Source organism: Gossypium hirsutum, chromosome D02 (genome assembly GCF_007990345.1).
Source record: "Gossypium hirsutum isolate 1008001.06 chromosome D02, Gossypium_hirsutum_v2.1, whole genome shotgun sequence".
NCBI lineage: Eukaryota > Viridiplantae > Streptophyta > Magnoliopsida > Malvales > Malvaceae > Gossypium > Gossypium hirsutum.
In genome coordinates, this window is record NC_053438.1 from 1,899,144 (window position 1) to 1,960,091 (window position 60,948).

Consider the following 60,948-nt stretch of genomic DNA (forward strand, 5'->3'; position numbering starts at 1 on the left):
CTTTCAAGGCCGATTTCAACAATGGGCAGATCCCAACGGCGGCGCAACCGAAAAAACGAATCAGGTGAGTTCTCCTCTTCTTCCTTTTCTTTAATTTATATATATAAATAGACGAAAAAAAAAAGAAAATAAAAATAAATAAATAAAGGTTAAAACATCTATGAACGGAAAAGAAAACTCCAAATCACCTTGAATCTCTTTTGTTCTTATATTTCTGTGCTAAAGTTTGTTTTTGTGTTACAAAAATCGCTAGAGGGACCCAAAATTACATATTTTGATGGCTTTTATAGCCGAAAGAAAGAAGAGAAAAATAGGTTTTTCTTCGTTTCTGCTTGCGTGTTTGCCATCTTCTTTGCAGGTGATGTGGCGATGGCAGTGGAGTTGGTGACTACCAGAGGAGTGGCGGTAGGTCTGGGGCAAGTGGCCGATGGGACATGCGGCGGCAGTACTAGGTGCAGCGCTAGGGTTTCAGACTTTCTGAAACCCTAGTTTTGGTTGTTAGCTTACTGGGCTAAGACATTGGGCCTCGGGTTTGGGCCTGTTCTGTAAGGGGTTGGGTAGGTTAGGTTAATGGTAATTGGGTCTGTTTGTAATTGGGTTCCGGGTTAGGCTAGTTGGGTGAGTTAATTGGTTTTGGTTCTTGGGCCCGGGTCTGGGCAAAATTGGGTTGTACAATGGAAATACGTGTATAGAAGGCGATAATCATGTCACTTAGTTTTGATCATACGAGGCAATGGAATGCAATTTTTATGGATTATAATGTTGCATGTACCAAATGCATAGGCAACATGATTTCCTTTGGTGCCACAAGCATCACAAATTAAATGAATGAAACTTGTCTCAAAAACAAAGTGAGTGGATGATCATGATTTGTACTCTTAATAACTTGTAATGGTGATTGTGATGCACATTCAACGTGAACAATAAACTTACAAGGAGAACAACCATAAACAAATCCACTTTGCCTTTTAATCATGATATGAAATTTATGAAATAAAATTATTTAAAGAGTCTTTTTGCTTTGCGAATTAGACCATAAATATCAATACATAATGTGTTTTGTTATTGTTTGTTTGCTCAGAAATATGTAAGCAAATTTGTTGAAATTCACTTGTGTAAGTCACGAATATGAATATGTCTCGAATTAAGTAATTGAAAGATGGCAAAATTTTTCTACCGCATGTGCATTCCAAAACATGATGGTATTTTTCCAAAATCAAATTTTATTGTTCAACACCTTGGACCAGTCATCCCTTAGAAAATATAGTTAAAGATCATCAATTCCTAATGAAATAGAAGTAGCAGTGGCTTGTTAGAAATCCAAAATTTTTACTTGATCCAAGAGGTGTGATGTATATGTCACTCTGAAGTAATCTATTAATCTACTAATAAGTCATTTAATGGAAGTTCCATCTATTACTTTATTGTGAAATATCAAACTGGCTCGTTCTATCATAAGTACCCCTATATTCCACTAAGTGAACTTTGCCAATGGGTTTGAGTCAATGATTGGAAAATTTTCTTTTTTTTTATTTTCATTTTGGTAGAAAGTTGGGTTAGGAATTGCGATCCTATAACCAAAATGACCCAAATTCATATTGGTGTCATAATTTTTTTTAGTTTAGATACCATATGACTGGATATCATAGGAGTAGGCCTGAAAAATTCTTTGTATAACTACTTAATTTAGTATAGTTGCTCAATGTTGATTGTTTTTCCTTTTTGACGTGGTTCATGAAAACTATCAAAAAAAAATACTTTTGATCCAAAATAAAGAATTTTTTTTCCTTTATATATTGTTGTATATGTTTCCTTCCCTTCTATTTTCTTTGGTTTATTTTTTAAAATTTTGTTCATTTTTTTCACTATAATTTTAATTTTGACACTTTTATGGTTTCAAAGTTTAATTTAATAACAATATTTGATGTTATTTGAATCGGACCAGTCAATCTAAAAAGTGATTTTGAATCGTTAGACTGGAAACCAGTACGAATCAGTTGAACCAACGGTTGGACCAATTGAACCAACTAAAAACCGATTAAATCGGTATTTTTGAATTTATTTTTAGAATTTTTTAAATTTTTAATAATTTTTTAATTGAACCGGTTAAATTAACCAGACCAATGAACCAATTGTCTGATCGATTCAACCACCAATCCGATTTTAAAAAACATTAATATTTTCTTCCTTCTAATAGAGTTTTTAACTTTTAAGTACAAAATATATTAAACAGAGAAAAAATTATTGACAAAAAAAATAAATTTGTCTACTACTCTAAATAAATGTTGACAATTAAAAATAATAATTAAACTTCAAAAAATTCATGAAAAATAAAATAGAGTTGTTTTATAGTAAAGAAAAATAATTAAATAATCTTTGATCCACTATTAATTATAATGTGATAATAAAAAAAGTAACATTAGTTTATGTAATAATTTATTTATATACCATTTATTAATAAAATATTTAAACTTACAAAACCATTGAATATAATTGAATTAATTACAAATAATAAAAATTCAATTTTTTTCTAAAAAGTGTCATATAGATAATCATAAAATTTTAATTTATTTAAAATATATATATTCAAATAACAAAGTTTATTATATGGAAACTTTTTTAATGTGAAGAAAATCAAAGAGAAAGAAAATAAAATATGCCAAGAATATTAAAATTTGAGGCTAATCTTTATTTAATTAGTAAAAACATGACTGTAAAAATATATTATTTTATAAATTAAAAAATAAACACTTAAAATCACATTTAATGCACTTGGCAATGGAAACAGGTTTGGGGTTGCAAAATGTGTGCCTTCAATAATAATTCATCAATGTCCTCGGTTACTTTCATGGCAAGAAAGCTCTGCTCATGTGATTGTAAATAGCATAGTTTTGCCCTAATTGTCTAAACAATCATTGCTTTTGTCTTCACTAGATTTCCAAAACATGCAACATTCAGAAAAGTAGGTATTTACCCTAAATCTTGTGTTTCCAGCCATTGCTCCAAGTCAGAAATACTTGTATATGAAAAATAGTTTTAAAACATGAAGATATTTATGCAAACACATACTTGTATTTGCCCAAATCCGAGTAACATAGATTCAAAGTGAAAGAGGAATGAGAAGAGCTACAGTGAAAGCACTGGAATTGCAGAAATAAAACCAACAATAAGCAATCCAAACCACACAAGTTTCAACCCAATCAATTGGTTAAATTACATTATTTCAACTTACATCTGAAAAGCGAATTAAAAGTCTTTACGTCTCAAGAATCCATATCCAGGGCTATATGGGTTCAGACATTTCCAGTGAACGAGATAGTTGCACTCTGGTTCTGCACATTCAAGAGCCAGCTCCTTACGGGGCTCTCCACATTTGGTGCATTCAGGGTAGTGCTTTATCTTCTTTACAAATGTGAGAGGGTGCGGATGATCCCCTTCTTTGTAAATGCTCCCAGTTTTGATAAATGGATATTCACCGAGAATGCATTTCACATGGGCAGATGTGTCGCAAGTTGTGCAATGATAAAACCAGCGCTTCGGATCTCTTTTTTGCTCACAAATGTCACAGTAATGATGTTTTGAATAATCATGAATGTTGTGATAAGTGAGTGTGTTAGGATCGTCCCGATTAAGCAACAAACAAGTAAAAATAGCAGAAGAAATTGAGAAGATGAACACAAATTTAATGTGGAAAAACCCCTCTAAAGAGGATAAAAAACCACGGGCAAAGATAATTTTACTATAATGGCAAAAGAATGAAGAGTACAAAAGATGGAGATAAAAACTAAACCCGAAAACTCGAAAAACAAAGAACCCGAAAACGTAAACACAAAATTCTCTGAATGTGTTATGAGTTCTAATCTAATGGGTGTGTCTTAATTCTAAGATTGTAAAAGAGCCTATTTATAGGCTAAATTAGTAAGTCAAATAAACTATACTAATAAATGCTAAATATAGTATACTAATAAATACTAAATCTTCTAGAAAGAAAATATATTTTTGTTTAACTTGACTTGCAAGCAATCTTTTAGAATTTGGGTCACACAATTCTAACAATCTCTACCTTGACACGAATTCTTTCAATGCCATCTTTGCCAAAACCCACCACGGGCCTATCTTGAACTATGCAGGGAATTAACTGAGTCGAATCTATGCTTAGAAGCTAGAAGACTTCTAACCTTCGACTTGTGCACTGCCAAATCAAAACTAACCCGGGTCTGATTTTCACGAATACAGTGCCTTAACTTTTCAAAATCTGCATCCAAAAGAGAACCTCTCTTTAACGAAATGGTCATACCTTTTTCCCTCCTATGACCAAGTTGCCTCCGCTTCAAATGAGTTGACTTTGACTCCATAACGGACGAGGGATGTCCAATTTCACCGGTCACTGTAGAACCTTCCAGAATATAAAGACTGCCAGTTCTTTTACCTTTTAACAAAATGAGAGCTCCACGAGATACTTTAATGTCACTCGACTCGATGTTGATTCTGCATCCTTTCAAGTCTAAAATACTCAAGGAGATGAGATTCTTTCGTAAATCAGGTACATACCTGACATCTGAGAGTGTCCTAATCGTCCCATCGTGTATCCTAATTTTAACAGTACCAATACCGATTATTTTACTAGATGAATCGTTTCCCATGTGCACAACTCCACCTTCAACTGAACTGTATGTGGAGAACCATTCTCTATTGGGACACATGTGGAAAGAACATCCTGAATCTAGGATCCACTCAGACGTAAGCTTGGAGTTATCGCTCGTTGACACTAACAAGAAATCATCACCGCCTTCATCGACAAAATTAGCACCAGCTACATCTTCCTCGTTACTCTCAGCAACTCTTTTATTTCGCAGTTTATAACAATCTGCTTTGACGTGACCTAACTTTTTGCAATAGTGACACCTTTTGTCTCGCTTCTTTGATGCTACCAAAATGGAAGCTTGCCTATCTGCTTTGCTATTCAAACCAAACTCATTGTCGAGTTTGTCTCTACTCAACAAATGACCCTTCACATCTTCGAACGAGAGTTTGTCTCTGCCATAAATCAGGGTCTCCCTGAAAAACTTGTATGAAGAGGGTAAAGAGCACAATAACAGCATAGCTTGATCTTCATCGTCAATATGAACCTCAACATTCTTTAAATCATTTAAAAGAGTAACAAATTGACTGATGTGATCTCTAAGAAGCTCACATTCGTTCATGCGAAACGTAAATAGACGTTGGTTCAACACTAAACGGTTAGCCAGAGACTTAGTCGCATAAAGAGTTTCTAACCTTTTCCACAAGGCGAATGAGGTCTTCTCCATCAATAACTCCTGCAATACTGTATTCGCGAGGCACAACTGGATTGCAGACAAGGCCTTTTCATCAAGCTCTTCCCATTCTGTTTGATTTAGATTCTCAGGCTTTTTCCCTGTAACAACCTTTTTCAAGCCATTTTGGACTAGAATTGCCATCATCCGAACTTGCCACAGATTGAAATTTGTCTCACCATTGAACTTCTCAATTTCAAACCTCGTTGCTACCAACTCTGAACGGGCTGATCTATGAAAGTTAAACTAGCTCTGATACCACTTGTTAGGATCGTCCCGATTACGCAACAAACAAGTAAAAATAGCAGAAGAAATTGAGAAGATGAACACAAATTTAACGTGGAAAAACCCCTCTAAAGAGGATAAAAAACCACGGGCAAAGATAATTTTACTATAATGGCAAAAGAATGAAGAGCACAAAAGATGGAGATAAAAACTAAACCCGAAAACCCGAAAAATAAAGAACCCGAAAACGTAAACACAAAATTCTTTGAATGTGTTATGAGTTCTAATCTAATGGGTGTGTCTTAATTCTAAGATTGTAAAAGAGCCTATTTATAGGCTAAATTAGTAAGTCAAATAAACTATACTAATAAATGCTAAATATATTATACTAATAAATACTAAATCTTTTAGAAAGAAAATATATTTTTGTTTAACTTGACTTGCAAGCAATCTTTTAGAATTTGGGTCACACAATTCTAACAGAGTGCAAGAAGATGCTCATCGCATTTGTGACTGACTCTAGTTGGTAGTAGCATACATAAAGGATCTACAGAATAATTGCAATCCTTGCAGCTAAATGCCCGTTTTACATCCAAACCACAAGCACTACACCGCCCAACAAAATCATAATAGTAAAGAAGGGGATGTTCATGTCCTGGACATGATAGAGCATCAGGAGGAATAGCTTGACATCGAAGGCACGTATGCCTTCCACATTCATTACATTTGTAGGCAAAACCATTAGAAAGGAAATCACATATTTCACATCTGAAAATGTTGTCTGAAGTCAGGAAAAGGGTTGCTAATTGGCAGAAATGAGTCCAAATAGACTTTTTCATCTTTGGTAATTCAGCGCAAGCTTTATGAAGAAAGAATTCACACTCAGAGCAATAGTAGAATGAATCTGAGATCAGCAACATGCACCCATCACAACATTTATTACCATACTCTCTGATTTTGTCGCTTAAGGTTAAGTAGTGGTTATGCTTGAAATGTTCTATTATTGTGGCTTCCCCTGCATCATTCCTCTCAAGAACATTAGTGATGGAGTTCAAAGATATATCAAGAGGCTTCTCATCTTCATTTTCTGGTGAAACAACATAAAAAAATAATGGATCTCTAGTTGCACAATTCACATGGAAGATGATATTGCAATCTACAGAGTAGTAACTTCCATACTCTTCGTTGACCTCAATATGACATATCATGCAATCCAGTCTTTCAAAATGTTCTTTGTGAAGGAAGTATATATGAGAAACAGGATGGTGATGCCACCTGATTTTGATAATGTGTGGCAATGAAATGCATTTTCTATGGACCATAATGTTGCATGTGCAACATGCATAAGCAGCATGATTTCCTGCGGTGCCACATGCATCACAAATGAATGGAGCTTGTCTCAAGATCAAAGAGAATGGATGTTGGTGACTTTTATCTTCAATAATAGGTGACGGTGATACACATTCAATGTGAATAGAGAAATTACAAGACGAACAACCATACACAAATCCAATATTTATCTGTCGAGTTTCTTGGCATACCTTGCAAGAGAGTTCTTCGCTATTAAATTGTAGAACAAGAGGATGGTTACGATGGCACACATGATTCAGTTTGAAACGAAGTTTAGCGCATTTCTCATGTAAATTAAATCCACAGTCAGGAGAAAAGTTTGTATACTTTGCTAATGGTTCACAACACCCAAAGCACTTAGCAACATCTTCAAGTTCTTCATCATATTGCAAGGCAACATGCTCAAGCTCTCTCAAATTATTCTCAGCAATATTAAATGTAAACAAAGCACATTTAATATGAAAGTACAATCCGCAAGAGCAGTGATAAACAACTTATTTTCCTCTTTAACACAAAAATTGCAAATGTAGTCTCCAGCAGATGAATAAGGTGCATTTTGCATAAGAAGAAGAGGATGGTGAGGATGAAAAGGATGATTAAGCTCCAAAGGTGCCTCGGCACATACCTTGTGAAGATAAAACCCACAATGCTCCACATAGCAAAAACATGGAGCAGACACCTTCTCCCCACACCTCGAGCAGTCAGCTACTCCACTGCCATAGTTGATCAGCTGCTCTTGATTCAACATAAGAAGCAGGGGATGTTGGTGCCCATAATTGTTTGACTCCTCCATTTCTCTTTCCTCTTTGGCTTCTTTTCGTTAACGTAGGAAGAAAAAAAAAGTGAAACTCAATAATCAAAGTAAAGCAGAAATATGGAAGAGAGAGACTCAAAGTATATTTCTTTCCATGACTCTTTGCATTGATACTTTGCTTGAATGAGTGGGTTTTTATATTTATTTTTATTTAACTTTCTAATTTTATTTGTATTTTATTAATAATAAAGTAGTGATAATTAAAATTTAATAATCTACACCCTAAGTTTTTATTCTAAAATTATCGCTTAACAAAGAATTTTATGTAATTTTTTAAGTATTTAACTCTTTGTATAAAAAAAATACTAATTAAATCAATTGGTCCAATTAAGAAAATTCATAAAATAATTATACATTACAAAGTTGATGCCCTTTTAATCATGATATTAAATTTATGAAATAAAATAAATTATTAAGAAGCTTTTTAGTGTGCTTTGATATTTTGCTTGAGCGATAGGGGTGTACTATATTATTTTCATTTAAATTGGTAAAAACTAAAGGAAGATTATACATATATTTATGTTTATTTTTATTCTTTGCTTCGTGGGTTAGATAATAAATATCAATATATAATGTGTTTTGTTATCATTTGTGTGCTAGAAATATGTAAGTAAATTCATTAAAATTCACTTGCATGTCACAAATATGAATATGTGTCGAATTAGATAATTGGATGAATTGAATTAATAATTAGTTGGTTTAATTTTTCTATAGCTTGTACATTCTTAAAATGATGGTGCTTTTTCAAAATCAAACCTTATTGTTTAGCCTCTTGTACTAACCATCCCTTGAAAGGTATTGTTAAAATATCATCAATTCCTAATTAAATGAATGTAGCAGTGGCTTGCAGGGAACCCAAAGTTTTTACTTGATCTGGGAGGTGTGATGTATATGTCATTCCGAAGTGATTTATTGATCTACTAATAAACCATTTAATGGTTGTTCTATCTATCACTTTATTGTGAAATATCATATTGGCCCGTTCTGTCATAAGTACCCTCTTATTCGCTAAGTAGATTTCACCAATAATGATTTTAAGTCAATGATTGGAAATTTTCTTTTCTTTTTTTTTAATTTTGATTTTGATAAAAAGTGAGTCAGGAATTGAGATACTAGTTGCATAGAAGAGACCCAAATTCATGTCGGCATCATAGAATTTTTTAGCTTAGATACCATATGATTGGGTATTATATGAGTAGGCCGGAAAAAAAGGTATAAATAGCTACTTGATATAGTATAGTTGCTTAATGTTGATTGTTTTCCCTTTTTGATGTACTTAGTAAACAGGAAAGTATTAAAAAAAATTTCCAAATTAAAGAATTGTATTTTATATATATATATTGCTGGATGTGTTTCATTTCTATTTTCTTTGGTTTATTTTTTTAAAATTCGTTCAATTTTTTTTCACTTGAATAAATTTAATCGTCACCTTTATGCATTCCAAAGTTTATTTTAGTAACAATATTCAATGTTATTCAAATCCAACTAAAAATGCTAAAAATTAGAAAGAAAAATCTAATATTTATCATTCTCCTATTGAAAAGGGATAAGGATGACATGGAATCACAGTTTCATATAATCATTTCTAGTGCCCAAGAAAAACGGCGTACCTGAAAAAATAAAAAAGACAAAATTAAAAATATGGACGAGTTGAAATTGTATAAATTGAAATTAAAATTGTAAAAAGAAACAAAATTGAGGAAAGGGATTCTTCGATTTGATGGATTCCAATCTCGGAGGCTTTTAAGTGATCCTTCTCATGATAGAATGGGTCAATTATAGTGAAAGAGGACACCTACAACCACTAGCTCCACTTAGATTTTAGCCTTACGAATTAGAGGAACCTGACTCTAGCCAACCGTCACTTTTGTGATACCGTCTTACACTAAATTATCATTTCTTAATGGCAAATGCCACGCCATTTCTTCTCTTGGGCTCGACAACCTCTAACGCAGTAAATTAATGAACTGACTGTGCAATCTTCCCAAAACATACAAAGTGGTCGTTTGAAAATATCACTTTTGGAAGGACATGGACGGAAGCGTCAATCCTGTAATGTAGAGAAAAGATGAATACTCATTGAGAAGGCTAAGTGCGGGTTTTAAGCCTCATGAACCTTTTTTGGAGAATATTGACAACATTTAGCTAGATGAGTTTAGTAGCTCATGATTTTCAAGAAAAAAGAATAAAATGAACAAAAAGCTAAGAGCTTTAGGGAGGGGCAGTGTTTTGCAGAAAACCTATTTATTAAATATTTATGTCACTCTATTCCCTATTTATAGTACATAAAAAACCTAGTTTGTTCTTATTTAAACTCTAAAAGATAAATCATTAAATCTAAATAATATCACCATAATCCTAACAATAATCATAAAAATAAAATTCGAATTTAAATAAAGTCTTTTGTTCATAAATCGCTTTTTTAAATTTTTGCCCCAAGTCTTTTGCACTTTGTATTTTCGGCACCACTTCTTCCCTATTTCGCATGCTGACCCATTTTATTTTTAAATTCACGCTTTTTGCCCCCAAATTTCCTTTTACCTTCAATATAGTCCCTACAAGATAAAAAACCATAAACAACCTAAATTAGTAGGATCATACTCAAAATATATATGTGATTAATACGTAAAAGCATGTCATTTTAGAGTATTATCAAGCCAACAGTTAGACCCGTTGAATAAGCTAAAAATCGATTGAACCGAGATTTTTAAATTTTTAAAAAAAAATTAATTCTTATTTTCTTTAATCAAACCAATTGAACTGACCGGATTAGTGAACTGATGATCTGACCGATTCCAATTGAATTTAGAAAAACATTGACAATATTTTCTACCATCTAATATAATCTTTTAACCTTTTAAGTACAAAATATTTTAAACAGAGAAAAATTATTGACAAAAAAAAAAGAAACATGAAAACCTAGAGAAAAAAATTGATCCGGTCTATAAATAGAATATGAACCCATGATGACTAGATGTCAAACCATTGAATATAATTGAATTAATTACAGATAATAATTCTTTTTCCTAAAAAGTGTCATATAGATAATCATAAATTTCTAATTTATTTTTAAAAGACAATATGTATACTAAATTTATATAACTATATTCAAATAACAAAGTTTATTATATGGAAACTTTTTTAATATGACGAAAATCAAAGGGAAAGAAAATAAAATATGCAAAGAATATTAAAATTTTAGGCTAATCTTTATTTAGTTAGTAAAAGCATAATAAGGAGATTGGAACAATATATTATTTTATTAATTAAAAAATAAACACATAAAATCACGTGACAATAGGATCTGATAAATATAAAATGTTATAAACTTAAATAATGAATGGATGCAACACGAATACACAGAATAATTCCAATGAAGGTCTATTGGCTTTACTCCCCAAAACCTCCTCTGTATATTTGTAGTGGCCATTGAAGATGAGTAGGAGAGGAAATCATGCCTACCTTTCTAACTCACATTCCTTATCATTGTTAACCAAATTTGCCTATTGCTGCGCTAGAAACAAGTTAGCTTTCAAATATGCAGCAATTGCTGAACTTGTTAAACAACTGTTTTGAATCTTAAAACGAACCGAAGCGAAGGGAAGGTTTGGGGTTGCAGAATGTGTGCCTTCAATAATAATTCATCAATGTCCGAGTAACATAGGTTCAAAGTGAAAGAGGGATGAGAAGAGCTGCACTGAAAGCACTGGAATTAAATGACAATTGCAACACCACATTTATAATTTTCTTTATTTTCAATGCCATTTAGCAACATAATCAACCAAAATTGATGTTTCTTTATCATCTTCATAATCCTTTTTACAAGTCCTATAGAAGATAGTTTCTTTTATCTAAAGTAATAAATACATCATGATTTCTTGCCTTGCATATCTTTTCCAATGCTCATGTTCTCGATAGTTTCCCTTCCACCGGAGCTAGTCATACAATCATGCCTGCTAGTATCCCCCATTTTCGAGCTTCCAACGGTATTTCCTCGATTGAGGTTGTCAAAACCAGCTTCCTCATCAAAATGCTTGCTTCTTTCAGTACCTTGATCGGCAACATCAGCTCGGCTTTGATCGTCATCCGTGTCACCTCTAGTGCAAGAGTGATCGAAAATATAAATATGCATCAATTTTGTCATAATTCATAGATGAATTTTTAACCACATACAAAGAAACAGACATGGAGAGATCGATGATTTAGATGTATGTAAGCAAAAACATATCTGAATTCCCCTCCAAAAGCTTTATAGAGCTAAACTAGCATTGGCAAAAAGTTGGAAAAGAAAGAGTTGGGACTGCAAATTGCTTACCCGGAATAAATGATAAGTCCAACAGCTACTGCAACAAAGGCCAAAAAGTACATCCAATCAACCTGTACAGGATTAACTTGTATCAGAAAACCGAACATCAAACTTAGATTTGAACTCGATCTCATTTTTAAAAATAAAAATATGGTTGAAAATTCCAACCTTTTCATGATAAGCAAAAATTCGGATTACAACAGCCCACATGTCCGAGGTAAGCAACGAGAGGTTGAGCATTGTGGAACCACTCATCTACAAAGGAAAGAAACCAAAATTAGATTAAAGATATTCATAGGATATTAATGCAATCCAACTTTCAAAGCTCCAAAATCAAAATTTAAAGATGTTCAGAGGATTTTAATGCAAGTTCGTACCTTAAGTAAGACTGGGACAAACGAGTAGAATAGAAACATAGCCAATGAAAATCCAAAAAATGGAAATGCCTGAAAAGAAAAAAGAATGGTTAACATACATTAATAAAATAAACTCTCAAGCTTATATCAATACCATAGCTCTGAAGAAACTTACAGCACCGGCTGTCCAATGAATAGATTTGAGTTCATTGCGTTCAACTATGCTTCTATTGACACCATTAAGGGTAACAGATTGAAAATAAAAATTAAAGCAACGAAACATGTAACCGCTATCTTTGGGATTGCACAGGATAGTTTATCATTCTGCAGATGAGTATGCATTTTATTGAGAAATAATCAATTTGAAAACAGTAAATAGACAACTTCATAAAACCATAAATGGTCAGGAGTCATTGAATTAAATGTGATCAAAATTGGAAACCAAGGATACATTTGGATTGCACTGATAATGGCACCGAAGAGACCCAAAAACGACATGAGTTCAACTCTATCGGCATTCTTAACTAGAAATTCCTGCAAAAGAAAATCATCAGATGAGGTTGGTGGTGTTCATCAGGTGTTGCATTTACGATAACAATCAAGTGAACAAATATTTAAGGTTTAATTTGCAAATCCAGGTAAATTACCTCGCTGACATTGCTAATGGCATAGAGTGTTGCGCCAGCAATTACAAGTAAATCTCCTTTACGAGGGTTGCTGCCTCCTAAAACCCACGATAGCAGTTGTCATATCATAATACGCACCATGTATCCCATTTTAATGCCTTAAAATAAAATAGAATGCCAAAGCTTTACCTGATCGATCCCCTGCATGAACATCTGAAAACACAACCATGACAAGACCGGCAACACATACAATCACACCAGCTATCTTTCTGTATCGATAATTTGTTTTCAAGAATATATAGGTAAGAAGCATGACAGAAGGGATAGACCAGCAATCTAGCAGCATGACACTTGTTATAGACGTGTACTGATACGCCTTCACCACTGCACATGAAGTGACAGCCAATTAACTAGAGTAAAGATCAACTCATTTTAAGACAACTATTCTTCTGAAATGTGCACGAAAACACCTAAACAGAAAATTTTCCTTGAAGGAAAAGGCAACACAAAAGGCTATAGGGTAATAGGCACCATTCCAAAGAGGCAGATGCCCTATACGCTGCTTTACTGATATAATAAACGAAGGAAAGCTATTTCAAATCTAAAGTTAACTCCAGCTTAATTTAATACATATATATATAATATGGGGAGGGAATTACATCAAATTAGCCGAGTTCATAGGAAGAACATGATGCACTTACCAAGATAATTGGCTTCTACATCTACCAATCCGAGAATTACATAATAATACCATTTTGCCTACAAAAGTTCCAAACAAAGCAACCAAATTTAAGGCATCAAATTTGAAGGAGAGGGAAAAGAGATCCATGATTTGGAGCATCAATAAAAACAAGACCTTCCTCAAGCCCATTCGAACCTTTTTTTTTTCTTTTTCTGCTCCAAGAAACAGAGAAGGGCAGCAAAATAATGAAATTATAAGCCTATAACAGTTATATTCATCTATATAGGACATAAGTAACTGAAACCAGATTATTCATCTAGCAGCCACTTGCCGAGGTATACAGCTCAATCCATCGGATATCTCGAAACCCTTTAACTTCTACCTTATTAGCTGCCCTCTTTGCATTTCTGAGTAGCATTTTGTTTACATGTACTGATTTACAGGAGTTTCATATTGCATGCTATTTATGTCTACAAAGCATTGCTTTGGTGCACAACTGCCTCGGACATTCATCACATATAATCCCTAGTACTAAAACAATTAACCCTACAATGAGGCGAGCAATCAAATGAATATCAAAACCACACAAAATGGATATGAGAAGAAGAGATAGCAAAGAAATACCTTAAGCGCTTGCCTTCTATAAAGCATAACACTTCCATAGACAACAGACAACAGTACATAATTTAGAAAAGACTGGGACGTCGGCGCATTGATTCCTGACATACACAATAAAACAGGGGAATAAATGAACTATGGTGAGAGATCACTTAATTAATAGAAAATTATCTTCATATAAATAACCAAATAATGCTACATAATTCAAAAGCCATGTGCATATTCACTTCATTTTGTGATTTATAGTTTGAGCTTTGATAATCTACTACAACATAGAACAAGCAGTGGCCCAAGTGCAAATAGACAAAAGACCACTCCTTCCTTGCCAAGGAAGAACCGGTCATTTTTGTCCTAGTATTTATGTATGACACTTGTTTCCTATGCCTATTGAGATATATGACTTGCTCCAAACACATAGGAAACTTAAAAAGCATAGAATAAATCCATCTTAGACATACTTTTATCCGACACTCGCACCCAAGTCCCATTATATAGGCTGTCAAAGCACATAATCTAAACAAGGACAAAAATCAGAACCAATACTGCAGCAGAACAAGAAATATAGTTGATCATACCACATATTCAGTCATAGTTGACCTAATATCTTGAACCAGAAGCAACAATTTAAAAAATAATCTACAAGGCTTATATATATCAGAGAAAAATTTGCTCCATTCTTTGCAATCTACCAGCACAAGAAACACATCTACAAGTTCTAAACTCAGAAATCAATCAAATTAAGTAAAGAATTAAAGCTAGAAATAAAATGAAACTAATTGAATTATACTTATTTTTCAATATTTACCAAATTTTCATTAAAGTGTAGATTTCCATATCACCACCATTGACAAAACATAAAGAAAAAGCCAAAATTAAAAAGCCAAAATTAAAAAATAAACCTCTTTTAGCTAGTTCAGAGGAAGAGAAGCCAGTAGAAGTAATAAGAAGAGACAAAAATTGACCCAATCCAAGTCCAACCAACGTCTTCTTCGTCCAAAACTGCTTAAAATTCACCATTTTTTTTCCTCTCTAACAATCCTCAATACCAAACAAAAAAAGAAAAAAAACAAAGTGATCGCCAAAATATTGGAAAAAGAAAAGGTTGCTGCTAAAAACCCAGTGAAGAAACACTAAAATACTAAAAAACCCAGTTGCAGAAACTCCATTAAAAGCTTCCAAAAAGCACCCAAAGAGTCCAAATTAACAGATACCCACCAATGGTTTTTGTCAATTTAGGTAGTGAAATGACTCAGAGTGATAGGCTTTGAAAGTGAAACGCAGAAACTATTTTTCCCATATTTAATGTGAAAAATATAGAAAAAAAAATTAGCAGTAAATAAATGGCTCTATTGTGTTCCCAAATTCTTCAAGAAAACTATCTCCTCCCGCCGTTAAAATTATTACTATTTAAAAGCAAAAAGATTAAAAAAAATAAGTTGAAAATTTTGACCCATTGAATTTGGCCATTTTCTTTTGTTTTTCTATTAATAAAATAAATTTAGTATGTGGGTCCAAAATTAATTACTATATAGTATTTTTTATACCCATTTTAATAATCATGAAATAAAAAACATTTAATAATATTAGTTTTTAATAGCACTTGCGTTATGATGTGTTTAATATATTTAATTTCAGTATTTTTAAAATTAATAATATTTTATAAATAAAAAAGTTGAAACTAATATAAAAATTTAAAATTTTATTATTAAATTAAATTAAAAATATATTTAATCAAATTTATAAAAAATTAATAATAATGATTAAAAATAATTATTAAAATATTATATATTAAACTTTTGTTACTTTTTAAAAATCTCTTATTTGTTTACAACTTTATATATAATAATGATAATAATAAACTACTTACTTTTCATAAAATAAACAACTTATAAAAAATTAATTAAAATGATCTTACATATTTATTTTATTGTCATTCAAATATTTCTTTTCGAGTCAATTGAGTCTTACCTCTACTGGCATTGGCATTGTTGCCAGTGCAGGAGGACGTGGGTTTGAAAGCGTTAAAGTGCATTATCCTCTTATTTAAGGGTTAAAAAGGAGCTATGAATAGTTTTAGACATTGTATCAAAAGAGTAGATATTATAGGAAAAATATTTCTTTTTGAGATATTGTTGCTACTAATAGATGTTATATATAGAGTTAAACTTAAATTTTAATTGATATATAATTTTAACACTAATTAAGTGATAATTTAAAGGCCTAAAGAGGTAATTATACTAAACCAAGGGGACCAAGGCCCTTACCAATCCCCTTGGTGCCACCCTTAAGGTCGACTCTTCGAGGTGAAGTTTTCGAAATGTCATCCACTTGAAGTTGATGGACCCCTCGATAAGTCAGTATTGTCTCTAATCAAAGTTTTGTCTCTTAACTTTGTGGAAAACTCACATGCTTGAAGCAATAGGTTCAATTGAGTGAAAAGCATTGGTCAAAGGCCTAAAGAGACGGATCATGCATGATGCATAACCATTAGATTTGTCAATTGGTGAAGCCAAGGCCCATTTTCGTGCCAATTCAACCTGTCCAAAAAACTCATTTTTCTATTCAAAAAATAATAAAATATTTAAATTCTATTTTAGTTGATTTTTCATATATTTTATAATTAAATTTAAATTTTAAAAAACTTTATTATTTAAATTAAATTTGAGCCAAGTTAAACTAACTCGAAGATACAAAATTCTTGTCCAAATTGAGCCAAGACTATCAAGTTGGATAGACTATCCGACCCTTAGACAACCCAAGTATAAAACTTATTTAAAAATGTGAATATTTGCTTTCCATAGAATTTGCCCTAAATTATTATTATTATTATTATTATTGGAACTAATTATTCTTTTTCCCTCCATTTGAAGTGGGCATATTAAAATAGGGAATAAAAAGTAAAACTTACTAAAAGTTCCACAAATAAAGCGACAGAATGTCTCTTTTTTCGGCTGAGTTGGTTGTTGATTGTATTGTTCAGCTTCACATCACATTCTTTTTCTTTTTTTATATATTTTTTTCAAAGAAAGTCAGAATTATTTAAGTAACATCAAATCTCGATTAGAATCTAACTTAATTGTAAAAACCCATAATTCGATAAAGACACTTTAGCACGTTCGAATTCTCGTCTTTTTACGTTGACAATAATATTAATGTCAACCGAATTAAAACTCAATCGGCAATTCAAGACAAATATTGATTAATAAGAATAATGTTATAGCTTAATTACATGAATAATAATTAAATTTAAAAACTTTTCCTGATCTTTAAATAAATGATAAAACCATGTTCAAGTGCACTCGAATTTACATCCTCTAAAACTGGTAACAATGTCAATACCAACTGAGTTAAAAATTCAATCAACTATTTAATATGGTTTTGATTTTCTATTATTCTCATAGTTCAATTTGACATAATTTGATGTTTCTATTTTTATAATAGGGATAAAATAAGGTTTAATTGCAAAATTTGGTAAAATTTCTCATTTGATCCCTGAATTTTTTTGGGTCCACATTAGTCTCGAAATTCGACACTTTTTTTTTCCTAATCTGATCCATGTGCTTCTATTGCATTAAGGTATGATGATATGACACTCTGAATTGTGCCACATAATTAATTATTTAAAAAAAATTTAAAGATTTTATAATTTTATAATTATTCTTTGTATTTTTAAAATTTTATATAAATTTTAAAAAAAAATTTAGGTGATAGCGTGACATAGTCTCATAGTGTCACATGATCACACTTTAATTGAATAAAAGTTCAAGAATCAAAATAGAAAAAAAATTATCAAGTTTCGAGATTAACATAAACAAAAAAATTTCAGATATCATACGGATAAAAGTTATCAAGTTAGGGACTAAATGTTCTCTATCCCTTTATAATATTATCACTAATTCAAATAGTTAATAATATTAATTATTTCAATTAAAATATTAAAATAAATTTTCGCTTAAAAACATCCCAAAGTTATAACCCGTCATGCTAACATGGATTATTTTGTAACGGAAAGATTGTTTTTAAGAATCAACATTTTAACTGTTAACTATTTGAATTAACTAATAACGTTACAAAAATAAGAGATTCAAATTATGACAAATTACGATACAAGAACTAAATTTTGAATTTGAGCATAACAGATGTCCTAATATCGAAAATTAACCAAAATTTATATAATAAACAAGAGTCAATTCTACTTTTCCTGGCTTATGCTGGCCATGGAATGTGGGTTCCCTTTTGAACTTTCTGAGGACCCTTTTTTGTTCTTTTCCTTTCTTTTTTACTTAATTAATAAATAATTTCCATAGATTTCTGATGCTTATTTTGACTCTCTGGAAAGGCAAAAGACGTCCAAATGAAATGACTTTCTCAGTTGTTAGTGGAATTTTCCTATTTTGAAGCTTTCATTAAATTTCCTTTACACCTCATGTTTAGTTGGTGTTAGTGGATTGTATATTTGTATTTTTTATAGAATTTTAAATTTATTTATTATTTATGTTAAATTCGAGTATTACTATTCAAATTAATTAAATAGTCGTTAAATATTCGAATCCCATAAATATTCGAATTTAGTAAGTATAAAAAGTTGGTGTTTAAAATCGTATATGTTATCTACAAAAGTAAAGTAGATTATGATAACAGTTACCTGAATCTATATTTGTTATTTGCAAATATAAAACGAATTTAAATAATGGATATCTAAAGGTTAATATCTGTATCTGTTTTGAATATATTGCAAATAATAATTAGAATATCTAAATTTGCAATATTGAAATCTGTAAAAAAAAAAAGTTGAATATGATCAAAACAAACTCACACAAACAAAATAGGAATGGCAAAATCCGAGTTGCTTCATAGATTTTCATAGATTTTGTATTTATTCACTATGGATGGTGAATTGCTTATTTCTTCATCTTTTTTTCAAAATCTTTTTTTGGTGAATTATAAGAGAAAGGTAAAGCCCTAACAGCAACGTGAATAACACGACTCGAACGCAATAAAATAAAAAATATATAAATATATAATAATATACTTATTTCATAATATAAAATTAAAATTTGATTAGTAAAATAAATAAGATGGAGCGGCAAGAAATGGTCATGAATAGAATGGACATCTATTAATGTAGACGCAACACATGAGGCAAAGCTGGATGATTCAATCTTCATCCATCATCTCCATTTATTGTCATTTTGAGGAAATTATAATTACAATGTATGATAAATTAATACGTATCTAATTACAAGGTTCTCTAACTTCAATCCCATATTAAAAAAAGAAAAATTATTTTATGGACTCGTTTCACCGCATCATTTATGGTTTATTTTTAATTATTTAATAGTATTTAGAGGTGTTCACAAGTCGGGTCCAACCAAAATTTTAGACCTGTTTGTTAGGCTTGGACCTAGCTTGAAAAATGAGCATAAAATTTTACTCAAGTCCGGCCCGCCTGTATTAATTTTTTTTTTAAATATGATACATCAAAAATACTAAAAGTATTAAAATAAATATTTCCCAACAGAATGAAAATAAATTTTAAAAAATATGTATACTTAAATAACACTAAAATAGGTGCAAGTTAACAAGTAAATGCCTCTAAAATATTAACAAAATTAACAATAAAATAAGAGTTACACAATAACAATAAAATAGTAGCAACATAATAGTGAAATGATAGCAAAATAGTGAAAAAAAATAAGAAAATAACAACAAAATAGTAAAAAAAATTACAGTTTTTCTTTTTGCATATTCGGGCCAGGCTCGGGCCAAAAAAGGCTTACTTGAGTCCTGTCTCATTTTCTAAACGAGTCTGATTTTTTTGCCCAAGCCCATTTTTCGAGCATATTATTTTACCCAAACCCTCCTACTCTTCGGGCAAACCTTGGGGCCGAGCTAATGGCATTTCAACAATTTTTTTCATGCCATTAATACATAATTTTAAGTATTTTTTTACCTTGAACATCTAACCCCAAATCCCGAACCTCAAATCCAAAACTAAACCCTGAACTCAGGGTTCAATGTTTAGGGTTCAGATTCAATGTTCAGAGTTTGGGTTCGACATTTGAATTTGAGATTTGAGGTTCGGGATTTGAGATTCAAAGTAACAAATTATCAAAATTATGTGTTAATATATAAAAAAATTGCTAAAATATCATTAAATAATTGAAAAAAAAACTATGAATACTATAGCAAGTTTGCAGCTAATCAAATATATGAGCTCCACGATTTAAGTTTTAATGGGACAAGTTAGAATATCTCGATAATACAAGTAAGATATTTTTGTAAGTTTATTGCATAGAAGACCAACAAAATTCAGCAAATTATCTAACGTTAAGAAATAGGAAAATGAGTTATGGTTTGCAGAATCAGATTTCTCACATTCATGGAAATGAATGAAAGTTGGTGGTGTTTAGATAAGTTAACACTTTGGTACATACGCAACAAAAAGATGCTCATACTTTATATTTGCTGTCATGAACAACAAAAGCATGAAAGTGATACATAGAAATGAGGGATCAACAAAAGTGAACACTTTGGCAATACCTTCCTTCCAATTTATGCCGCTCATGGTATAATTCCTTTTTTAATTTTCTTTTTCAAGTTTTTGCTTATTCTAATGAAATTTAAATGTGATTTAATAAATAAATTTAATTTTATTTATCATTTTCTTATACCGTGTTTAGAATTATCTATAATTTCTCCACAATTCTTAAATAGGAAGATAAATGTGTTTCAGCGTATTCAAATTTATGTCATTTTACACTAACAATTGTATCGAGGCCAACCGAATTAAGATTTAGTCAATAGTTATCATTTATTCTGATGTTTGGTATAATATATCGAATAATTTTTAATTTTAATAAAAATTAAATGAATTAAAAATAAATTGAAGTGATTAAAAAAATGTACCTCAACACCATCAAGGTACTTCATCGATTTTCAATTGGAATGAAATTCGTGAGAAATTTAAATCTCATAATTTCGACGCAATGAGAGTCGTGAAACCTAAAAAAATTTAAAAAATATATATAATGATAAATTTAGTCTTCAATATTTATATTTTTGTATTAAATTAGTCATTATCCTTTTTTATCTAAAATTGATTATTTACTTTTCAAAAAAAGTCAAATAACTTTTTTTAATGAAAATGCTGACTAAAATATTAGTTTTTTAACGATGTTGGCGTGTTAACTTGTATGGCAGACTATATGTACTTCATACTGATATATTACTATTTGTTCTATATGTCACGTCAATAAATAATTTAAAAATTATAAAAATATTTAATATATATAAATTCAAAAAATATAGCATGAAGTACACATGGATTAACATAATTAATAATTTAACAAATAAATATATTTGTTCTTGGATGGGTACCCCTACCAATGAACAAATATAATTTGGCCACATGAAATCATTTGATCTCGGTATCAAATTGAATATTGAAGCCAAATTTATATACCAAATTGAGAAAAAAGTTCAAATATTAAATTAAACTTTTTGAAATCAAATACAAGTACCAAATGATATATTAAAAGATTGTTTAACTCTCTTTTATCTTACTCAAAATCACTGCATTTTCCCCCTCGAAATCCCCAACTTAATCGCATAATCTTCCAATTCATTTCCACCTCTTCCCCTGCCAATCTCGATGGTTTTAATCGATCCAGATGACCCATTCCCATTACAAAACAACCCACGGGTCGAACCCCTTTCAACCCAAGATTTTGCTTTTCTAAGTTCTGATTCTGGGACTTCATCAAAACAAAAAGTTAATGCTCGTAAGTTTTCACTCGATCAGGAGATTATTCTTTTGCGTATAAATTGCTAAAGAAAATGGTAAAATGTGGATGCCAACCAGGCCATGTGGCTTACAACAAATTGATTAGTAGCATTTGTGGCAATGAGGAGTTACCTAGTTCGGATGTGCTAGAATTAGCTGAGAACGCTTATAGCAAAATGCTTACTGATGGAGTTGTACTAAATAAGATTAATGTCAGCAATTTTGCCAGGTGTCTATGTAGTGTCGGGAAATTTGAGAAAGCATGTAAAATTATCCATGAAATGATGCGTAAAGGCTTTATTCCTGATACTAGTACATACTCCAAAGTGATTGCTCATCTGTGTAATGCCTCTAAAGTAGAAAACGCTTTTCTTTTGTTTGAAGAAATGAAAAAGAATGGTGTCGTACCTGATGTGCGTACATACACGATTTTAATTGATAGCTTTTGTAAGGTTGCTCTTATAGAGCAGGCTCGTAACTGGTTTGATGAGATGGTAAAGGGTGGTTGTGCCCCTAATGTGGTGACGTACACTGATCTAATACATGCTTATCTTAAAGCAAGGAAGGTGTCCAAGGCTGATGAACTCTTCGAGATGATGTTGTCTAAAGGTTGCATTCCAAATGTTGTTACATATACAGCTTTGATTGATGGTCATTGTAAAGCTGGGCAGATTGAGAAAGCTTGTCAGATTTTTGCTAGAATGCAAACTAATGCAGAAATCCTGGATGTAGATTTATATTTTAAAGAGGTTGACAATGAGGCCAAAACGCCAAATGTTTATACATATGGAGCTTTAGTGGATGGTTTATGCAAGGCTTACAAAGTCAAAGAGGCCCATGAATTATTGGAAGCCATGTCAGCATCTGGTTGTAAGCCTAACCGTGTTGTGTTCGGTGCTCTTATTGATGGATTTTGCAAGGTTGGGAAGCTAGACGAAGCACAAGAGGTGTTTTCCGAGATGTTGGAGCATGGTTATGATCCAAATACTTTTATATACAGTTCATTAATGAACAGGTTGTTTAAAGATAAACGAATGGATCTTGCTTTAAAAGTCCTATCCAAGATGCTCGAAAATTCTTGCACTCCTGATGTTATTATTTACACCGAAATGATTGATGAGTCTGGTAAAACAGATGAGGCCTATAAGCTTATGTTGATGATGGAAGAAAAGGGCTGCTATCCTAATGTGGTGACTTACACTGCAATGATAGATGGCTTCGGCAAAGCAGGTAAAATAGATAAAGGCCTCAAGCTTTTAGAACAAATGGATTCCAAGGGTTGTGCTCCAGATTTTGTGACATACAAGGTTTTGATAAACCACTGTTGTAATGTTGGCCAGTTGGATAAGGCTCATGAACTTTTGGAAGAGATGACACAGACACACTGGCAGAGGCATATCTCAGGCTACCGTAAGATCGTAGAAGGTTTCAACAAAGACTTCATAATGTCTCTTGGGCTCTTAGATGAGGTTCGCAAAAGTGAATCTCTGCCAGTTATTCCTCTTTATAGAATGCTTAGTAATAGTTTTACAAAGGCTGGGAGACTAGAGGCGGCTTTACAGCTTCATCATTAGCTAGCATTATTTTCACGAGTTTCTACAGCATACTATAGTACGTGTAATGCTCTTATTGAGAGCCTTTCATTGGCTGGCAAGGTTAATGAGGCTTTTGAATTGTATTCTGACATGACAAGGATGGGCGGAGTTCCTGAGATAAGCACTTTTATCCACCTTATTAAGGGGCTCATCACAGTGAACAAGTGGGAAGAGGCACTTCAACTTTCAGATAGCTTCTGTCAAATGGTTTGTCTCTATAACTCCATGTTCTTTTATTTTAAAAATGTCATAGTGGCAACTAGGACATTTCCTTGAAAATTGTACCGTACTCAAGAATTTAGACATGTATAGTTATTGCTGTTCTGCAGTTGTTTTGTGTTTCCTTATGGTTTAAAAATCTTCACTTATGCAGGATATTCAATGGCTTTGAGAAAAAAAAAAGACGCCTGATGCGGCTTAGGCTTTGTTGAACATTTGGTTTTCCAGTTTACTGATTGATCACTGAGCAGTCGTGGAAAGTTATACTCAGAGGTTGACTTTATTGGTCGAGGATTTATTTTGCATGTATAAGAAAGCAGAAGACAAGGCCAACAATGCTTAATAAACCAAGATAACAGTCTCACAGAGAGCTGGGTGATCATTTGAAATCGCTTAGAATTGGAAGCAAGCCATGCCAGCTCAACCGAGTACCAATCATTTGTTTACTCTTCATGTTGCATCATTACTCACTGCATGTGGTACAAGGTGGTACCTCTAAAGCTTAGTTGCAATTCTCAATCATTTGTTTAGTTTATTTTGTCCGGTTATATTGCCTAACTTTTTGCTTTCTTCATGTCATTATGGCTTGGTCGGCATTATTGCTCCGAACCCTACACCGCAAAACAACTCAGCCGGAAGAAACAGGTCTTACTCACCCAACTTGCTGAACCGAAGCGCTTCAAAGTTGAACCATGAGGGATGATGGCAAGAACACTAAACATAATGAAGATGATGGCAATGCAGTATCAAGATGTATCCTGTTTTCTAGGTTTATAAAAGGGTTTATCAAACAAAAAATCCATGCCATGAAAGAATTATTTTGCTTATTGTACTTGGTCTGTTTTTCTTTCTAAACTTTTAAAATATAGAATGAAATCAAACCTATCTAATGTGGTAAATGGTAATATTTGTTCTGACAGTAGATTTGTCAGTCCATGTATTTTTATTGTATTTTTGTTATTTTTCATATGTATTTGTTTTTAAGATGTTAAATTTTTTATTATAAAATTGGTGATGTATTGATATTATATTCATCATACTTATTCATATTACATTCATCATATAGATTTAGGATGCACTTGAAAATTTTTATTAAACCAAAATAAAAGGGGAAAATGGACAGCATTATATTATATTTAAAGGGAAAAAAATCTTTTAATATATATATTTTCTAATTTTCATCCATGTAGAGTTGTATAGAGGAAGGTCGGAGGTTCACACGGTGCTACCGAGAGTTTTTGAGCATCTAAGTAACGGTGGGTTGAGTATCTTAAGGATGAGGATGGCAGGATGGGTTATTTATATACATTTTGGTGGGATCTTATATGAGAGAGTTGTTAGTTAAGTCATAAGTGCTTAGAGTGGGATTGGAAAGATATGTTTTTTTGTCAAGGAGTTTACGTGTAAATTTTAATGTAATAGAAGAACTTTTAATAGTGCTTTAAGATATGATTGAAGGTATGTTATTTTCACGTGCTTTGAGATATGATTGGAAGGTACATTATTCTATTGAAAGGTTTTCAAGTTCTAATATGATAGGAATCTTAATACGTGCTTTAAAATGTGATTGAAAGATATGTTGTCTTGCCAATGAGTTTTCATGCAAATTTCAATATGCTAAAAAGACCTTTAACATGTACTTTGAGATGTGATTGACAAAGTATATTATATTGTCAAAAGATTTTCATGTAAATTCTAATGCAATAAAGAATATCCAATATTTATGCTTACAGGGTCATGCTTCTCTTATTTGATAATTTAAGCAAGCATTCAAATGGGAATTTGAAATTCATATAAATAATTAGGTAATATGATAGGTCTTTAGTAAAGTACTGGTTTAAAGGTACAATCTTGACAAATGTGAGATCTTGCCCAAAAAAACACTTTAATAACTTATTAAAAATATTTAAATTCTCAATTATCATATTAAAATTCAACATTTTATTGATTTACGGAGATTAATCTTTTGAATTTTGAACAATTTAATTAAATGTTTAAGGTTATTTTTTAGAAATTAATTCATATTTTTAATATATAATTCTTTATTATAACAGGAAAACATGAACCAAAAATAAAATAAAAATACCTTTGACTAACATTTTCCTAAACTCCAATGGCTAGCAGCTTCATCTTAAACCCTACACTAGAGCCCTCCACTGCTAATTTCTGGTAGAACTAAAAAAAAACCCCAAATGCAAATGAGAAAAAGATTGCTTAACCCTCTTTTATTTTACTCAAAATCACTGCCTTCTTCCCCTCAAAATCCCCAACTTCCCCACCAATTCTTCTTCTCCCCAATTACTCAATTCATTTCCACTTCTTCCGCTGACAATCTAAATGGTCTAATCGATCCAGATGACCCATTTCCGATGCAAAACAACCCACGGGTCGAGCCCGTTTCATCCCAAGACTTCGCCTTTTTAAGAGCTGATTCAGTTCCTCCTTCACAGAAAAAAGTTGATGCTGGTAAGTTTTCAAACGATGCTGTTTTGATTGCGAATGCCATTTTGAGTGATAACGGGGAGTTTGGGGACAAAACCCAGATAGTTCTTAGGCAATTTAGAGAAAGAATCAATGAAAAAATGGTTGTTGAAGTTTTGAACTTGGTGAAACTGAAACCCGAATTGGGTGTAAAGTTTTTCATTTGGGCTGGGAGGCAAATTGGGTATAGTCATACTTCTGCTGTGTTTAATTCTTTGCTTGATTTATTAGAATCTAGTAACAATGACCATGTTCATGAGAAATTTTTGTTGGAAATTAGGAATGATGATAAAGAAGTACTGAAAAAGTTGCTCAATTTATTGATTGGAAGGTATTGCAAAAATGGGTTGTGGATTATGGCATTAGAGGAATTAGGTAGGCTTAAGGATTTTGGTTACAAGCCATCTAGAGCGACTTATTGTGCATTGGTTCAAGTGTTTTTGCAAGCTGATAGTTTAGATACTGCCTATTTGGTTTATAGAGAGATGTCGGATGCCGGGTTTCACATGGATGGTTATACGCTAAGGTGTTATGCGTATTCCCTTTGTAGGATGGGGCAATGGAGGGAGGCCCTTACGTTGATAGAGAAGGAAGAATGCAAGCCGGATACTGCTTTTTACACAAAAATGATATCCGGTTTGTGTGAAGCTTCGCTTTTTGAAGAAGCTATGGACTTCTTGAATAGAATGCGTGCTAATTCTTGCATTCCTAATGTTGTGACGTACAGGGTTTTGCTTTGTGGTTGTTTGAATAAGAGACAACTTGGTAGGTGTAAGAGAGTCCTTAACATGATGATTATGGAAGGTTGTTATCCAAGTCCTAGCATATTTAGTTCTCTTGTTCATGCTTATTGCAAATCTGGAGATTATTCTTATGCGTTTAAATTGCTAAAGAAAATGACCAAATGTGGGTGCCAACCAGGCTATGTGGTTTATAACATATTGATTGGTGGCATTTGCGGGAATGAGGAGTTACCAAGCTCAGATGTGCTAGAATTGGCTGAGAACGCTTATAATGAAATGCTTGCTGCTGGAGTTATCCTAAATAAGATCAATGTTAGCAATTTTGCCAGGTGTCTATGTGGTGTTGGGAAATTTGAGAAAGCATGTAACATTATTCATGAAATGATGCGTAAAGGCTTTATACCTGATACTAGTACATACTCCAAAGTGATTGCTCATTTGTGTAATGCCTCTAAAGTAGAAAAGGCTTTTCTATTGTTCGGGGAAATGAAAAAGAATTGTGTCGTACCTGATGTATATACATACACTATTTTAATTGATAGTTTTTGTAAAGCTGGTCTTATTGAACAAGCACGTAATTGGTTCGATGAGATGGTAAAGGTTGGATGCGCCCCTAATGTGGTGACGTACACTGCTCTAATACATGCTTATCTTAAAGCAAGGAAGGTGTCCAAGGCTGATGAACTCTTCGAGATGATGTTGTCTAAAGGTTGCATTCCAAATGTTGTTACATATACAGCTTTGATTGATGGTCATTGCAAAGCTGGGCAGATTGAGAAAGCTTGTCAGATTTATGCTAGAATGTGCACTAATGCAGAAATCCCGGATGTAGATTTATATTTTAAAGTGGTTGACAGTGATGCCAAAACACCAAATGTTTTCACATATGGAGCTTTAGTGGATGGTTTATGCAAGGCTCACAAGGTCAAAGAGGCACACGATTTATTGGAAGCCATGTCAGTAGTTGGTTGTAAGCCAAACCAAGTTGTGTATGATGCTCTTATTGATGGATTTTGCAAGGTCGGAAAGCTAGATGAAGCACAAGAGGTGTTTTCCAAGATGTCTGAGCATGGTTATAGTCCAAATATTTATACTTACAGTTCATTAATTGACAGGTTGTTTAAAGATAAACGGCTAGACCTTGCTTTAAAAGTCTTATCCAAAATGCTTGAAAATTCTTGCGCTCCTAATGTTGTTATATACACAGAAATGATTGATGGCCTATGTAAGGCTGGTAAAACAGATGAGGCCTATAAGCTTATGTTGATGATGGAAGAAAAGGGGTGCTATCCTAATGTGGTGACTTACACTGCGATGATAGATGGCTTCGGCAAAGCAGGTAAAATCAACAAAAGCCTTGAACTTTTAGAACAAATGGGTTCCAAGGGTGTTGCTCCGAATTTCATCACGTATAGTGTTATGATAAACCACTGTTGTATCGTTGGCCTATTAGATAAGGCTTATGAACTTTTGGAAGAGATGAAACAGACATACTGGCCTAGGCATATCGCAAGCTACCGTAAGGTCATTGAAGGTTTCAACAAAGAGTTCATAATGTCCCTAGGGCTTTTAGATGAGGTTGGAAAAAGTGAATCTCTGCCGGTCATTCCTGTTTATAGAGTGCTTATCTATAATTTTATAAAGGCTGGGAGACTAGAGATGGCTTTACAGCTTCATCATGAGATAGCGTCATTTTCACAAGTTCCTGCAGCATATTGTAGTACATATAATGCCCTTATTCAGAGCCTTTCACTTGCGCGTAAGGTTAACAAGGCCTTTGAATTGTATGCGGACATGACAAGGATGGGTGGAGTTCCTGAGCTAAGTACATTTATTCACCTTATTAAGGGCCTCATCACAGTGAACAAGTGGGAAGAAGCACTTCAGCTTTCAGATAGCTTCTGTCAGATGGTTTGTCTCTATAACTCCTCTTTCTTTTACTTTAAGAAAGTTGTAGCTACAACTAGGACTTTTCAACCACTCAAGTGCTAAGTTCTTGTTTTCGTGAGATCACCCTGGACTTTGTTACAGCAATTTTTTAAGCAGGAATTGCTCTGGTTTCCTGCTTTTTTTCCTTTATACAATAGCACTTGTTCTACTAGAAACCCGTCATGATACCTGTGTCACTTCCCTCGAAAATTGGACCCTAGTTGAGAATTTAGACAAGTATGATGATCACCTGTTATCTTTTGCTCTTTGTTATGTAGTTGTGTTCTTTCTTTTTTTATTCCCCTTGTATATTTATTTTCTCAAATTATTCAATTGGGCAGGATATTCAATGGCTTCAAGAAAAAGAGACTCCTGATGCAGCTTAGGCATTTTTGAACATTTGGTTTTCCAGTTTACTTGATTGATCACTGAATGATTGGGATAAAGTTAGGCTCAGAGGTCGACTTAATTGGTTGAGGAATGAGGATTTTTTCCTGCAAGCATAAGAAAGCAAAAGACAACCAATAATTGAAATAACAGTCTCACCAAGACCTCCATCTGTTGTTTAAAGTCACTTGGATTCGGAAGATAGCCATGCCAGCTTTAACCGAGTATCATTTTCCGATTTTTCAATCTTAATAATGGTGGTTTGGTCTGACTGTGTAACTATTTGCATCACATGGATTGTACACTCTGCGCATTACTTACTGCATGTGATACACGGCGGTACCTCCAAAGCTCAGGTCAATTCTCAATCATTAGTTGTGTGTATTTTGTCCTGGCAACTTTTAGGTTTCTTCATATCCTTCAGCTGGTAATGTCTTTTCTCATTCAGTATGCCGTGGTTGCAATTATAGGTCCAATCCCTACACCGCAAAACAACTCGGCTGGAAGATACAACTCATATTCATCCAACTTGCTGACCGAATCTCTTCAAAGTTCAGCTGTAAGGGATGATGACAGGAACAAAAAATCCCACCACCCCTGACTTCCTGATATGGCAGCCATTTTCACACTCGAAACTCGAAGAAGATGATGGCTACACAGTATGGTGGTACTACCGATAACAAAGAAATAGGTCTGGTAGGTTTTCTAGCTAGATTTCGCACTGTCATTTTAAAGTAAAAAAGCTTGTTTTTTACTCTTATTGATTGTTTGCATAACTTCATGTATGTCTACCTGTGACTTGTTTTCTAGGTTTATACAGAAGGTTTATTAAACAATAAATCCATGCCATGAACTAATTCATGTGCTTTGTCAGTTTTCTGTAACTTTCGACCTATTTTCAATAAATAAATTGTCGTTTGATTTATTTTATTAATTTTTTTGGTTAACCCTAAACCTTAAAACTGAATAATGAGGGCCACTAATTCGAACTCAAAGTTGACTCATCGAAACGTCCCTTGGGGGGATTGCCTAATCTATGAAGTAATCAGCTGACCTAATAATTTTCTCCATCTTCTCTCTCTACCAAGTCCAAAGCTTTGGTCTAGCCTGTGAGCGGTTGTCTGGCTTCTGTTTTTTCCTTTTCGCCTTTTTTTTTGTTTTTCAACGAAATAATCTCTAGATCTTGCCTCCCTCGTCTCCACTTGACTATGGTTGACGAGGAGAGGCCAGTCTGGATTTTGGTTGCCCCATGTGTTCCCCCATGGTTTTGATGCTCGCCCCCTCGATCTTTGGAGGGGCTTCCTTCTTGGCAAGTCTTGTTTTGTTTTCCTTTTTGGCAATGCCCCTCTGATCCTCCTTTGATATGGTGTTGGTGCCTTCATAGATCCTCACCAGCATGAACTTTGATGGTTCACTAGAGTCATTGCACCAAAACCTGCATATGGTAGTTGTAGTTGATGAGTTGGCTTTGATTCCCTCACTATTTGCATTTGGCTGGCTCCTTGGTGGCTTTGACGTCTTTTTTTGGGACTTTGTTATGGCATGACCTTTGCTGAAGGCTTGCATGTCAATGGTTGGTTGCAACAGCCTTGCTCTCGTTTCCCCTCGATGCTCTCTCCCACTCCTTCCCTAGCTTGGTGACGAAGGTGTAAGCATCTAGGGTTTTGGGGACTTGAACTTGGGAGTTTCTTTGTTATATTTTTTGGGCCCTTTTAGGCCAATGTGTTGTAACTTACCTTTTCTTTAATGAAATGATTTATTAGGTAGTCACATAACTTGGTGGAGAAGGTACTTAAGGCCAGTTTAGCATTACTTCTTAAAAGCACTTTTGAACTTTTGAGTAAAAGTTGATTTTTAGCCAAAAGCATTTTTTTTTGTCCCAAAAAAACTTTTAACAAGCTCAAAAGCATCTTGTTTAGTAATTTTTTTTATCGCAAAAAGTGCTTTTTATGAAGTAATGCTAAATTGGTCTTTAAGCTTTGCTTGATAAAATGGAAAAAAAAATTAAAGGAGTAGAATAATATAATGATAGGAAATATGATTTTTCTTTTTGTAAGTGTGGTTAGTTGGAAAGATTGAAAAATTGAAACAAAAAGTAATTTTCTTTCTTTTCATTGTTTGGCAGAGTTGAAAAATGAGAGGACTAAAAATGAAATTTCTAGAAAAATGCATAATTTTGAAAGTAACGCACGCTCCTTTCTCATTTTCTCTCCTCTTATAGTTTTAATTTAAAACGGTTTATTTTTATACATTAGGATAGAAAATTTACCATCTTTCTCGTTTTCTTTCCTCTTAGTTTTCTTTCCTACCAAGTACACTCAAAATTGATATTCTTCCCACTTTTTCAATCTTTCAATCTTTTCTTCTCTTCTATTTTTCTACTCAACCAAGTATATACCCTTAAGTTTTGCTTGGAAGAGCGGAAAGAAAATTGAACAAATGAATTGAATGGGCTATAAAAATAGAAAGATGGAAAATATATTTTTTTTTTCATAGGTGTACTTGGTATGAAAGATGAAAAAATTGAAAGAAGAAAGTAATTTTTTTTCCATCCATTACTTGGTAGAGTTGAAAAATGAAAAAGAAAAAAAATAAAACATTTGAACAATGCATAATTTTGATCAAGCATACATCTCATTTCTATTTTCTCTCCTCTAATCACATTTCAAATTAGAAGGATTAGTTTTTACGTATTAGGATAGAAAATAATCATCTCTTCTATTTTTTTCCCCTCACTTGTTTTTTTCTTACCTAGCGCTCTTAATTTTTTAAGTAAACTACACTGATAGTCACTCAACTATAAAAATAATTCATTTTAGGCACTCAATTTAAGTACCCATGTTTCATGGTTTGGTCATTTTGGTCACTCCCATTAAAAGCATAATTCGTAAGTTGATGTAGGAGTTGAAAATTTGGTAGAATAACAAATTTAGTTCTCAACTTTTACATATTATATCAATTAAGTCATAATTTAAAAAAATTAACCTTCAAAATTTATAAATGTTCTCTTCTAAAAAATTCAAAAAGGATATAAAAATAAATAAATAATTTCAAAAATATAATAATAAATTTAAAATTTATATTAATGTTAATATAATAAATAATATGAAATGTTTAATCATAAAATATATGGGTTACAATTTTACCATTGTAATAGCATATATATAAAGGGTAAAATAATAATTTCATAAAGTGGGATGGGATAGATCAGGCAATCAATTACCACATCAGTTTCATATTCACTATCCCCTAAAAAAAACAACCCTTCCCCGCCTCATTTTCACTTTTCAAAAGAATATATTTTCTCCAATTAGAGTGAAGCATTTCGAATTTTGTCATCCTTAACCATTATGGTTGGATTTGATGATCATTAATTTTTTAAAATTTCAAATCAATCAAATTTGATCTAAATTACTATTCATTAATTATAGAAAATAAATAATTTTTAATATAAAAATAATATAATTTTTAATATGTGTTAGAATTGTATTGAATTGAACTAGTCGATTGAATTGAAAATTAGAGATCCAATCAATGATATATAACAAAAAATTATTAGATCGAGCTTAAACTAGTAAAAAGTAAAAACTACAGATCTAATCGATTCAATGAATTCAATCGATTACATATAACTAAAAACAGTTAGTTCCGTCTTAAACTAGTAGAAAGAGAAACAAGAACAAGAAAACAAGCTAAAAATTGGAAAATTAAAATTTTTCATTATGTTTTGCTTGTTTTGTCTTTAACTTTTTAAAAATCATTCTTCTTAATTTTTAATATTCTATTTTTAAAATTTTATTATTAACTTATTTTTAATTTAAAAAATGATTGTAAATAAAAGGAATCAATATTGAATCTCAAAACAACCACTTGAAGCATTCATTGTCTTGCTTATTTGAAAGCAACCTTTTTGACCGTCATACTTGTCTACAAAGCAATGCCACCACCATTGATTTCCTCTAAAGGATTCTCCATTTGCATACCACTTCATTTTTAACAATAAATTATCAATATTAAATTATAATGTATGAGTTAACGAATATATTTATAATAAATTGATATAAAATTTAAACGATATTTTTTATTGAAATACCGTTGGGATGATAAGTTTAAATCTGTAAAAATATATTTATAACAATATTTGTTACTTTGCAAAAATATAAATTTTTAGTATTTTATAACTGAACTTAAATCTGATTAATGAGAGGCGTCGCGTATAAATAAATATTAAAAATTAAAATAATTTTCGAAACAATTATAATTATAATGAAGTATAACATAGCACGATGGAAATAATAATCAAAATATATATATAAAATTTACATATAATGAGAATTAAATGAGAGTAAATCTGAAAATAATCCACGTACGATTTATGCAAGATGGGAGCAGAGTGTGAAGGGGGCATATAGGGGCTTGCTCTCCTCTAAATTTGAAAAATTATGTTTTAAACCTTCTAAATTTTATAAATTTACATGTTAATACATAGTAAAATTATATTCTGGCCTCTTAAAAATAATAATTTTTTGATTTAGTTCTAAAAACCATAAAAATATAAGTCAATACAATGATAAAATTTTATTTTAACTCTCATTAAAATATGAGATATAAATATAATCATGATCCCTCAAAAAAAAATTTAGCTTCGCCCCCAAATGGGAGTCCAACCTAGGACATCAAAATCTCATGATCTTAAACGACTTCACGAGCTTAGCTTAGGCATGGTTTCAAATTTTTTTTTTTAAACTTGAACTCGACCCATCGAAATTTTATTTAAATTTAATTATAAAATATACCAATATTAATATGTATTTTTTATTTTTAAATAATAAAACAAGTTAGGTCAAGCTAACCCGAATCACTCGGTCCATGGTAAGAGTTAATGAAGAGGTTTTTTTTTTGTTACATTTTATTATTTTCATATTTATCTAAATAAATTGATATTTTGTTTTCATTCCACTTTAATAATTAAAGTACATTATATTAATAAAGAAAAAGGGCTTCCATAAAAAAAAGTATTTCAATAAAAATAAATAAATATGAAAATAATTAAGAGACATATTATTACATTGCAATGATGAAAAGAGAGCAATGGGGATATTAGCTTAGACATCCAACACACTCTTCCCATTCATGTCCTAATCAATGCCCCCCCTATATATTATTTCATAAATAATTACACCCCATTCATAGGTACATCTGTCCACTGCCGACTGGCTCACTTCGTCGAATTTGGGTTAAGTTTGAACAAATATTTTTAATTTTTAAATTTAAAATAATATATTTTTAATATTTTAATTACTTTTTAAAAATTAATTTTTTGGGTGAACCGAATCGAATCTAGTTGGGAATTTTTTTTATTTGGGTTAAATAAATATGTGGATTAAAGCAGGGTTAAATATGCCCTTAATTTTTATACTTTTTGATTTTTTAAATTTAATTTTTTTAGAATTTAGTCCATCTACCTGGTTGATTTGAAAATTAAAATTCAATTAATAATACTATTAATTGGTTTTCATTAAAATCGAGTACGTGACATTCTCATATTCGATTTAAAAAATTAAAATTGATAACATATTTCAAATTTAACAAAAATTAATTAATAATATTTCCCATTTAACTTTAATTTACTAATCAAACAAGTCAAGAGACTAAATTCTTAAAATTAAAACCAGAAACACTAAATTTTAAATATTCAAAGCGTATACGAATTGTGGTAGAATTAAACCATTAAAACGCCTACAAATTCAAATTAAATCGATTCAAAATTTATAAACAAAACCTAAAGTGGTTCAAAAGTTAAAATTATTATTTAATATAAAATTAAAAATATATATCTATATAATTAAATTTAAGTATAAAAACAAGAAATAAAAAAGAAAGAAAGAACTGATTATGCTGCCTCCACCACTCATTCATTATTCCTTCAAAGGCAAAAGCTAAGAAAAAAGAAAGTACGGTAATAGAGGAAATCAATATTCTTATTCTATTTTTGGGAATAAATACAAACAAATATAATAATAAAACCAAATAATAAGAAACAAATCAAAACTATTAAAAATATACTTTATATTAAATTTAAAAAAAAATCAAAAGTAAAACTAAAAAACGAAGATGTCTGATCGAGTTGGTGTCATGGGTTAATTAGGTACCAGCTCAGTTAGTAAATAATTAATAATATATTATTTTGGTGGTGTTTTTGTCTTTTCATATTTTCATATTGTGTTTAAATAATAATAAAAAATTAACATATCTAAAGACTGAACCAATGTGTCGTGTTTAATGAATTTATAAACAAATTTGTTACCACCACACCAATAATAATTCTCAAGTAATTTTTTAAAAAATAACTTTAAACATAAAATATTTTCTCTCACTAAATCTGTGTGCCTATAATTACTATCAATAAAACCCTTAATTGAGTTGATATCACAGGTTTACTGGATACCAACTTGATTAAGAAATGACTAATATACCCTTTTATTAAATATCTATTACTATTATATTGGTGTTTTTTTTTTATCTTTTTATACTTTTTATATATTTTTTAAATAAAAGAATTAAAATTAGCAGAGACTTAATCTGTGTTTCACCAATAATAATTCTTAAATAAATTTTAAAAAAAACTCTTAACATAAAATATTATCTCGGGTCAAATTTGTAGTTTTTACATGTATATGTATATGATAGGATTTCTAATATAAATAATTGGACTAAGAGCATAATTAACCCATATTTAAAGAAAAATATTCCGTTTCATTATTTTAATTTTTCTTAATCACTTTTCCCCCTCGTTGCCTCTCTGTCAATTTTTACTTTATTATTTATTTATTTATTTTTTTGTAATTTTCTCTCCTTTTCTTTCAAAACAAACAAACAAAAAGCATAAGAAAGAAAACTGCCTTTAAAAATTAAAATTCTTTTCAACTTCTTTGTTTATCTCTCTCTGTTTTTTTTTTCTCTCTATTTTCTCTCTTTAGAACAATCCCTTCATCCAAAAACCCAATACAACTGTTAACAAACCCTAGAAAGAGGAAGATAAAGTTTCTTCCAACGATTAAAGAGAGAAAATAGAGGGGAAATCCAGGTATTATTTTTCTTGTTTTTATCCCCCCAATTTTAATCCTTTAATTTCATGAAAGCTGTATTTTTCCGTTTGCTTATCTGCCTCTCTGCTTTTTTGTTTTGTATCAAACAATTATTTTTACCTCCTTATTTCTTTCTCATTTCGAAAAAAAATTTAAGGGTTTCATTTATCTTTTGATTCTTTGACTTCTTTCTTGAAATTGAAGCGGCCCATTCCGGAATTGGGGTTTAATTTTTCTGGGTTTTTGTTTGATTTTTGTTTGGTTTGGTTTTTGATCTTTAATTTCTCTTTGCTTAATGGAAAACGAGTATAATCGGCGTGGTTCGGTGGTAAAGCTTAACGAGTCTCTTTTATCTTACAATTCATCTTTTGACGTTTAATTAATTAATAATTATGATTAATTCAATAGTATTTTTAGCTTCTTTTGTGTGTTAAAATTCAAGTTGTATTTCATCTGCCTTTGATCCAACATTGCTGTTGATTCTCTTGATATAAGTAATTGAAATGCAATTTTGTTGTAAATTCTGAATTCTTATAACATAATATTATGTTAAAAAGATTTGTTTAGCAATGTTTAATTTGGATCATGAATGTATGTATTGTGGAATTACGCAGGCACATGCACCTAGTAGAGGCAACTTCGATCAACTAGGAAATACAGACGATTTGTATTTGAAGAAACGATCAAGGATGCGTCGTTGGCTTTGCTGTTCCTGTCAAGCAGAGGAGAGTTACCAAGCACATGAAAATGAGCACTTGAAAGCCCCCAAGGATCATACAGATGGTATGCTACTTTGTCACTAACTTGATTCAGTAATTCTGATTTACTGTTAGGAATCTTTTGGCAGTGTGTATGATATCATTATGTTCTTACAAATATAGATGTTACTAACATTTACTGAAGATCTTAAGCGTATTTACCATCCCCGGTTTAATAGAAATGAGACTCGGGCATATTTGTATTTATTAGTTCTTTGCCTGAAAGTATTAAGTACTAGACATCATTTAGTATATGCCAACTAAGTTCATTATTTTCTTATTGTATGCCTTTTGTTTCATAATTTTGGTTTAGATCTGCGTTGCACACTAATCATTGAATTTCATACCGGAACTTTTACATCTCTAGTCCACCATGAGCATTTAGGCAAGAATTAGGAGTCGATTTAGATTGCTTTATTCGCTTTATATTTGGCTTTTACTTGCTAAGGTAAGATGATTGTTTTAGCTGTCTTCTTAACAAAAAATAAAATAAAATCTTATGACCATTTAATTGTTCGACTTCTATCATTTTTCTGTTTGCCTGCTTTGTATTTGGAATAAATTGTCGTTGCTTATGTCACGGTCTTTCAGGAAATCATAGAAACTCAAGGGTGGCAGCTCCTGTCAAACCTGAAGTGCAAAAATCACCACCACCTATCGAAGTTCCTGCACTATCGTTGGAAGAATTGAAAGAGAAAACGGACAATTTTGGATCAAAGGCTTTGATTGGTGAGGGTTCTTATGGAAGAGTTTATTATGCCAGCTTGAACAATGGAAAAGCTGTGGCTGTGAAAAAGCTTGATGTTTCCACTGAGTCCGAGTCGAATGTGGAGTTTTTGACCCAGGTGTGTAAGAAATTTGACTGAAGGGGGTCTCGTATAATTAATTGTAGTTCAAATATTCAGGTTCTTGTTATCTCATGTTTTCCCCTTGTTTCTTGACACATCCGCTGCTTGAATTTTCTTTGTTTTTAGGTTTCCATGGTTTCAAGATTGAAGCATGACAATTTTGTCGAGTTGCAAGGTTACTGTGTTGAAGGAAATCTCCGTGTGCTTGCTTACGAGTTTGCAACAATGGGTTCACTTCATGACATATTGCATGGTTTGTGAAACCATCACATTTAATATCGATTCCTGATATAGGTTAAGCTCGTTTAGTTTGACATTTTTCGTTTCTTGTTTTGGGAATCACAGGAAGGAAGGGAGTTCAAGGGGCACAACCTGGTCCGGTTCTTGACTGGATGCAGAGGGTAAGAATTGCAGTTGATGCAGCAAGGGGCTTGGAATATTTGCACGAGAAGGTTCAACCTTCGATTATCCACAGAGATATCAGATCTAGCAATGTCCTTCTCTTTGAAGACTTCAAAGCGAAGATTGCAGATTTTAACCTCTCAAACCAGGCTCCCGACATGGCTGCTCGTCTTCATTCTACTCGTGTTTTGGGAACCTTCGGCTATCATGCACCTGAGTATGCTATCTTAAGCAGCTTTATATCATTGTTCATTTCTTTTCCGAACCAACCAGTCATTGCCAGTTGCTGGATATTCAAGATGGGAACTTATTTTGTGAGGCTATCGTTTTGTAGGTATGCAATGACCGGGCAGTTGACGCAGAAGAGTGATGTTTACAGTTTCGGGGTTGTCCTTTTAGAGCTTCTTACGGGGAGGAAACCTGTTGACCACACAATGCCTCGTGGACAGCAGAGTCTCGTTACCTGGGTGCGATATTGCTTTCTCTTCTTTATTTTATCTTTTCACTTTAAATTCGACCAACACTTAAAACATTTCGTTTTTTTTCCAATTTTAGGCTACTCCAAGACTGAGCGAAGATAAAGTCAAACAATGCGTAGATCCAAAACTGAAGGGAGAGTATCCTCCCAAAGCAGTTGCTAAGGTATATTCTTTTTCCGTTTCTGTGTAACTTGCATGAGTTTGCTTTTCTAGCATAAAAAATGGGATGGGTTTTGGTGTTTGACGATTTCGTTATGTTTCTGTTGATGCAGTTGGCAGCTGTGGCGGCATTATGCGTGCAGTATGAATCTGAGTTCCGTCCAAACATGAGCATCGTCGTCAAGGCTCTCCAACCGCTGTTGAAGGCTCCAGTGCCAGTACCAGCGCTGGAGACTTAAAACAGCAGAGGAATCCAAGTTTCTTCGCCATTTATCGAAATTTCATCAACTTTTGATAGTTTGGTTTCGTAATCAAAATACAGATTTTCATCTGATCACTAAATATTAATTATATACGTTTTTCTATTCCTTCCTATATAACATTCAAGTGTAGGATTGGGTTTGGTCTGTTTAGTATCTGTCAGTTGCCGGGTTTTTTCGGACTCGTAATGTCATGTTTTTTCGGATGTAGTCGTAAAATTGACCGAGGGATTGGGTTGTGACTGAGGGATTGGGTCGTGTCGGTGAGTATAGTTTGGTTTGTATCATTTTTTTCGTTTTCTTCGTCGTGGTTCGTAAATTTGTATGAATATTTTCGCTTAGAATGATTGGAACTAATCGAAGCGTTTGTAGCATGAGGTTTGTTGATGATGTCTTATCTTCCATGGAGGTTTTCTAAATCTGAAACACCGCGATTTGATTATAAAACATCAATAGCTTGAACTCGAAAATAATTTTAAATAAATTATAATGATAAATTTGAATGATTGATTGAAACCTATTCGATGTTAACATAAAATTTTGATTTTTGAATTAATTCAATCCAAATTTAATTCCATTTATTCTAATTTTTAAAGGTTTGAAACTGGTTTTTTAGTCACAACCACCCTCTTTTGAAGATTAAATGTTGAGATTTTATTTTTTCTTCCGAAAATAATTGGATTTTTTTTATATAAAATCTACGTTTTATTAAATTTTAGTCCCTAAATTTATAATTTTTTCATCTTTTTGTTTGAACATTCATTTCCATATTAGTCCTAGAACTTTGTAGTTTTTTATTATTATTTAGTCTCTAACTTGTATTCTACTAAGATAGAAAGATGTCACTCTTAGCTTGTCACGTTATTACTTCAAATTAAAAAAAAAAATTTAAATTATAATATTTTAATAATATTTAGTTTATATTTTTTAAAATTTTTAGGTAATTTGGTATAAATTCATAGTGTCATTTTATCCTACTTTAACAAAATCCAAATTCATGGTCTAAATTGAGAAAAATTGTTAAAGTTCAACCACCGGAGTTAGTTGAGATGACTAGGTTCTCTCTTATCTTAACTAGTGGTTGAGAGTTTAATCTTCACTCTAGGTATAATGTAGCTTTAAAACTTGTGGTTAGCGTCTACTACCTAAATGAGCCTATCGAACACGAAAGATTAATCATTAGGCTCCCTCCAATAGATACATTGAAGAATAAAAAAAAAATGTTAAAATCTAAAACTAATGTAAAACAAAAAAAACTTAAAGACCAATTTGAAAAAATTATCAAATTCTTTAATCCGGAAAATCAATCAAGTTTTAAAATCTTCAATCAAATTCAACTTAATTTTACAAGCCAAATTAACAGGATAGGATCTATAATCCGAACCTTTTAAATGTCAACTATGGAAGCATGAAACCTTTCAAATCAACGCATTTGAATACACGCCCTCCTACGTTGATAACAATGTCCATGCTAATAAAGCTAAAATTTAATAAAAAAATTAAAAATAAAAATATAAGAAATAAATTTTAAATTTCAGATGAGTAATGAAAGTTATGAATATAATATTATTATATTATTATTCAATGTTTCCTAACATAATTGTTATTATATTTTTAATATTATATGATTACTTTTACAATTGTGATAGTACAAATTCCAGAGAGGTTACTAATTATGGAGTACAGTAGTTGTACGTGACAACATTCAATTGACTTGTTTGGCAATAAAGACTTGTACTGTTGCATTATTGTGTAGTACATTTCATAACAAATGTACTAATTTTACTGCAAATTTGATGTCTCTAAGTTGTTTATATAAATTCATCTATCCTCAACTAAAATATCTACATTACCCAATGTTTGGGGGGGGGGGGAAACAGAGGTGGAGGAATCCGACTGGGTCGACCTTAGAACACGTGATTGTTTTTTGATTTCGATATGGTTCGTTTCATGTGTTCTCAGGTCGCCCCTGTCGGGTTTCCTTTCATCATTTCATCGTAAAATTTTTCAATTTTGCAAGAAATAAGTGAAGGTACGTGTGATGTTGTTATTACATTTTTCTTTTGTTTTTGTCAAATTTTTTTTATAAAAATTATTAATATTTGAAATTTATATTTACGAGTCCAATGTAAAAAAAATAAACAGCGATGAAGTTTGGATGATGGGTATGGACATTCGATTACGAGACAAGGAATTCTTGGACTTCTTTTTTTGTTGCTTGTTTCGAGACGAGACGATTTTAAAAATTATTCTTAAAACTAATATTAAAAATGAGTATTTTAAAATCATCAAATATTCGTTTCCTCTCAAAAAAAAACTCTATTTTTCTTTTTATTAAAGGGTACCCTTTTCTTTGTGTATTTTGGCGCATTCGTTGCTTGTCCTTAAAGATGTACACGTGTCACTCATATGTCCTTCTTTTATAACATTTACTTCATGTTGAGTTTTTGGTTTGCACGTAACTTTTTTTATTTTGGTCAAATCCTATATAAAGTCCATGTACTATAATTTTTTTCTGAATTTAATCCTTCTATTATAAAGGCATACGAGTAAATTTCCCAAAAACGCCCATTCTTTTTAAAAAAATTACTAGATTAGACCGAAATAACGAAAACGCTTTTAGCTGGAAACTCTTTCTGCCGTATAAATTGAAAAAGCTTCCAGCTGGAAGTATTTTATTAATATAAAATTATAAATGTCGATTGAGTGTTAGTTTAATTGGCACGAACATTGTTGTCAATGAATGAATATATAGACTCGAATGCGTTTCAGCGCATTATTCTCCTATTTATAGGTTGAAGAGGGACTATGTCTAGTTTTGAGCATTATGCCAAAAAAAATGCATATGATCAAAATATATATAATTACAAGTAAATACAAAATACGAAATAATTTAAAGCATGATAAATAAAATAAAATAAAACAGGTGTGAGGAAAATAAAGTATTAACTCCATATAATAATTTATAATTTATAAAATAAATATATATATTTTTAGTGCTTAAAAAAATTAAATATTGTATTTTAAACGTAAAATATTTGATGTAGTTTGACCTTATATTAATTATTTTTTGAACTTTTATTTGATTAATGTTCCATTTGGGAGTCTGGTGGGAGGCAATCCAATTATTTATTTTGTTGAATAAAATAAGTTGGAATTAATTATAATTTGACATCATTTTTATTAAAATAATAAAATATTTTAATTTTATTTTAATCATGAGATATGAAAAATAAGTATTTATTAAATAAACGAGCATAAAAATATTTATAAATAATATTTTACATTTTACCATTGTTTTGCATTAATTGTGCACTTCAATTTTAAATAAAATAAAATAAAATAAAAATTCCTTTAATACTCATAAAGCTACTTGAAGCCTTGATATTAAGCAAGTGCAGTTTAAGATGAATAGTACTGTATTTGTTCAGTTGATTCAATCCAAATCAATTCAGCAGAAAGATTTAATCCAATTTCTTTCTAACTTGAAAAAATTATGTCACATCACGACTTCTTCTAACTTGGGTGACAATCATACATTGCTAGATGCCACTCTGCTTGTAATGTTAAAAACGTTCTAATATTACTACCAACGTTACAATAGTCTACAAGGTCATACTCTATAGTTAAAATGAACAGAATCCAAATACATTTGGTACTGTATTTAGTTGTCAAATGTACTAAATAAATTATTAAATTAATTTAATTTGATAGTTAAATATTTAACATATTATATGAACAAATTTGTTGTACACAAATAGAGAACACATATATAATTAATATATGAATTTGATTCATACAAAATATTAATTGTAAATATTTTACCGAATTTATTGATATAAACTATTATATTAATTAATACTGCTCAGAATATAAAAGAAATGAAAATTAATATTATTTTAGAAATAATATAATTAATATATAAATTTGATTCAAACAAAATATTAATTGTATATGTTTTACTGAATTTATTAATATAAACAGTTATATTAATTAATATCGATCAAAATATAAAAGATATGAAAAATATTATTTGTTTGAAAAGAATATAATTAATATATGAATTTGATTCATACAAAATATTAACTATATATGTTTTATCGAATTTATTAATATAAATAATTATATTAATTCATTTTGGTCAAAATATAAAATACATTAAAATATAATTAATTGTTTGGCGATAATGACTTGTACTGTTGCATTATTGTGTGGTACAGTTCATGACAAATGTACTAATTTTACTGCAAATTTGATGTCTCTAAGTTGTTTATATAAATTCATCCATCCTCAACTAAAATATCACATTACCCAATGATTTGAGGGAACCAGAGGTGGAGGAATCCGACCGGGTCGACCTTAGAATACATGTGATTGTTTTTCGATTTCAATATGGTTCGTTTCATGTGTTCTCAGGTCGCCCCTGTCGGATTTTCATTCATCATTTTATCGTATAGTTATTAAATCTCGCAAGAAATAAGTTGAGGTATGTATGATGTTGTTATTACATTTTTATTTTGTTTTTGTCGATTTTTCTTGTAAGAAATATTAGTATTTGACATATGTATTTACAAGTTCGATGTAAAAAAAAAAATAGCGTTGAAGTTTGGACGATGGTTATGGACATTCGGTCCAAGGACAAGGAATTCTTGGACTTTTTTCAAGATGAGATGGTTTTTTTTGCTTGTTTTGATTTTAACCCCATTTTTATATGCTTTTCTTTCGAGACAAGACTATTTGTTAACACCGTTAATTTTTTTTTGTTAAATTTGTTAGTGTAACATTTTGAAATAAAAATAATACTCATTTGGTAGCGATATAACTAAAAAAAACGACGTTGTAATGAACTTGAATTTAACAAAATAATTTTAACGGAATTGACAGTTGAACTTGAATTTTGAAATTTAAAAAATATAGAAACTAAATTCTTAGAAATAAAGTACAATGACAAAATTCCAAATATAAAAAGAGTACAATGAATTATAGCATATTTTAACATTTTTATTTTACACATATTCTTATAATTTATTATATAAATAAAAAAATCGTGTATAATTGTTGATTGAGTCTTAGTCCGGTTGGCATGAGCATTATTGTTAATGTAGGAGGAGGTTGATTCAAATGTGCTGAAACGCATTATCTTTTTATTTATGGGTTGAAAAAGGGTTATGGATAGTTTTAAACATTGTTCGTCTTTTGACAAACTTACCACCTCTTCGAGCACTTGAGTCTTGACTCCAAAAATGGTAAATATGCCTTTTAATCCTTTTGAAGTTTATGAAATTACAAATTAATATAATGATAAAATTGCATTTTACACCTCCAAAGATTTATGATTCCTCTCTAATTTCTTTAAAGCAAATTTCTAACTTAACCCCATGCTAGAAACAATACTAAACTTGTTGAAGAGTCCATCATCTTAAAACGTACGACACTTTATGTACTTCTCTCAAAAAAATCGGAAATTCTTCTTAAAACTAATATTAAAAATGAGTATTTTAAAATCATCAAATATTCGTTTCCTCTTAAATAAAAAAACTCTATGTTTTTTTTTATTATAGGGATACCCTTTTCTTTGTGTATTTGGGCGTAATCTTTGCTTGTCCTTAAAGATGTACACGTGTCAATCATATGTCCTTCTGTTAAAACACTTACTTCACGTCGAGTTTTTGGTTTGCACGTATTTATTTTATTTTGGTCAAATCCTATATAAAGTCCATGTACTATAATTTTTTCTGAATTTAATCCTTCTATTGTAAAGGCATACGAGTAAATTTCCCAAAAATGTCTAATTTCTTTTTAAAAAAATTACTAGATTAGACCGAAATAACAAAAACGTTTCTAGCTGGAAACTCTTTCTGTTGTATAAATTGAAAAAGCTTCCAGCTAGAAGTGTTTTATTAATATAAAGTTATAAATGTCGATTGAGTTTTAGTTTGATTGGGATGGATATTATTGTCAATGAAAGAAGACATAGACTCGAATGCGTTGAAACGCATTATTCTCCTATTTATAGGTTGAAGAGGGACTATGTTTAGTTTTAGGCACTATGTCAGAAAAAATATATATGATCAGAATCTATAATAAGATTAAATATATATAATTATAAGAAAAAAACTATGTCTAGTTTTAGGCATTATTCTATCTACTGAATCCAATTATATATTTTGTTCAATAAAATAAGTTGGAATTAATTATAATTTGACATCAGTTTTATTAAAATAATAAAATATTTTAATTTTAATTTAACTGTGGGATATGAAAAATGAGTATTTATTAAATAAACGAGTTCAAAAAGATTTATGAATAATATTTTATATTTTACCATTCTTTTGCATTAATTGTGCACTTCAATTTTAAATTAAATAAAAAATAATATTTTTTCCCTTAATACTCATAAAGCTACTTGAAGCCTTGATCTTTAGCACGTGCATTTTAAGATGAATAGTACTGTATTTGTTCAGTTGAATCAATCAAAATCAGTTGAGCAGAAAGATTTAGGCTTCGTTTGGATGGGCGATTGACTGCGGTGCGGTGCGTTTAACTTACTTTTTGTCTCACGCTACAGTATCGCTACAGTATCAAATCTCACCGCCACCGCTGTTTTTACACTAACCGCAGTTAAATGCACCGCCCATCCAAACTCACCCTTAATCTAATTTTTTTTAATTTAAAAAGATTATATCAAATCACGACTTCTTCTAATTTGGGTGTCAATGATACAATTGCTAGATGTCACTCTACTTGCAATGTTAAAAACGTTCTAGTATTACTACCAACGTTACAATAGTCTACAAGGTCATACTCTATTGTTGAAATGAACATAATCCAAATACATTTGGTATTGTATTTAATTGTTAAATGAATTAAATTAATTATTAAATTAATTTAACTCGATAGTTAAATATTATGGACAAATTTGTTGTACACAAATAGAGAACATAGATATAATTAATATATGAATTTGATTCATACAACATATTAATTGTAAATATTTTACCGAATTTATTAATATAAACAGTTATATTAATTAATATCGGTCAAAATATAAAAGACATGGAAATTAATATTATTTTGGAAATAATATAATTAATATATCAATTTGATTCATACAAAATATTAATTGTATATATTTTATTGAATTTATTAATATAAACAGTTATATTAATTAATATCGGTCAAAATATAAAAGATATGAAAAATATTATTTGCTTGGAAAGAATATAATTAATATATGAATTTGATTCATACAAAATATTAACTATTCATTACGGGTGCTCATGGGCCGGGCCGAGCCCAGAAAAAATTCAGCCCGCTTTCTAGGCCCGAGCCTGGCCCGACCTGAAATATGGGCCTAAAATTTTGTCCAGGCTCGGCCCGAAAAAAAGTTCCTAAGCCCAAGCCTGGCCCGGCCCGGCCCGGTCTATTTTTAATAAACACTAAAAATTTATTTTAAAAATAAAAAAAATAAAAAGTATTTTAAAAATATTTTAAAATAAAAAAATAAAAAATAAATATTTATTATATATTCGGGCCGGGCCCGGGGATAAAAAAGTGGTGCTCGAGGTCATTTTTTTGCCAAAACCCATTTTTCGGGCTTATATTTTTAACCGAACCCTACCATATTTCGGGCGGACTGTCGGACCGGGCCGGTCCGCCAAGCCCATGAGCACCTCTACTATTCATCTCTGATTTTCCGGAAGAACCAACCGGCAACACTTCAGCAAATTATAACATTTTCTAAATTGATTCCAAACCGAACCGGACCGAATTGAACCGAGTCCATTAGTAACTTCATTTACTTTACTGTGTAAACTGTAACGTACATGATATTTTTACCAAAAAAAGGTAAATAGTAATAAATAAAGTAACCCAATAAATATTAGTTGTTTGAGTCTATATCTCTTCCTTTACACCTAATTCAATTAAAACTTTCCTCACCAAATTTTCCTTCTCGTTTCTCACCTAAGCTTTATATTTTTTTTTCCTTTTTTTCTCTCCATCCAAACAAACCTTACCATATTTAGGTTATTCGAGTGATGGAATCGGAAGACGATATGATTGATGACTCGGTTTCCATGGAAGATGATTTCTACAGCGGCGATTTGAGCTATTGTTACGACGACGACCCTAATGATAACGATAACGATTATTACTTCGACGATGACAATGATTACGGCTTACTTGAAGATGACGATGATGATGATCAAGATGGCATTGTTTCTCGTCGCCCTCAGGTTATATTTTTTGATCTTTTTCTTCAATTCCAAAAAACGAAAAGAAAAGTGCTTTTTTTATAGCTTAGAAAGAAAGAAAAAGAGACTCTGTTTTGAGTTCGTTTAATTTTTAGTGTTTTGTTGAATTTGAAGCTACTAAATATAAATTCCATGGAATTACGGATATTTTGATTTTGAAAAATAGATAATTTAGAGAAAATAAGAGCGGAAAGGTAGAATTTTTAGTGAAATTAGTTGATAAAGTGGAGGCGGCAACGCCTGGAATTGATATTAGCAAGGAGGGGAATTTAGATAATAGGACAAGTAGGAAAAAAGGGGGAAAAAAAGAGAAAATTCTTGGTAATGTTTGGAAATTTATATCCTTTTGCTGATCAGATCAGTTGTAGAGTGATGGAAAAGAGTTTTATTTAGTTTTGCAAGGAAATATTTGGTAGTTACCATAAATAAAGAGGGATCTATTGGCTTAACATGGTTTTATATGGTGTCACTGAGTCTTGATTTTTCTAGTTAAGTTAGTTCTTGGTTACATCTCGATTTTGAGTTTCGAGGTTTGATTTTAGGGTTTGTGTTGTTAATGATGAAGAAAACTGAAAGTGAGCATTAATTACTTGCTCTAAATTCTTTCAAGTTGATAGTAGAGGCTTCAAGTTCGAAGTTTGGAAGACCAAAAGCATTATGCGTTAAATTTGATACAAGTATTTCCAGCTCTATTACCATTACTAACTTGTTTTCGTTTGCTGTTTCAGCTAAGTTATACTGTTTTGAAGGAAGCAGATATAAAACAGCAACAGGAGGATGATATTTCTAAGGTTTCTACTGTTCTTTCAATATCAAGAGTTGATGCAACCATTTTGCTCCGATACTATAATTGGTAATTTGTTTGTTCTTCATTCTTCTATTCTTTTGGTGGGAGCTGGTATATTTCTCAAATGCCAAGGTTGCATCTGTCTTCTGTTTTAAGTATTAGTTTTTGTTAGCAAGTGAGCAATTCTGCTTTTTTTTTGGAAAGGTGGATGTGGCTGCTTTAGGTTGCTGTTAGTATACATGTTACTCTGTTTCTATTACTAGTTTTCGGAAACTTGTTTTCCTGAACATGGTTGGCATAGCAGGAGTGTCAGTAAAGTGCATGATGAATGGTTTGCTGATGAAGGAGGAGTACGGCAATCTGTTGGATTGTTGGAGAGACCAGCTGTTCAAGTGTCCAATGCTAGAGAAGTAAGCTTTACAGATCTATGGATTTCCTTATTCTTTTAGAAACTTTTTCTTTTCTGGTTGTTTATCTTTGTGAATTACCTACCTGTGACACATCTTGTTGCTTTCTGATCAGCTTACTTGTGGGATCTGTTTTGAATCTTTCCTGCGTGACAACATTACTTCAGTTGCTTGTGGTCATCCCTTTTGCCTTTCTTGCTGGCGAGGTATCTCTCATATGCTTTGTCTAATAGGTTAATTTTCTACTAATCCAAGTGATAGTTGTAACTGTTTTTCGAATTCTTTGAAATTAACATTTCTGATGGATATTTCCTTAATAATGTAGCATCATTTGGCATTGGTTACCGATGTTCTAATTTTTGTATATTGTGTTGCTAAATACTAAATTCTACGTGCTTTGTTTTTCGAAGTATTTTATCATTGTCTTTTATTATGCTTTTTGGCATGGAAACTTATATTATTGTTGCTATGTTTGATTTATCATCGTAGGTTACATTTCCACGACCATTTATGATGGTCCTGGATGTTTATCACTTAGGTGTCCAGATCCATGTTGTAATGCTGCTGTTGGCAAAGATATGATCGATAAATTGGCAACTTCAGAAGAAAAAGAAAAATATTCCCGTTACCTACTTAGGTCTTATGTTGAAGATAACAGGAAGGTATGCTTTGTAGTTAAAACCCTGAGATATGCCGTTATGATACAATGGATGATTCTTTCCCCCCTTAAATCTTGAGATATGCTATTATGATACAAAGAATGATTCCCCCCCCGCCTCCCCATTTTAATTTTAAGGTAGTCATCAGTAATATGAATTTGTGTGCATGCCAACAATGGACAATTGGGTGGATTCCTCTTGGTGCACGTATGCATGCATGCAAGTGTCCAATCTTGTTTGCCACTTGGGCCGTGCATGCAATGGATAAATGAGCATGAATTGCTGGTTCCCTTAGGTTTGATGGGGTTTGTCTTTTTGCTTCTTACCACTCTTGTCCTTATTGCTTCTTTTGTTCATGCTCACTGGTAGACCAAGTGGTGTCCTGCTCCGGGGTGTGAATATGCTGTTGATTTTACCGTTGGCAGTGGAAATTTTGATGTCTCCTGCAACTGCTCATATAGCTTTTGTTGGAATGTAAGTCCTGATTTTTATATTATATTTTGATTCCATGGGCATTACACTCTAATGGGTATCTAAGTTATGCCAAATCCTGGTCTCAGTGTACTGAAGAAGCTCATCGCCCTGTTGACTGTGAGACTGTGGCAAAGTGGATTTTGAAGAATAGTGCAGAGTCAGAAAACATGAACTGGTAAAGATATGGTTCACACCTACAAGATGAATTTTTTATTATAGAACTATATTCATTAATCTAATTTTAGAATGAAGTGCTACAGCTGTTTTTCTAAGGTTTGACATATGCTATTCATATTGATTATTTAGAGAATTCAAAAAAGTTCTACACAAACCATCTTTTCTTCTTTTGTATTGAGTTTCTATATTTCCACATTTTTCCATAGTCCTTTATTTTCTTAAGCAAAGGTGAAACGGGAGATGGAGGTATATGAACTAGGTTATCTTCTAGGTTCATTTTCATTTTACTAATGATACTTTAAATAAACTTTGATGTGACTGAGTACAACTACTTTTTAATAAATTCATTTTATTACAAAAGCAGTCTTCTTAGTTTTACCCTTTTCCACATATCACCACATTCAGTTTTTTTAAAATAATCTCTTCTCTTGTAGCTTGGATGGAATATGGTGGAAAATCTTGCTGTCTTGTTTACCATTTTGTTGGATGTTATGTTCAGGATACTAGCTAACTCCAAGCCTTGCCCCAAATGCAAGCGGCCAATTGAAAAGAACCAAGGGTGTATGCACATGACATGTACACCGCCTTGTAAATTTGAGTTTTGCTGGTAAGCTTCAAATCCTTTGTTGATCCAAGAAAAAGGAACTGCTTCATATGAGACATATTTGGGGTAGTTTGTCACTCTGTCTACTTAGAGTTTATAGTGGGTAGGGTTGGAGCTAGTGGTTTTAAGGTAGGATTAAGGGCTAGGATGCAGTGATCAAGCAAGGTTTGATTCAATCATAAGTCTCAAAAGTAGATTGAAATTGAGGGAAAAGATTGCTGGAAATTCTGGATGGTGTGCTGTAAATGGTAAGCCGAGAATACCTGAACAAAAAATAAGTAGGGGGAGGGAGAAAGAGAGAAGAATACAAAATGAGAGGAGAAGAAAGATTTTGGTATCCATGCCTTAATAACTTGTAACCAGTTGATTGAAGATTACATTAATTTCTATTTCTGTACCTTTGTTGATTAAGAGTCTACCAAAATGTGGAGATTAACAAAGAATCCAAGGCTACCCTTAAATTTTACCGGGACTAGGATTCATAATGGGAATCTATCCCTTCTTCAAAGAAAAAAAGATCCAACCCGTAACCTAACTAACTAAAATTCCTGGTATTGGATAAAGGCTTAAACTTGTAGAATAATATGAAATTCTTGAAGTAACATAAATTATTACTGCGGGTGTATTATTTTCTGAAATTTTGATCCTGTTCCTGAAAAATAATCTACTCAAAATTCATGATAGATAACACAAAATTTCTGAGAGCATATTACAGAAAAAATTGGGAAAGAATTAAGGTCTTCATCTGCTGTATCTCTCTTTATGAAACATTAGTAATCTGCGTATGATTTCAATTTATGTAAATGCAGGTTATGCCTTGGTGCTTGGGCAGAACATGGTGAGAGAACTGGTGGTTTCTATGCTTGTAATCGTTATGAAGCCGCTAAGCAAGAGGGTGTGGTATGGAGACTAATAATGTGTTATTGGTCGTTAGTCTTTTACAATCTGCTTGAGTAAGTGTTGAGCTGGTGACTTATGATTCTATTATTGCTTGCAGTATGATGAGGCTGAAAGAAGGCGAGAAATGGCAAAGAACTCCTTGGAGAAATACACCCATTATTATGAACGTTGGGCAAGCAATCAATTGGTACTTCAAAGTCTTACCCTAAACCCTTAATAAATTTCTTCTTCTTTAGTATTTTCTTAAATAAAAACCTATAGGATTTTATCTGCTTTACAATTATGTTACTGACTCAAAATCCTAGATGTTTCATGTGAAACATGAGCCTTTATATGCCTATGTATCTAACAATGGTGTTTGACATGCTAAGGATTTCTTAAGTTTTATATGAGCCAGCAACTTATTACATGTAAAAGATACAGCAGGTGATGAAGAGGGGAAAGTAGGGAAGAAAACAATGTGAATGCTAGGCCTTTGGTATCCTAGATACATAAGAGTCATTATCTGCTTATATTTTCACTTAAAAGTGGCACACTTGAGACTTTTGCTCTTTGATGTGCCACCTTTGATATTGCACATGAATAGAAGATCCTATCTTCTGCTTTATTTGGAGTAACTAGTAACTATATTCTATTGGCAACTTGGCAAGTATATGTAGAGAAAGTTGATAGCTTTAGTAGAAAACAATGAATTGGCATTTTTTCGAAATGTCATTTAGGATGTTATATATTTCTATGTTTGGTTTATCTTAGCTTTCTCTTTTGTTTCCTTTTCCTGATTACGTGGGTGAAATATTGAATTTTGCTGTCAATAAATTTGCATAACCTGAAAATTCCTATTTGCAGTCAAGACAGAAGGCTCTTGCAGATTTACATCAAATGCAAACCGTGCATGTAAGTTCTTACCACCTCTCTTTTTAATTTTTAGATGTGCGCATCTTGGTATCCTTCTTTAATTCTTTCTTTAACAGTATTATTTTTGCTGTGGTTCTATATCTTCATCATTGTGGCTCAGGTAGCTGGTTCAATTGTCAATTATACTCGCTTCTGATGGTTTTTTCTTTGAGTGAAGTTTAAAAACTAATTTTCAACAAAAGCAGCACTTAAAAATGATATTTTGGAGTTTTCACTATAGAATGAAAAACTTTACTTTTTCTGGAGTTTAGCTTATGCTCTCAATTTATTGTTGTTTGAAACAGTTTCTTGAAGGAATAGTGTTGTAATAACACTTATTTACTTAAATTGTTAGATTAAAACTTTTTCTTCCCATTCTTTCCTTCCAAATGAACTATTAGAATCATCTATAACAATGAAGATGCTTCTACGAATTATTAGAAGCATCTTTCCAGATGGTTGGTTGTGCTTGGAAGTTCTGCAGCGGGGGTTCAATTTGTTTGAAATCAGCTTTAAGATGGTTCCATATTGTCATCAAAATTGACATGACCTCATAGCTACATCAGTACCATCTGACATAGCTTCTTGTTGTCTTCTTTTAATTTGTATTAATTTCTGAGAAAATTTCTTTAATTTTATCAGCTTGAGAAGCTTAGTGACTTGCAATGCACACCCGAGTCTCAGCTTAAGTTTATAACAGAAGCATGGCTTCAGGTAAATGATAGTCATTCAAGCATCATCTGCTATCTCTTTTCTCAGAAAAATAGGCAATTCACGTTTTGTGATGTGTCAAATGTTGCAGATAGTTGAATGTAGACGAGTTCTCAAATGGACTTATGCATACGGATATTACCTTCCAGAGCATGAGCATGCTAAGAGACAGTTTTTTGAGTACCTCCAAGGTATATGCAGATTTCAAAAAAATTCTTGGACGAAATACATATGTTCAGAAATTTTTTTTGCTAAATGGATTGTTATAATATGACCTATATTGCATTTTGTTTAGGGGAGGCGGAGTCAGGTTTGGAAAGGCTTCATCAGTGTGCTGAGAAGGAATTAAATAAATTTGTTACTGGTGATGGCCCATCAAAGGAGTTTGATGACTTTCGTGCAAAGTTAGCTGGGCTAACTAGGTATGTTTATGTTTATTTGTGAACCACTGACTTGGTGTTTATATTGAACAAAATTGTTGGGCGATGTTGCTACTATTCATTTTTTTTGAGCACCTGTGTGGCTGTGTCTGACACATTTGGACATCAGTATGAGGATATGACCCTTCAAGAATATTCCAAATACACGGAAAAAAAAAAAAAAACCAGTGCTGCATGCATACCAGTATTCGGCATTCACACCCGTATCCAGCTATCCAAGTAACATAGTTCTTGGTTAATCTGGGTCTCTATTTTTCTCATCTTGAAGCAGTGGGGAATAAAAATGAAACCTATCATGTTTACATTCGGAGGGACTCATGAATTATTCATTATTTATTTTTCTCTCTTGCTTTTGAATTTTTATAGTTGTTTGTCTTACTCCATTTGTTCATCTTCTTTGCACTACTCTCGACAAGCTTGAGCTTTTTTCTTATACATTTAACCACGTTTAGTCAAATTGTTCCACGAGGAACTGGATCTGGAATGATTGTGAACGTGTTTTCTGATTCAAATTCTTCTGCATTTCTCTTTTACAGTGTGACAAAAAATTACTTTGAGAATTTGGTTAGAGCACTTGAGAATGGCCTGGCAGATGTTGATTCCCAGGCTGCAGCTGCCTGCAGTAAGACAACGAGCTCGAAAAATACGGGTGGGACTAGCAAGACAAGAGGGGGCAGGGGAAAAGGGAGTTCTAAATCTGGTGGTTCCGGCAGAAATGTAGATGATACAAGTAATTAGTCTTGTAACCCTGCTCTTCCTTCTAGTTTCCACATTCCATAAATTGATGGTGGGCGAAAACTACAAAAGTCTATTTGTCGGTGGAGCCTACCGTATAACGCAAGTGTGCTCTTTTGATGTATATATCTATATCTATATCTATATCTATATAATATATGTACACATACATATAATACATGACATATTACCATATATATAACCTGCCAACTTGCTCTTCTTCTTGAATTATGGTATTATGTTAATGGTTTATCGGCTTTGAATGCAAACATATATGTTGGTATATATATATATATATGAAAAATAATACAGTTACCTTGTTTCTTGTACAATTTGTAGCATTAAGATTCACTTTAGAGCTCATGGTAGGACAAATTTTAGAATCGAAATAAAGCTGAAACATATGATCAGTTAAAAGAATCGGGTTCAAGCAATAATTTACAGATAAAGAAATCAATTGAGAATTTTGGAAATTTGAGGGCTAGATCTGTCATTTTAGTTGGCCAGACTGTCTTAATATTTTGATACTCACTGCATTTATCAATGCTCTAGAATATTGGCGAGAAGCCATTTTCCAGTCCATGCCTGTTAGCATCATTGCCTTGAACTCTTGGTAACTGATTCGACCGTCCTACAAAAAAATAGAAAGAACCAATTCAACCAAAATGTAAAGTTATAAAACCATCAAACATTGTATAAATCTTAGGACTCATGTTTAGCTTAGTAGGTTTGGAAAATTGAGCTTAAGTTGGAACCTTTAGGCATTCAAAGTTAGTGGTTTTTAAAACTCGGGTGTAGTTCAGTTGCTTCGTTCAATCAGGTTTTTAGTTGGTTCAACATCTACTACTGGGGTGTAATTAAGTTAAGTCAACATATCAATTTTGATGACAATATGGAACCATCTTTGTATAGAAAAAGTTGAGTTGAAAAGGAGAACCTTATCCTTGTCAACATCTTGCATGATATCCTTAATGAGCTGTTCATTGTTGGGACCAGGGTCATCTTGCATTAAAGTTTCTTTCAATTCTTCAAATTCGATATAACCACTTTGGTTCTTGTCAAAGTGATTGAAAGCTTGTGCTAGATGCTCGTCGTTCCCTATCCTTTTCAAATGAACCACCATTATCACGAATTCCTCACAGCTCAGTGTCCCATTCCCATCGATGTCCGCCTTTTTCCACAGAAAGACTCGAATTTCAGTTGATGTTCTTTAACTATTGATTATGTCCGCAACCGTAATAATAATAATAAGAAAAAGAAACATACTGCTTCCATTAACATCCGGACATCGGGATCGCCGACAGAGTGACCGATTTTCTGAAGTCCGTCTCTTAGTTCCTCGAACGACAAGTATCCATTCTCGTCGGTGTCCATCATGTTGAACATTTCGATAATCACATCGATTTGTTCGTTCGGCAAGTTGTCGGCAACCACCTGAAAGAGTAGTACAAAATGAACGTTTTTTTAGCGATTTTGGATATTACCGATATTAATTCGAACACTTAGGGTAAGGTGTTATTTTGAGAGGCTTACCCTTAGAACTTTCTTCTTGAACTTGCTCATTAGTGAGAACTGCTTAATCCTTGCTCCCACATTTTCTCCTAGATTGAAGTTTGGAGCATTTTGCAAGTTTTGTATCCATGGATGTTCTTCATATAACAAATAAAGGAATCATGTTAGCTACTCGAATTTTAGTACGAGTATCGAATAAGGGTAAACTTGTCAATTTCGATTTGAATTTGATTTGATCATGAAAATAAACAATTGAACTCAAATTGATTCAGATCCCACTTAACTTGAATTCAAAATTGATCTGGACCTAAAATAATCCTAACATGAAACAACCCTAACCCAAAATGACTTGAACTAGTGACTTAAAATAACATGAACTTGAAATTATCCAAACTCGTAATGGTTCGAAACAAAAAATCATGATCCTTAAATCCAAATGTCTTGAACCCCAAAACCTAACTTACTCATGACCAAATAGATATTAGTCACAAGTGTCGGTTACAAAGTACTTCAAGAAAAATAAAGAATCGAAACGAAATAGGGTTTAGATGTACTGAAACTTGTTCATTTCAACTCTTACAATGAAGTTTATCGCATTAATGCACTAAAGAATATACAACGGTTTACCTTTGAATCGTAGTAAAAATAATGACCATGATATTAGACTATCCTCGAATGCAATAAAGAATAAACGTACCAAGCACCTCTTGAAGGGATATGCGAGTGTAGGGATTAGGATCAAGCATGCTTCTAACAAGGTCCTTTACTTCAGCTGAAACTTTAGGCCATGGATCCCTTTCAAAATCTATCACCCCTCTTATTATTGCACGGGCAATTCCTTCTTCAGTATCTGCACCAACCCAATTTATTGTTTTTTCAATATATATATATATATCGAGCGAAGGCCGATTCTGTTAGGAGAATAAGTAACATCTGTCGGAAGTTGATGAATTTTTCAATAGAACGGAATCGACTTTCTGTCACTAATATTAAAAAGAAAAGAAAAAGAAATAGAAATACCATCCCAAAAGGGAGGAACGCCACAGAGGAGGATATAAAGGATGACACCAGTGCTCCAAATATCAATTTCTTTCCCATAATTTCTCCTTAGAACCTCTGGAGCCATGTAATATGGACTTCCCACTATGTCACTGAAACGTTCACCTGCCATCCATTGCCATATCAATTATCTTAATATTAATTTTCTTTTTTCTTTTTTTCTTGAATCTCAACATATATAACTGATTTCTTAAAAGAATAAACTTTTCTTTTTTGAAGGGTTAGAATTGAAATTTAAAATTTAAGGGATCAAATGAAAATTTACCTATTAAATTCACTTAAAATTTTGAACCTTAATAGATTTTTTTTCCATTTTGGAGAGCTAAAGTCTTTGTCTACCCCTTTAGCGCTAACATATGTAGGAGCTCGATATGTAATTAATACAAGTGTACATTAAAAAAAAATCATACAAGTTCGTACCCTCACAATAGACATGTTCAAAGGTCGGAAAGAACAATCTTGACTTATATTGAATTGGGTTTAAATAAGAATTTTCAACAATGTTAACTTGAATTACCATTTATGGATAAATATATATTTTTAAATTTAAATAATAAAGCACAGATCGTAAATAAATCTCTCTCTATATATAACATAAATATCGAAGAGAAATAAAAAAAAAATTTACCAGGTTCATAGAAAATGGAGAGACCAAAATCAATTACTTTAATTGGTGCAGTCTCGCTTTCATCAGCCAGCAAGAAATTCTCTGGTTTTAAATCCCTATGTATAACTCCATGTTCATGGCACACCTGCCACAATTTATTATTACTATTTTTTTTAATTTATATTAATTAATCTATTTTATTATTACATGTCCTTCAAATTAATTAATTTCCACATTGCAACATAATTAAAAAAAAGATTAGTTTATAATTTAAAAAATTCAGGCCAAAATTTTGCATATTTCTATTGATTTTCATATAAATTTACCATTCTATTAATTAATCAGAGCAACGAGTACGATGAGAAATTATTAAAATATTAGAAAAATAATTATAAAAATATGTAAAATTATACAAATTGTTACTTCCTCTGTATGTAATGAAAAATGTTGGTATTTTTAATTATATGTATAATATCTGATTAATTTAATTTTAAATATCAACAATAAAAGAAAAAAGAGTTAGCGACGGAGAAAATGATTTAGTGACGAATAAAAATGATTTAGTGACGAAAGATATTACCTTAACAATCTCCAAAATAGTTTTAATAACTTTAGCAGCGGCTCGTTCCGTATAATGACCTTTAGCGACGATTCTATCAAAAAGTTCACCTCCACGACAAAGCTCCATTACAAGATAAACAGCTTCATCATCTTCAAAAGCATCCTTATAACTCACCAAATTCGGATGCTTAGGCAAATGCCTTAAGATCTCGACTTCTCTCTGTACGTCTTCGATGTCAATATCCGTCTTTAGCTTCGCCTTCGATATCTTCTTGCACGCATAGGCTTCCCCAGTTTCCAGCTCAAAGCATTGATAAGTTATCCCGAACTCACCCCTCCCCAATTCATTCCCGATCTCGTATTTATGCAAGATGTTCTCTTCTAATGGATCTTTCAGAACCTTGTTGTTACTCGTCCGCGAGCTCTTCGATTTCCGTGAACATTTCGAGTTGAAATACGACCGACCAGATTTTGATTTTGGGTAATCACCTTTTCTTACTCCTATTAGTTTCGACGGTCTAGCGACGCAACTTCCCATGGGATGGCAAAGATTATTATTATTATGATGATAATTATAATGAAAATGGAGTGGATTAGGGTTGATTTTTTAATGATGTTTTAGGTTATAAAATATCTCATAGGAAACAAGGAGAAAGATTTTTTTTTTGTTTGGATAGAAAGAAAATGTAAACCCTAGCAAAGAAACTGAGAGAGAGAAAAAGAGAGAGATCAAATTTGGTTTATTTTGAATGATTTTTGAGAAGAAATTTGAGTTAATTGGTTTTTGTTAGATTTGTCTCCTCATTTTCTTAAGACAGTTTAAATATAGATTATATTTATCATTAATTACACTTAATTTTTGAGATTTTAATGCTTTATTACTAGAACCTCTAAAATCTAGGATTTTTTTTCCCTTTTTCTAATATATATTTTTATTAATGGTGCCAATCTAAATTAAAATTTAAGTATTTTTTTTTGAATAATCTCATTATAGATTTGTATTAAATCTGCTCTTTTTGGAAGTATGCCTAAAGCTATCCATAACCCATAAATAAGAGAATAATATATTTCAGTACATTTGAACTCACGTCCTCTTACATTGGCGATAATACCCATGTCAATTGAGCTATAAATGATAATTAAGGTTTTATTAAAAGATAATAAAAAATTCATTTTTTATCCTTCCAAAAGAAGATGTTTTTTAATCAAAGGGTAGGAAAATTAACTCTAATTAAAAGTGAATAAATAACACATAAGCACAATTTTTTGAAGGTTAAAAATAATAAATAACACATAAGTACAATTAACTCTACTTGAATACTAATAGTTCTGTAAGGTTTGAGGATGACTCTGCTTCAGTAGGAGGAATTGTGCGAGACTAAGTTGGGAATTAGATCTTTGGCTTTAACAGATTCTTAGGGAGTTGTTCAATGTTCGAGGTTTAATTGTGGGGCATCTTAGATTGTTTAGACATCTTGATCGATCGAGGCTATGATAATGTGCTGGTTCAGACGGATAGTTTTGAAGTAGCTACTGCCATACAGGAGGGACTCATAGGTGGATCTAACTCTACTTTGATTAGGAGAATTCTTCAGCGGTTTTCTCGGTTTCAACATTGGAGAATCTGCCATATCCCTAGAGAAGAGAACCAGGAAGATGATAGATTTGTTAAATTGGCTTATTTGGATAGTGAAAGATTACAAAATTTTGAAGTATCCCCATTTGGGGAAATGGGTTATATGATGTAATTTGTCCTTTAATTTTTCTATCACAAAAAAAATTCAAATTTTATTGTTTTTGGGTTAATAAATTATGACGATTTAATTCAAAATTTATAAATAGCTAATATCAATCTCAACATAATAGTATTGTACATTTACATGTTGCATATCTAAATAATTATATTTATTTAATATAAAATGAATGGATATATTTATTTTTTAAAATAGTTAAATTGAACCAAAACCAAAGTCCTATGTGTACATTTTAATAGGTCAAATTCAAGATGTCAATACAATAGGTACAAACGAGCTTAATATTAGATTCATATGTTTTAAATATGTTCTATGTCATATTTGAATAGGTGTTTAACATCCAAGCTAATGCCTAAATTTATAAAATGACTATTGATATGATATTTTTGCAGGGGTGAAGACAGGAATTTCGTCTTGAGAGTTGAGTTAAAATTATAAAAATTTAAGGAGCTATTGTGGAAAATTTTATGTTACAATGATTTAAATTGAATTATTAATTATTAAGAGGGGTACAAAATTGTAAATATTTCATTTAACTAAGTGCTAAAATGAACTTATATTGAAGGTTTTTTTAGGAATTTGACCCTATAAATTTAAAAAATTATGAAAATGATCCAACTTCAAGATTAATTATGGGAATGACCTGATTTCTACAGTAGAGTTGGGTGCTACCACTTTTCCAGGCGACACCACCCTAATAATCCCCAATCATGTTTTAATCATTAAAAAACAAATTTTTTATGCCGCCTAATAAGTTGGTGACGTTAGATTGAAGCGTGTAGGGGCAAAACATTCAAGGACTTGAAGTCATTACTCTTTTTAGTTTGGCTGAAAAAATGGTGTCGCATGAGAGTATGACGACACCAAATTAAACTTTTAGTCTATTTGCATGTTAAGTCTGTCCCTTTTTAAAATTAAATTTAAATAGCCCTTGAAAGATATAAGAATAATAAAAATAAACCCTTCTCATATTTTCTCAATACAAT

General features: G+C 31.7%; 6 protein-coding genes and 1 pseudogene across 6 annotated transcripts; 4 read left to right on the top strand and 3 right to left on the bottom strand.

Moving 5' to 3' along the window:
* Window positions 1–6,016: 6,016 nt before the first annotated feature.
* Window positions 6,017–7,683, bottom strand: LOC107940500 (uncharacterized). Its single transcript, XM_016873934.1, has 2 exons — window positions 7,516–7,683; window positions 6,017–7,312 (listed from the first exon to the last, which is right to left on the bottom strand). Exons 1-2 carry the CDS (start codon window positions 7,681–7,683, stop codon window positions 6,017–6,019), a joined length of 1,464 nt encoding a protein of 487 aa, XP_016729423.1.
* A 3,738-nt stretch (window positions 7,684–11,421) lies between these two features.
* On the bottom strand, window positions 11,422–15,662 carry LOC107940492 (solute carrier family 35 member F1). Its single transcript, XM_016873921.2, has 11 exons — window positions 15,192–15,662; window positions 14,299–14,393; window positions 13,694–13,751; window positions 13,182–13,376; window positions 13,014–13,090; window positions 12,818–12,900; window positions 12,542–12,593; window positions 12,388–12,456; window positions 12,179–12,265; window positions 12,020–12,081; window positions 11,422–11,801 (listed from the first exon to the last, which is right to left on the bottom strand). The coding sequence occupies exons 1-11, from the start codon at window positions 15,307–15,309 to the stop codon at window positions 11,573–11,575; spliced, it is 1,125 nt and encodes a 374-aa protein (XP_016729410.1). The 5' UTR covers window positions 15,310–15,662; the 3' UTR covers window positions 11,422–11,572.
* A 6,002-nt stretch (window positions 15,663–21,664) lies between these two features.
* LOC107940505 (pentatricopeptide repeat-containing protein At1g06710, mitochondrial-like) lies at window positions 21,665–24,556 on the top strand (annotated as a pseudogene).
* Window positions 24,557–25,990: 1,434 nt separating this feature from the next.
* Window positions 25,991–30,357, top strand: LOC107940504 (pentatricopeptide repeat-containing protein At1g06710, mitochondrial). Its single transcript, XM_016873938.2, has 3 exons — window positions 25,991–29,027; window positions 29,387–29,788; window positions 29,903–30,357. Exons 1-2 carry the CDS (start codon window positions 26,085–26,087, stop codon window positions 29,429–29,431), a joined length of 2,988 nt encoding a protein of 995 aa, XP_016729427.1. The 5' UTR covers window positions 25,991–26,084; the 3' UTR covers window positions 29,432–29,788; window positions 29,903–30,357.
* Window positions 30,358–36,279: 5,922 nt separating this feature from the next.
* Window positions 36,280–39,800, top strand: LOC107940501 (PTI1-like tyrosine-protein kinase 3). The gene is made up of 8 exons (XM_016873935.2): window positions 36,280–36,519; window positions 37,135–37,303; window positions 37,870–38,123; window positions 38,253–38,379; window positions 38,472–38,745; window positions 38,863–38,995; window positions 39,084–39,170; window positions 39,280–39,800. Exons 2-8 carry the CDS (start codon window positions 37,210–37,212, stop codon window positions 39,403–39,405), a joined length of 1,095 nt encoding a protein of 364 aa, XP_016729424.1. The 5' UTR covers window positions 36,280–36,519; window positions 37,135–37,209; the 3' UTR covers window positions 39,406–39,800.
* A 7,523-nt stretch (window positions 39,801–47,323) lies between these two features.
* Window positions 47,324–54,697, top strand: LOC107940502 (probable E3 ubiquitin-protein ligase ARI7). The gene is made up of 15 exons (XM_016873936.2): window positions 47,324–47,663; window positions 48,410–48,534; window positions 48,773–48,878; window positions 48,991–49,081; window positions 49,365–49,537; window positions 49,904–50,008; window positions 50,095–50,183; window positions 50,685–50,792; window positions 51,599–51,689; window positions 51,787–51,876; window positions 52,536–52,583; window positions 53,226–53,297; window positions 53,386–53,485; window positions 53,590–53,716; window positions 54,271–54,697. Exons 1-15 carry the CDS (start codon window positions 47,466–47,468, stop codon window positions 54,470–54,472), a joined length of 1,725 nt encoding a protein of 574 aa, XP_016729425.1. The 5' UTR covers window positions 47,324–47,465; the 3' UTR covers window positions 54,473–54,697.
* A 34-nt stretch (window positions 54,698–54,731) lies between these two features.
* LOC107940503 (calcium-dependent protein kinase 24) lies at window positions 54,732–58,937 on the bottom strand. The gene is made up of 8 exons (XM_016873937.2): window positions 58,228–58,937; window positions 57,669–57,792; window positions 57,002–57,145; window positions 56,679–56,831; window positions 56,003–56,118; window positions 55,736–55,903; window positions 55,407–55,640; window positions 54,732–55,100 (listed from the first exon to the last, which is right to left on the bottom strand). The coding sequence occupies exons 1-8, from the start codon at window positions 58,744–58,746 to the stop codon at window positions 54,960–54,962; spliced, it is 1,599 nt and encodes a 532-aa protein (XP_016729426.2). The 5' UTR covers window positions 58,747–58,937; the 3' UTR covers window positions 54,732–54,959.
* Between the last annotated feature and the right edge of the window lie 2,011 nt (window positions 58,938–60,948).

Coding starts and splice junctions, on each gene's coding strand:
- LOC107940501 (XM_016873935.2), top strand. CDS start 37,210: ATGCGTCGTTGGCTTTGCTGTTCCTGTCAAGCAGAGGAGAGTTACCAA. Junction 38,380..38,471: donor ACTTCATGACATATTGCATG/GTTTGTGAAACC, acceptor TGGGAATCACAG/GAAGGAAGGGAGTTCAAGGG. Junction 38,996..39,083: donor AGCAGAGTCTCGTTACCTGG/GTGCGATATTGC, acceptor TTCCAATTTTAG/GCTACTCCAAGACTGAGCGA.
- LOC107940492 (XM_016873921.2), bottom strand. CDS start 15,309: ATGGTGAATTTTAAGCAGTTTTGGACGAAGAAGACGTTGGTTGGACTT. Junction 13,752..14,298: donor ATAGAAGGCAAGCGCTTAAG/GTATTTCTTTGC, acceptor GAACTTTTGTAG/GCAAAATGGTATTATTATGT. Junction 13,377..13,693: donor TGTAGAAGCCAATTATCTTG/GTAAGTGCATCA, acceptor CTTCATGTGCAG/TGGTGAAGGCGTATCAGTAC.
- LOC107940503 (XM_016873937.2), bottom strand. CDS start 58,746: ATGGGAAGTTGCGTCGCTAGACCGTCGAAACTAATAGGAGTAAGAAAA. Junction 56,832..57,001: donor CGTTCCTCCCTTTTGGGATG/GTATTTCTATTT, acceptor GGGTTGGTGCAG/ATACTGAAGAAGGAATTGCC. Junction 55,101..55,406: donor AAGATGTTGACAAGGATAAG/GTTCTCCTTTTC, acceptor ATTTTTTTGTAG/GACGGTCGAATCAGTTACCA.
- LOC107940502 (XM_016873936.2), top strand. CDS start 47,466: ATGGAATCGGAAGACGATATGATTGATGACTCGGTTTCCATGGAAGAT. Junction 49,538..49,903: donor ATGTTGAAGATAACAGGAAG/GTATGCTTTGTA, acceptor GCTCACTGGTAG/ACCAAGTGGTGTCCTGCTCC. Junction 50,184..50,684: donor GAGTCAGAAAACATGAACTG/GTAAAGATATGG, acceptor TGTTATGTTCAG/GATACTAGCTAACTCCAAGC.
- LOC107940500 (XM_016873934.1), bottom strand. CDS start 7,683: ATGGAGGAGTCAAACAATTATGGGCACCAACATCCCCTGCTTCTTATG. Junction 7,313..7,515: donor GTGGGTTTTATCTTCACAAG/GTATGTGCCGAG, acceptor AATATTGCTGAG/AATAATTTGAGAGAGCTTGA.
- LOC107940504 (XM_016873938.2), top strand. CDS start 26,085: ATGCAAATGAGAAAAAGATTGCTTAACCCTCTTTTATTTTACTCAAAA. Junction 29,028..29,386: donor CAGATAGCTTCTGTCAGATG/GTTTGTCTCTAT, acceptor TCAATTGGGCAG/GATATTCAATGGCTTCAAGA.